Here is a 58,056-nt window from a genome sequence, read left to right as displayed (position 1 = left end):
GTCAGAAGTACCCTGACCGAGCAGAGGAAAGAGAGTTAGGCTTTATAGCACGTGCGGAGCGGCCTCCGTGACACGGAGAAGAGCAGTCTCAGTTGAATGACTAGTCTTGAAACCTGACTGATTTGGATCAAGAAGGTCATTCTGAGAGAGATAGCAAGGAGAGCTGGCCAAGGACGGCACGTTCAAGAGTTTTGGAGAGAAAAGAAAGAAGGGATACTGGTCTGTAGTTGTTGACATCGGAGGGATCGAGTGTAGTTTTTTTCAGAAGGGGTGCAACTCTCGCTCTCTTGAAGACGGAAGGGACGTAGCCAGCGGTCAAGGATGAGTTGATGAGCGAGGTGAGGTAAGGAGAAGGTCTCCGGAAATGGTCTGGAGAAGAGAGGAGGGGATAGGGTCAAGCGGGCAGGTTGTTGGCGGGCCGCCGTCCACAAGACGCGAGATTTCATCTGGAGAGAGAGGGAGAAAAGAGGTCAAAGCACAGGGTAGGGCAGTGTGAGCAGAACAGCCGGTTGTCGTTTGAGCTTAGCAAACGAGGATCGGATGGTCGTCGACCTTCTTTTTCAAAATGGTTGACGAAGTCATCCGCAGAGAGGAGGAGGGGGAGGAGGGAGGAGGATTTCAGGAGGGAGGAGAAGGGTGGCAAAGAGCTTCCTAGGTTAGAGAGCAGATGCTTGGAATTTAGAGTGTGTAGGAAGTGGCCTTTAGCAGCAGAGACAGAAGAGGAGAATGTAGAGAGGAGGAGTGAAAGGATGCCAGGTCCGCAGGGAGGCAGTTTCCTCCATTTCCGCTCGGCTGCCCGGAGCCCTGTTCTGTGAGCTCGCAATGAGTCGTCGAGCCACGGAGCAGGGAGGGGAGACCGAGCCGGCCGGAGGATAGGGGACATAGAGAGTCAAAGGATGCAGAAAGGGAGAGAGGGAGGTGTGAGGAGGCAGAATCAGGAGATAGGTTTGGAGAAGGTTTGAGCAGAGGAGAAGATGATAGGATGGAAGAGAGAGAGTAGCGGGAGAGAAGAGCAAGGTTGGACGGTTCGCGATACAATCCGAGAGTAGGGGGCAGTGTGGATAGTGTTGGATGAGAGCGAGAGGGAAGAAGGATACAAGGTATGGTCGGAGACTTGGAGGGGAGTGCAATGAATAGCGGAAAGAACAGCATCTAGTAAAGAATGAGGTCAAGCGTATTGCCTGCCTTGTGAGTAGGGGGGAAGTGAGAGGGTAGGTGGCAAAAGAGGAGAGGAGTGAAAGAAGGAGGCAGAGAGGAATGAGTCAAAGTTAAGACGTGGGGAGGTTAAAGACCCAACAACTGGTGAAGGTGAGCCATCCTCAGGAAAGGAACTTATCAAGGCGTCAAGCTCATTGATGAACTCTCCAAGGGAACCTGGAGGGCGATTAGATGATAAGGATTTAAGCTTGAAAGGGCTGGTAACTGTGACAGCATGGAATTCAAAGGAGCGATAGACAGATGGGTCAGAGGGAGAAAGAGAGATGCCACTTGGGAGAGATGAGGATCCCAGTGCCACCACCCCGCTGACCAGAAGCTCTCGGGGTGCGAGAACACGTGGGCAGACGAGGAGAGAGCAGTAGGTAGTAGCATGTTTATCTGTGGTAATCCTGTTTCCGTCAGTGCCAAGAAGTCGAGGACTGGAGGAAGCATAGGCTGAGATGAACTCTGCCTTGTTGGCCGCAGATCGGCAGTTCCAAGCTGCCGAGACCTGGAACTCCACGTGGGTCGTGCGCGCTGGACCACCAGGTATAGTGGCAGCGGCCACGCGGGTGAGCGTTGTATGTCTGTGCAGAGAGGAGAGAAGAGAAGAGGGATAGACAACACATAGTTGACAGCTACAGAAGAGGCTCGCTAATGCAAAGGAGATTGTAATGACAAGTGGACTACACGTCTCGATGATGTCAGAAAGTTAAGCTTACGTTGCAAAAAATCTTATTGACTAAAATGATAGTTGGCTAGCTGGCTAGCTAGCAGTGTTGCTAGCAGTGTTGACTAGGTAGGAGAACGGCGGCGCTAGCTAACGGCGGCGCTAGCTAACCTCGATAATTACTCGATAATTTCTCTAAACTACACAATTATCTTAGATACAAAGACAGCAAAGACAACTATGTAGCTAGCTAACACTACACTAATCAAGTCGTCCTCTGTTAATGTAATAGTTCCTACAGTGCTGCTATTCGGTAGAAGTTAGCAAAAAATCTTATTGACTAAATGATAGTTGTAGCTGGCTAGCTAGCAGTGTTGCTAGCAGTGTTGACTAGGTAGGAGAACAGGCGGCGCTAGCTAAGCGCGGCGCTAGCTAACCTCGATAATTACTCGATAATTACTCTAAACACACAATTATCTTAGATACAAAGACAGCAAAGACAACTATGTAGCTAGCTAACACTACACTAATCAAGTCGTTCGTGTATGTATAGTTCCTACAGTGCTGCTATTCGTAGAAGTTAGCAAAAAATCTTATTGACTAAAATGATAGTTGGTAGCTGGCTAGCTAGCAGTGTTGCTAGCATGTTGTTACTCAGGATAGAGAACGCGCGGCGCTAGCTAACGGCGGCGCTAGCTAACCTCAATAATTACTCGATAATTACCTCTAAACTACACAATTATCTAGATACAAAAGACAGAAACAAAGACAACTATGTAGCTAGCTAACACTACACTAATCAAGTCGTTCCGTTGTAATGTAATAGTTCCTACAGTGCTGCTATTCGGTAGAAGTTAGCTAGCTGGCTAGCTAGCAGCTAGCAGTGTTGACTACGTTAGAAGGATGAAAATAGCTGGCTAGCTAACCTCGATAATTATTCTAAACTACACAATTATCTTTGATACAAAGACGGCTATGTAGCTAGCTAAGAAAAAATTGCTAAGATCAAACAAATCAAACCGTTGTACTGTAATGAAATGAAATGTAATACTACCTGTGGAGCGAAGCGAAATGCGACTACTCGCTCCAACACACTTGTCTGTATTACGTTTAGTATATGTTACGAATTAAAATTCGTATTATATGTTATGAATTTGCAAAAAGTACAATATGTTATACATTTGTCCATGATGAGATTTGAACTCGCTACCTTTGGGTTGCGAGACATTTGTGTTATACGCCTACCCATCCACCGCAACGTAACCATACCAAACGTAACGTAACATACACTACATGACCAAAAGTATGTGGACACCTAATCGTCGAACTTCTCGTTCCAAAATAATGGGTATTAATATAGAGTTGGTCCCCCATTTTTCTGCTATAACAGCCTACCCTCTTCTGGGAAGGTTTTCCACTAGATGTTGGAACATTGCTACAGGGACTTGCTTCCATTCAGCCACAAGACCATTAGTGAGGTCAGGCATTGTTGGGCGATTAGGCCTGGCTCGCAGTCGGCGTTCCAATTCATCCCAAAGGCGTTTGATGGGGTTGAGGTCAGGGCCCTGTGCAGACCAGTCAAATTATTTCACACCGATCTCGACAAACCTCTATGGACCTTGTTTTGTAAACGGGAGCATTGTCATGCTGAAACAAGAAAGGGCCTCCCCCAAACTGTTGCCACAAAGTTGGAAGCACAKAATCGTCTAGAATGTCATTGTATGCTGTAGCGTTAATATTTCCCTTCACTGGAACTACGGGGCCTAGCCTGAACCTTRAAAAACAGCCCCAGACAATTAATCCTCCTTCACCAAACTTTACAGTTGGCACTATGCATTGGGGCAGGTAACGTTCTCCTGGCATCTGCCACATCCAGATTCGTCCGTCGGACTGCCAGATGGTGAAGCGTGATTCATCACTCCACAGAACGTGTTCCACTGCTCTGGAGTCCAATGGTGGCGAGCTTTATACTGCTACAGCCAACGTTTGGCATTGCGCATGGTGATCTTAGGCTTGTGTGTGGCTGCTCGGCCATGGAAACCCATTTCATGAAGCTCCCGATGAACAGTTCTTGTGCTGACGTTGCTTCCAGAGGCAGTTTGGAACTCAGGAGTGAGTGTTGCAACCTAGACGTTTCCACTTCATAATAACAGCACTTATAGTTAACAGCACTTACAGCAATTACAGTTACAAATACATGGCTGTGTGCTCGATTTTATACACCTGTCAGCGAAGGGTGTGGCTGAAATAGCTGAATCCACTAATTTCAAGGCGTGTCCACGTACTTTTGGCCATGTAGTGTATCATACTAATTTGATTTACATTTACATTTACTAGATTACGTCTAGTCTATGAGACCAGGCTGCAAAAGCACATTAAAAAACTATTATGCATAATTATTAAAGAACCTCATTAATGACAGTATCTATTTTTGTTTTATTAATCATATTAAAGCAGCTATTTCTGTTTGAAGCATTGGATTTTGCAATCACATACATTCTTTTGAATATGTGTGCCCATAAAAACAGTTTCACACCATAAGATAGGGAGATAGGGAGATAGGGAGATACGAAATGTTAAAAGGTTACAGTAGACTTCTGAGACATCAATACAAAGAAGAGTCTGACAGCAATATCCAGGAATTTCACGGAATCAAGGTCAATGTATTTTTTTTTCATGTCACGATTTTTGCCAAATCTGTAAAGACTCCAAGCATGAGAAAGGGTTTTCATTCAACTCGTTAATTATGTTGAAGCTAATTATTATTAATGACATTGTAACAGCTCCAAACACTTGTCCACTACAAGAAATGCTAATTGGTACTCCAGTTTATAGAAAGACCCATCAGCAGTTTTTCTCTATTAGAGTCGTTGACAGTCACTCAATTAGCCCATGTCAGCTAACATTTTATAGGTTGCTAGGTACATTTCTAGCGATGTAAACCTTGTAGTAATCATGGCCAAATCGCAAGGCACATGCCCAGCAGTCAATTTAGGAAGTAAACTAAAATCACAATTCAATCATCTAAAAATATTTTAAAAATTCAACAACTTCTCAATAAACTGAAAAGTAGAAGCTATTTATTTCAAAAGTGTTTCAAAAAGTGTTTCAAATCACTTCCTGAATTGACTGCCTTCAATTTGAATTGAGCCCAACCCTGGTGTCCAGGGACCCTAACCTCCAGGGGGCCCCCGTCTCAATTCAATTCAATTCAATTCAAGGGGCTCTCTCACTCAGAATTTCAGGAAATTAGCTTTAAAATGGCAACATTTTCTCTCCGTACCACATTACAAAATGTGTAGAACTACAAGAATTTCTTTATTCCTCATGGCACATTTTGGGGGAATTGGAGGACATTCACTTTAAAGCTGCGATTATTCCTCTCCTCTGCCAAGAGTGGGGCCACTAAAATGGTTTGTCCACGAGGTGGTGGGGCCCCACAACCACATCTCGCATAGGGCCCCAAAAATGCTAGAAATGGCCCTGGTGACTGGGCTTTTTAAAAATAGAGGCGATCATTCCGAGATGGCGCACACATTGATTAATTACACCGTTTGAAATGCTGCGGTGGGGGCGGATGGGATCCGCGTGGGAGACAGTGRCAGCATATAGGAGAAGGGAAGGAGTGGAGAGAGAGACGCTGAGGAGGAGAACGGAGATAGCGGGAGTCGGAGTGGAAAACTCGTCAAATGGAAGCCGTAATTAGTGGTCTGTGAAGTGAAAGCGAGCTGGCCCAGGCCTATCCCAGGTGTCCATAACTTAGCCCACTCAATTTAGAGTGAGAGACCTAGGTGGCGGCGGCCCACCTGTTCCCAGACTTTTCCGTCAACGTTGATGCATGTGACCATATGGACTTGCCAGGCTCATTGTCTAGGGGCGGGAAATCCCAATTATAGGCTACTTTTAGGAATTCACTCACTTAACTGCATGGAAGAAKGCTACCTTTGTGCCACAGCTGTCAAAATCAATTCAAGTGTGACCATCTCATTTGCTCTTTTAGAAACTTTTAGAAAGTCAGTTACATCATATAGGCCTAAATGGTAAGAAAATACATGTGATAGAGAGAGTGACTAATTAGTCCTAGTTTAAATATCCCATAGCAGCATAATCATTACAGTGAGTGACGCACCAGCTTATATGTGCTCAACAACCTGCGCTTATTTCTCGCAATTGTTGTTTGCGCTTTGACGCCTTGTCAACCCAACTAGTGCGTGTATACTCCAAGCCTGGGTTGCATCAAAACAAGGTTTATCTTCAGTTACTGTTTACAGCTCTATTTCTACCGACATATGAAACTCAATGGCATGGACAGATGATACTTACCCACAGTTTCAGCAGTGGAACCAGGACGCACAGAATGTGCAGATAATAATACGTTTGGCCAACAGGGATTTTTTTGGTAGCAAAAAATACAGTTGACCTGTTTTCTTGGCATATCATAGAAACTGTAATTCTATGTGATATTTAACACCCACACTCATTTACAGAGAAAGTTGGCTCTCTGCATGCCATTGACATCATGCGCAGCATCATCAAGGGAGGCATCTTTAGCCTACAACAGCTGTGATTTGAGTATTGTCTTAATAGCTTGATGAGTCATATCTTCTTGATGCATATCTCAGGCTCACTACCTTATAGTTTTAATTGGATGTTTTATCGCGCATTGCTACTGTTAACTATGTTGAGTGAGTGGGCTGATATTGCCTGCCTCTCAACAGCAGTTCATCCATGGCAGTATTAGATATGGGAGATAGATATTCTCCCTGGCTGCATGCCTCCAGGAAGAGATCCTCATTACAGTCTCATGTCTCCTTCCCAGGCTTCCCAGCAGCCCACCACCATCCTACAGCAGCTCTCTGCTGCCATGTCATCTCCCACTCCTTCCACCCGGCCAGCACACGTCAAGCAGGGTGCGTATGGCAGGCAGGCTGTCAAGATCCCTTTTCAGACAGAGCCCGCCTCACTCGTTCTCTGTGTGGATTGAGTTCTGTGTTTGTGAATGTCACTGCAGGTGCCAGTTGGACCTAAGGGCCAGAGCTCAACCATCTATAATTACAGTCATGTTCTTTATAGCACTCCTTCTCCACCTCTAGCCTCACCATTGTCTGTCTGTTGGTCGCTCAGGCCAGGGCAGTGATTGTTTGCTCTGACACCTTTCTGCTCCTCTTACTTTCAACTCACTTATATTGAGGTTCATTTCAGTATTGGCATTATTTCTGATATTATTCAATGAGTAGTTCGGATTCCTCTCGTTTTGACAGAGTTGTATAATATAGTGTCGTTTTGCTAAATGTTGCATCAGGCTGTCGCCAGAGTACCATGACAAGCAGCCAGCGTGCAAAATCTGTATTTTCCTATTGCTGGAAGGATGTCAGACAGAAATTGAGGAATGGAGGGGATAAAACGGTAGATGGTAGATCTGATTTATAACTCGTGATTGGACACCATGCGGGTTGAAACGGGTTGATTGTCACTTAAGATAAAGGACAGCACAACAGGCAATAAGAAGAAGTTAGCTTCCATGCAGTTGTGTGTGTGTGTGTGTGTGTGTGTGTTTGGTGTGGTGTGTGTGTGTGTGTGTGTGTGTGTGTGTGTGTGTGTGTGTGTGTGTGTGTGTGTGTGTGTGTGTGTGTGTGTGTGTGTGTGTGTGTGTGTGTGTGTGTGTGTGTGTGTATAACGTCGCTCTCTGCTATTCTCCAGACCTGGTGGAGCTGATGATGATCCAGAATGCCCAGATGCACCAGGTCATCATGAACAACATGACCATGTCAGCCCTCAGCTCATTTGGCTATTCCCAGCCCCAGCTCCACCCTCYGTCTACCTCTGAGGTTCAGTCATTTGGCTATCCCCAGCCCCACCCTCCACCCCTGAAGTACATTTACTGTTAGTCACATGTGCCAACTTATCATCCAGCCTGTCCGTGTGCAGCACACTCATCTTACATTATTCATCTGAAAACATGTGTTTCAGTAGGTAGAGACATACTTATTCTGATATGACAATCTGGAAAAGTAAACAGACCGAGGTCAGAGTGACTCCTCACATTAGCTAATGCACCTAAAAGTTATTTTTGGAGTCTGTTTTGGGTCACACTGTTCCTAGTCAGTTAAGTGGTTGTGTTGAGGCTCCATAAGCAGTAGGTYGTCCAACCCATTGCAGTGGAGAGTGAGGATGAGCCCCAAATGGCACCCTAATCACTATATAGTGCACTACTAGGGAATATGGTGCCATTTGACAAATGCTGTGTCTGAATGGGCTGTTTTTATCCTCCCCTCCAGGCCAGCTGTCCCCAAGTGATTTTACAGCTCCCGAGTGGTGCAGCGCTCTAAGGCGCAGCATCTCAGTGCTAGAGGCGTCAGACCCTGGTTTGATCCCGGGCTGTATCACAACCGGCCGTAATCGGAAGTCCCATAGGGCGGGCTCACAATTGGCTCAGCGTCGTCCAGGTTAGGGGAGGGTTTGGCTGGGGTAGGCCGTGATTGTAAATAAGAATTTGTTCTTAACTGACTTGCCTAGTTAAATAAGGGTTACATACTGCAGGATGAGGAGGAGGAGGATCCAGAGGTGTACCATTACCAGCCTACCCCGGCCTACCTGCCATACCCAACCTGGTTGCCTCCACCCCAGCCTGGTCTACCACAACACTGCTGAACCCCTGGAGCTAGCACCCTCCCCACACAGAGACACCATCAGGTGAATCACAACACAACCCCATTCATAACCTCTACTGTACCCACACTTACATAGACTGATGTTGTGAAACAATGTGGGCCAGAGATAACAATGATATGTGATGTCATCCAGGAGGGCGGTCCCACCTCCTCCCCCACCCAGTGCTACCAGGACCGTGGGGGCTGACGTCCCTCCAGCAACAGGTGCACAACTGGAACACTCTGCACATCTCTGCTGTATATCTGTCTAACACAGCTCGCAGCACTAACGTTAACACATGGGTGTCCATAGCGGAACACCAGATAAAACATTGGGAGGGAGTTACCATAGAAATAGAATGACTCAATAATCTGTGGTACTGTACATACAGAACATTGAGTTGGGGGATGGGAAGCCTCAAAGCCCTTATTGGGCATGTAAGGGGCTGTGTAACGGTCTTCTAACATGTAGGCTCTAACCATATATATCTTATTAAATTACTACTAATTCCTAATTCTATGGATCTAACATCCCATTAGCACCCTCTACAGCATCCATTCATCGTTAACCTTATTATTATAGATTTTAGATAGAATCATTCGAAACTCATAGTAAACAGAAATACATTTCAGAGGCACTGCAGTTTTGTTCTTTATAATAGATATTCATAATATCATGTTTGTGTATCTTGCAGAAATCGTAGAATGCTCACTGCATTTCTGTTTTTTTTGTTGACACATTTTAATGTGGGCCTTCCTTTTTAGATTGTTGTTCCTTTACATGTTATTTCAAGTAAAGAAAAGGCCAAGCTCATCATTGTTCAGCATTGTTCAATGTTTTTAAGCTCACTTCCAGACTTGTACTGTAGCTCAGTTGGTAGAGCATGGCACTTTTAACACTAGGGTTGTGGGTTTGAATCCTGACACCACCCATACATAAAATGTATGACCGTAAGTCAGTTTGGATATATGTCTGCTAAATGGCATATATTATCCAATATTATAGCAGTTTTGGGCCTTATTCCTACATGCATTACATAAAACACCCAGCAGGGAGCAGCATCATCTTTGTCATGACAAAGTCAGAGGGTGCTTTTCTATGAGCGTGTGAGTTAGTTCACAGCAGGTTGGCATTTATTGTCATGAATCTTGACCTGGAGGCAGCTCTGCAGAGAGGTCACTAGCTAGCACAGCCACAAAGTCATAAAATCAGATGTTAAACCTAACCCTAACCTTAACCTTAACATGAACCACACTGCTGACCCTAATGCCTAACCCTAACCTTAAATTAAGACCAAAAAGCTCATTTTTGTATTCATACTGTACATGTTTATGATATAGCCAATTTTTACTTTGCAACTGGCTCATCTAGCGGAAATCGCTCAGGTTTGCCTCCACGGCAAGATTCGTGACAATAAATGTCAAGCCGCTCGTTTATATCCATGTCCACCAGCATGTCTATCAGGATGTCACTTGTTATTTCAGTGAGTATCTGACAAGTTCATATATACACTACATGACCAAAAGTATGTGGACACCTGCTCGTCAAACATCTCATTCCAAAATCATGGGCATTAACATGGAGTTGGTCCCCCCTTTGCTGCTACAACAGCCTCCACTCTTCTGGGAAGGCTTTCCACTGGATGTTGGAACATTGCTGCAGGGACTTGCTTCCATTCAGCCACAAGAGCAATAGTGAGGTCGGGCACTGATGTTGGGCGATTAGGCCTGGCTAGCAGTCAGCATTCCAATTCATCCTAAAGGTGTTCAGTTGGGTTGAGGTCAGGGCTCTGTGCATGCCAGTCAAATTCTTCCACACCGATCTCGACAAACATTTCTGTACGGACCTCAGGAATGGCGGCGAGCTTTACACCACTCCAACAAACGCTTGGCATTGCGTATGGTGATCTTAGGATTGTGTGCGGCTGCTCGGCCATGGAAACCCATTTCATGAAGCTCTCAACGAACAGTTATTGTGCTGACTTTGCTTCCAGAGGCAGTTTGGAACTCAGTAGTGAGTGTTGTAACTGAGGATATACAATTTCTACGCTCTAAACGCTTCAGTACCATGACCATGTCAGCCCTCAGCTCATTTGGCTATTCCCAGTCCCAGCTCCACCCTCCACCCTCAGTGGTCCCGGTCTGTGAGCTTGTGTGGCCTACCACTTTGCGGCTGAGCCGTTGTTGCTCCTATATATTTCCACTTCACAATACCAGCACTTACAATTGACCGTAGCTCAATTGCTCTAGCAGGGCCGAAATTTGCATACTGACTTGTTGGAAAGGTGGCATTCTACTGCCAATGATTGTATATGGAGATCGTAACGGGTGTGGCTGAAATAGCAGAATCCACTAATTTGAAGGGGTGTCCACATACTTCTGTATATTTAGTGTATGTCAAAAATCGGTATATTTTTCTGCATATCTAAGCATACTCCTTGAGCTGTCTGTATCCTCCAGACTAGTTGTTATTCTTTTTAAAGAAACTAAATATGGTTCTCTGCATCTATACTAAAATCTGGGTAAAAGATGGAAAGGAATGTGACTTATTCAGTACATTTCGTTATTGCTTGCTTTTCTAAAGTTTACCAACCGGCATGCCAGCTGAGACAGTTAGACAGGCTAGTTACTCTAACTTGATTGATAGCCTGAATTGCCTTTTTGGTAGTTAGGTTCCTAATCTCCCAACCTCATAACTATCTGGGCTAGCTAAAGCGAACTTCATAAATTTGCTAGGGGGCACAGAGAAACAACAGCAAAATGAACAACAAATTATACATTTTTTATTAAACAGGACAAATCTGAGGGGGCCCCTGTGCTTCCCCCTAAAATKTAACAATAGTTTTTTTTCAAGAGACTGAGTTTTGGGGCAGCAGATAGCCTAGTGGTTAGAGTGTTGGGCCAGTAACTGAAAGGTTGCTAGATTGAATCCCCGAGCTGACAAGGTAAAAATCTATCGTTTTGCCCCTGAACAAGGCAGTTAACCCACTAGGCCGTCATTGTAAATAAGAATTTGTTCTTAACCGACTTGCCTAGTTAAATAAAAAATATTTCTCACTGGAGAGAGCAAACAAAACAGAGCCCCTTTATCTCAGTATGTGTAGCTCATCTATCTGATGCTGTTTGTTCAAAAAGAGTATGACATGGTTATTGCCCGTAGCAAGTGAAGCTAGAGAGCATTTTGCCTCCCTTGATATTTAAAAAAATAATAATAACAGCCAATCAGTGTTTGCGCTAAACTGAGTGAGCTCAGCTGTCCTGACGCAACAGAGTTGATAACATTAGCAAACATTTGTAAACCGTTGAAGGAGGAATCATGGACCAGGAATTTTGGAACAGGGAGACATAAAGGTGAGTTTCTGAGGAGGAATGGAGGCGGAGAAMGAGGTTGAAGAGAATGAGGAAAGCAGATGTTGAATCTGAATCTGAGGAAGATGGCGCTAAACACGGACATGGGGTTTCGAAGAAGATTGGTGTCAAGTGAAAACCGAGTGAGCCGTGAGCCAGACCGAGATCTGGAGGTAAAATGGAAGTGAATGAGGGCGAGTTAAGTGAGGTGGAAGGTGTGGTGAAGAGCTCGGAACCCGAGCCTGGCATCGATGGATAAAGAAGAATCTGGTCCAGTAGGAGTGCCATTTTTGCCAAAGTGGATCCTTGCCTTTTGACGGTTCCATTTGTGGTTTCAGGGTGGTTGAGAAAGGAGTTGGGTGCAGTTGAATCAGTGAAGGTAATCTGTAGTGGACTTGAGATATTTGTTTGTGTTTCTTCTGACCAGAGAGAGCAGGCGCTCAGTGTCATGCGACTTGGGTAAAGATCAGTGCTGGGGATCGAAAGTGTCCGGTGCGATAGAGGCAGGTTGAAGTGGCCAGAATCAGAGTAGTGCAGAAGGTGTCGTATGCTGTGGCAGTGAAGAAAGTAGAGGAGGATGGGTCAAGGGTGAGGGAAGTAAATCACAGAAAATAGATGTTGTGGTGGCAGCTGCAGAAAAGTATTTGGGTATACGAGATCTGACGTCAGAAGAGTTACAGGGGGTGTTGAGTGGTGGTGTCCCGTCCTCCCAGGCTGTTGGCATGGTTCAGGAGCAGATCAGGTCAAAGTAGTGGAATGGGGCAGTGGGTTTTTAATGAGTGTAGGTGGCAGCTGCAGGGAAGTACCTGGGTGTATGAGATTTTACTGCAGAAGAGTTATAAGATGTTCTGAGGCTTTTACTTTGTATGAAATAGTGGTATATGTGTAGTGTTGGTTGGTGGTGTAATTTTATATTTTTTCCCCCTTTTTATTTTTGTATCACAAATTGAACGTGATTGAACACATAGTAAGTGGCGGCATGCACAAACAAAATGTGCAAATACCATGAGACCAAAGAAGAAGAAAAAGATGGTCCTGGCTCACCCCCCAAAAAGTGTCAAGGGAAGCCAGTTTGGATTTGGCTTCACACCAATCACATCAGAAACCAAACGTCATTGACAGAAAAAAACTTGATTTGTTSCTTCTCGCTATGTCAATGTCCTCCGGTGGTTAGCTAGCTAGCTAAAATCGGCCTTTCCTAAGTCAGCCATGGATGGAGATAGGAATTTGGACGTGTGGTTTTACTTAATTCTCTGTACTGGCCAATGATTATAATGGCAATTCTGATCCAACCATAAATTCATACATTGTGCCCCTGGCCTGAGAGGATGGAAGTTCAACATGTAGCTAGATGTAGTACGCTAATGTTAACTAGCTGGCCTGGTGCATCGTTGTCTATGAAAGRAAGTTAGACTAGCAAGCAAGCATTTTAGACAGGTAGCCTATGACAATAAAAACTAAAGGTGTGTACTGTATGACAGTCAGAATATAGGGCAACATGAAAGAGGAGGATGGCATTGGCGTTTCCCTTCAAGTAGGGTCAGTCAAAATGTGTTTTTCTACTTGCATGCACACACAGAAATCAGTGCCATGGACAGCCACATCATATTTAGCTTACGTTGATTGAACTAAATCGTTTTTTTGGTATATTTTAGTTGTCACTGTATTATACTAAGCATAGGGGATTAGAAGATGAAGTTGAAATGGTGCTGCAATATTGGAGGCAGCTCCTGTTTTCTTTTCGACTTGTGGTATCTCCGTTGTTCTAAATCAATAGCTGTTTAGTAGTCCGAAAATGTTGGAAAAACCGGGAGGACTAGAAAACAGCAACTATGGAAACTCAAAAATTGGGAAAAAAMCACTGATAGGACATGACTGGACAAGACGAAGTGGCAAAAGACAAACAGAAAACGCAGGTATACAGTAAATACACAGGAGATATTAGGGACAAATGGGATACACCTGGTGAGGGGGGTGGAGACAAGCACAAGACAGGTGAAATAGATCAGGGTGTGACATAAGTGCTTTTAAGAGCCTATTGATTGGTCACAAGAGAATAGAACACATGTTTTGACAGGCGTTCACAGTGACTCTTCATTCTACCGTACTTCACCACAGTATGACCTCTCATGACCCCCCGAGGGTTTAAATGTACTGTGATGAGTACACAGGGGGGTTAGAAGGCAGGAGATCAAAAGCAAACTGACTCCATGAACCCTGAAGGTGATGAAGAATACAACGAAATCTGGGGTCGGTCTTGAAATGGGAGACAATAAAGCACATACCGGTAATTCACTCACTCAATGAATGGATGGATTAATTCAATCAAGTTAAAGTTACACACAAGTAATATCTGTGCTAGAATGCATGTACAGTTAGTCGATGGAGTAGGAGATATGGGATGAGGGTTATCTGATGGACTGAGACTTGGGGGAGTCCGTGTTGTGTTGAGATKTTCCACATGAACTTCACTCTCCGTGTCAACTGACATTCCTTGGCTACTGGAGGGGAGTTTCGTGACTTGGCAGCGTCTATGGTGGATTCTGTCTCGGCCTGTTTGGGGTGTGGCTGTGGCAGATAGGGTTTAGGGGGGTGGTAGAGGGGGGGAATATTCTAGATATGGGGKAAAGGAAGCAGACCAGATGAACCAAAGCTCTGATTAAAAAGTGAGGGATTAAGAGCTCAGAGGAGAACAGGCAGATACGGCTGTCTCTCTGGCTCTGTCTCTCTAGTGATAGCAATGTTTACCCTGCTAATAATACCGAGACCCCTACACTGAGCCATACTAGACACCATAACAGAGAGACAAGGGGTGGGCAGAGAAAAGGATAGAGAGAGGGAGAGATGGAGAGAAAGACCAAAAGAAAGGGAAGTGGGAGAAAATGAACAATCCCAGTTGGAGAAACTGTGAGTTGGAAGGAAAGAGTAAACATGAAGGGACAAGGGAGAGAAAGTAGTAGAGAGGTCACAGTATGTGGGTCGAGACTGGAACAGTGTGTCCTAGGCAGAGAGCCGGTGGAGATGTTAGCCTACTGGGGAAAAAGCAATAAAGAGAGATGACAGGGACAAATAAAAAACAGAAATACCTTATTTACATAAGTATTCAGACCCTTTGCTATGAGACTCGAAATTGAGCTCAGGTGCATCCTGTTTCCATTGAGCATCCTTGAGATGTTTCTACAACTTGATTGGAGTCCACCTGTAGTAAATTCCATTGATTGGACATAATTTGGAAAAGCACACACCTGTCTATATAAGGTCCCACAGTTGACAGTGCATGTCAGAGTAAAAACCAAGCCATGAGGTTGAAGGAATTGGCCGTAAAGCTACGAGACTGGATTATGTTGAGGCACAGATCTGGGGAATGGTACCCAAAAAGTTTCTGCAGCATTAAAGGTCCTCAGGAAGACAGTGGCCTCCATCATTCTTAAATGGAAGAAGTTTAGAGCCACCAAGACTCTTCCTAGCTGGCCACCCGCCAAACTGAGCAATCGGAGGAGAAGGGCCTTAGTCAGGGAGGTGACCAAGAACCCGATGGTCACTCTGACAGAGCTAGAGAGTTCCTCTGTGGGGATGGGAGAACCTTCTAGAAGGACAACCATCTCTGCAGCACTCCACCAATCAGGCCTTTATGGTAGAGTGGCCAGACGGAAGCCACTCCTCAGTAAAAGGCACATGRCAGCCCGATTGAAGTTTGCCAAAAGGTATCTAAAGGACTCTCAGACCATGAGAAACAAGATTTCTGATGAAACCAAAATGTAACTCTTTGGCCTGAATGCCAAGCGTCACGTCTGGAGGAAACTTGGTGAAGCAGTGAAGCATGGTGGTGGCAGCTGTGGGGGTGTTTTTCAGCGGCAGGGACTGGGAGACTAGTCAGGATCGAGGGAAAGATAAACGGAGCAAAGTACAGAGAGATTCTTGATGAAAACCTGCTCCAGAGCTCTCAGGACCTCAGACTGGGGTGAAGGTTCACCTTCCARCCGYACAACGACTCTAAGCACACAGCCAAGACAATGCAGGAATGACTTCGGGACAAGTCTCTGAATGCAGGTATGCTAAGCTTGTAACATCATACCCAAGAAGACTCAAGGCTGTAATCGCTACCAAAGGGGCTTCAACAAAGTACTGAATAAAGGGTCTTAATACTTATGTAATGTAAATGTAATATTTCTCAAATATTTCTAAAAACCTGTTCTTGCGTTTTCATTATGGGGTATTGTGTGTAGATTGATGAGGGGGGAAAAACAATTTAATACATTTTATTATGAGGCTGTAACGTAACAAAATATTGAAAAAGTCAAGAGATAGAGATGAGAGATCTCCAGCTCAGTCCGTCTACAAGTTTCCATCCTTRCGGTAAGATGTTAGGCACTAATTGTATCACCCTGTTGCAGGGGAACTTTCAAGAAATGTAAAACTTGTAATGTATTTGAAGTTTGAGAAATCTTCTGAAGTTTTTAATTTCCACTTTGAAATTTCAGACTTGATTTTCCTTATGAAAAAATATATAAGCCCCTACAAAAATGTCCATTAATTATWWTCAACATAATAATTCACATTTCTTGTTACTGCAGGACTATTTTCCTGCTGTAACAAACTTGCTCAAATTAAGATCTTACATCTGTACTCTCCTTAGTCCAGAGCTTGACCATATTTATTCTACCCCACTAATAAAGCTGTATGTTGAAGTGTCTAACCCAGTCCAGCTGTTGCTGCCTGAACAGAAGTCTGTAGGTGCAAGGTCATGAGTCAGCCATGTTGTTTACAGCTGATAATCAGTCAGGCGTAGATTAATCTATCACCACTCCCCATTTACTGTGTGTGTGTGTGTGTGTGTGTGTGTGTGTGTGTATGGTGTGTGTGTGTGGTGTGTGTGTGATGTGTGTGTGTGTGTGTGTGTGTGTGTGTGTGTGTGTGTGTGTGTGTGTGTGTGTGTGTGTGTGTGTGTGGTGTGTGTGTGTGTGGTGTGTGTGTGTGTGTGTGTGTGTGTGTGTGTGTGTGTGTGTGTGGTCTTTGTGATGGTTGTACTCAACTTATTTTATTAAGACAGGTCAACACACAGAAAAAAAGTGAAAAGCACTTCAGATTTTATTATACAAAAATAATTCTAAAAACATTTTAAAAACACATGAAAACAGATATGGGAGAGTGGGATAAGTTGAGCCAAAGGGGTTAGCTGTTTCTTGGAAACCATACACAAAATTAATAATTTGAGTAAATATTTAGGAAGAGGTCATAATTTCATGGAGTCTGTGAAAAATTGTTCTATACATCATTTGGAGTCTCTATAAGCTTCAATATGAGGTCCTAAACCTGGCATGAAAGTGCATCCTTGTAACTGTGTGGGCTGATATTGTCAAAATGTTTGCCTTGGAGTAAGTTGAGCCAATGGCCATGGGGTCAGTTGAGCCAATGGCAAGTGTTAAAAGATGCTTAAAATTATTACAAGACAAAAAAAAGTGATTGTGATGGTGTTGAATTGTGTTTGGGAAACAGGTAGTGGTAATATTTCATTCAGTACAGAAATTTGTAGACGGCTTAACTTACCCGGCCTCCGGCTCAACTAAGTTGTGCCAAGAGACCACTTTTTTGGGACAAACTATGCTTTCAAAACTATAATGTTTACATGAATTCTGTTTATTTCCAGGGATACATCCTGAAATACATGTAGATATCTTTGTTAGAACGAATACTATATTTCCCTTGACAGAGTGATGCTGAATGTAAGAAATGGCTCAACTTACCCCACTTTCCTCAACAACAGTAGAGACACATCATTCTGTATGATCTGTTCACTAACTCTACCAGATACATCAGATGTCAACATTAACACACAGCTAGGTGGGCAGATCAGCTCATACACGGTCAAATTACACCTTGTTAAAATATAGACAATAAGTCTTGATCGTACAGATGGTCAGTCTATATCAATGAGTTGAGTCATGAATTGTCAGCTCACACACACCTCCCACTGGGCACACACTGGTTGAATCAACGTTGTGTCCACGTCATTTCAATGAAATTACATTGAACCAACGTGGAATAGATGTTGAATTGACATCTGTGACCACGGGGCTCCTTTGTCTGGGTTCCCAGTGTGGGATCGTGTCGTACCGTTCTGTCCTCTCACCCAGGATTAGAGYGTGTCAAGGACTTCTGAAGGTCTGGAGGCTCACCAGCTCTCCATTGTTACAAAAGAAGAGGGATGGATGCCAAGGTATGTTGAGCCCACCCCTCCCTCCCTGCCCACTTTCTTGTTCCTTTCCTCTCTACAGTTCCAATTCTCTTCTGCTCTCTCCCACTCTGTCCCTTTTGAAGTGTCTTTGATATCTTCATATTTCCCTTCCTTCACCTCCCTCATCTGTGCATGGTCATTCCACATGAATGCATCAATAAATTCATCCTCATACACACATTGGTTGAGCATATATAACATCCTGCTGTCTCAATACTGTGAGGTGTCATTGCCATAATATGACAAGTGAGGTAGAATGTACCACTGCATACAATGCGGTCAGAATGCCATACTACGCTGTGTGGCTTATCCACAGCTGGCTTTAGCCAGGCAGGGCGGCAGGGGCAGTTCATTCAGTGTGTAGACGTGACAAKGACAGTCTGGTCTTTTCCAGTCAGCAGGGAGATTAGTTTATGGCACAGCTGAAAGAACAGAGCATTTGTCTGCCTTTCTGTCARTCAAAAGATGCCATCAGATCTCTAAGCGAATAATACCTTGTATAACAAACAGTACGACATTGGACATGTAATACCTACAGTAATGAAACAGGAAAGGTATGCAATGTGTGACGGCTCTACTAGGGAATAGGGATGGAATAAATGTCACTAGGTATAAATCTATACACACCCCTCCATGCTATTATCTGATGGGCTGAGCCCCACAATGAACCTTTCTCCCTAACATCCATTCTTCCTCTTCCTCTTCCTCTCCTCTTCCTTCACCCTCTCTGGACCTCCTGTGACAYGGAGCGGCCCAGTGCTTTGGGCGCCTTGGCGAACTCCATCCTGAGTGGCTTGRCGGGGGGCAGGTCCTGTGTGATCTCGACCACGGCCCTCTTGCCAGGGCAGGCACCGTCGGGGATGGGGAAGGRACGGAGGTCCTCCTGGGTGTGTGGTGCTCCGCGGCCCAGCCGGATGCCCAGCTGTGCGGGGGTGAAGATGGGCAGGGGCAGGGTGTTCCTCTTGGGCAGGAGCTGGTGCTCCCTCACACCCCTCTCCACGGTGCCCACTCTGTACACCCCCGAGGGACAGGCCTGGGCCAGAGAGCGAGCCTCCCACTGACGAGTGTAGGTCTCCCGACGAGAGTCATCGTTCATGTTCATTGTCTGCCTGTGAAGAGATGAGACCGACACAGTTAGGAATGAACAGTTGGACATTGCKCAGTGATTTTCAAACTCTAATCTCTCTCAGTATCAAGCTGAGAATCCTACCAGCGAAAAGAAAATCATTACATTTTACAGTCAGCTGATAGATTAGCCTGACAGTTCTTATAACTAGATACATTATCCAGTAGGCTAGTCTTGAGTATGATGACTCGCAGGGTAATATAGGAGGACGTCTAGCTTTATTGATATCGAAGACTTTAAATAAGAAGAAATTACTTAATGTTGTTCAATATGTTACATCTACCAGAAGCAATTAATACTGTTTGTCAAAAGGCTGGGACTCACCTGTCCATGGCCCGGGTCTTCATGTTAACACTGTTCCAGTCGGCTTTATAGCTCTCCCTCTGAGCCTGGTTCTCCTCCCGYACGCTGCAGGCCAGCTCAGCCCCCACCACGGCCCCAGCACGCTTCTCAACAACGGTACACACCTGCATTATCACGGTTCCGTGTGGGTGAAGTTCTGTCCTTATATTGGATTTATCACCTCCGTTAGTTTCTCAGACTCCTCTATCTGTCTGTCTTGGTATCTCTGTGTTCGGTGTTCTTCTCTCTGGACTATCTGTCTGTCTGTAGTTGCTAGCCAAGGTAATCTGTGACGGTTCAGGCAGGTCTCTCCTCTCTCTTGCCTCTGTGGTGATGGTGATGGTGATGGTCTGGGGGTCTCTGCTGTCTGTGTCTGGGACCATGCCCGTCTATCTCTCTTATAGAAGCCCTGCTGCTATTTCTAAGCCATGTTGTCACTCCACAGCTAGTGTGTGCTGACACCTGACACCAAGAGCGGCCCGTCCCTGACTTTGTCCCGGGAGTTAGAACTGACTCACTCAGGGCAGCTGTTGAGAAAGAGAGAGGGAGGTGGTTGGGGGAGAGAGAAAGAGAGTGCGGTAAAGAAATGGAAGTGGGTGGGTTACCGGTAATTGTACTCAGAATCCCCTGATACCCAAATTATACCCCCAATCCCCTCTATAATCACCCCGACCTAACATGCTAAATTGAGGGACATCCGATTATCAAACGAAGTGGAAAGTTTCCCTCTGAAGAGCACTATCAGACCCTGTGTTCAGAGACATGTAAACACACACGAGCACACAGGGGGGTACTTCTGAGAGCTGGCATCTGAATAGAGCTTAGGTCTTGATGTACATATAGCAATCAGTGGCAGAACACTAATGTGGAAAGAGATTAGCTCATGCTAATAATGCTGGGTGTTGAGGGGAAACTCTATTGCCCCAAGAGAGAATACATAGATTGAACATACAAAACATGAAGAACTCTTTCCATGACATAGACTGACCAGGTGAATCCAGGTGAAAGCTATGATCCCTTACTGATGTCACCTGTTAAATCCACTTCAATCAGGGTAGATGAAGGGGGGAGACGGGTTAAAGAAGGATTTTTAAACCTTGAGATAATTGAGACATTGACTGTGTATGTGCCAGTCGGAGGGTGAATGTAAGTACCTTTGAACGGGGTACAGTAGTAGGTGCCAGGTGCACCGGTTTGTGTCAAGAACTGCGACACTGCTTAGCTTTTCAAGCTCAACAGTTTCCTGTGTGTATCAAGAATGGTCCACCCCACAAAGGACATCCAGCCAACTTCCCACAACTGTGGGAAGCATTAGAGTCAACATGGGCCAGCATCCCTGTGGAACGCTTTCGAACACCTTGTAGAGTCCATGCCTCGATGAATTGAGGCTGTTCTGAGGGCGAAAGGCAACTCAATAATATAAAAGTGTTCCTAAAGTTTGGTATACTCAGTGTACATGTACATATACTGTACATATACATACAGATTTTGAAACTGACAGTTATCTTGATAGCTAGCAGTGTGAAACTGCTGAGTTTAAGGTTGTCTCTTTCAGTAACCCTGGAGTGCCCTGGCATGTACGGCCTGGCTATATTTGGGGTAACAGTTCCTTTTAGAGACTAGAGATCAAAGGTGATGTTCTGTAGGCAGGTGGTCAGTCTATACGTGCTACGGAACAGATACCAGGCCAAGGCATGACCAAGGGACCAACTCTTTTTGTATAAACTACGGTCAGTAAAACACAAGTCATTTCTATTTGACTGGAGACAGTACCTTGTGAATCTGTTATCGGGCTTATTAGCTGTGTTGTAGCAGTGTTTCGTCTGTCATGGACTGTGGATTTATTAGTCTGATGACAGAGACCCACTCCAGCCAAGAGTCTCTCAGGTTACAGTCTTAAAGATTTTCTCTCTCTCTCACGCACGCACACACCCCCCCCCCCCCACACACACACACACACACACCACACACACACACACACACACACACACACACACACACACACACCACACACACACACACACACACACGCACACACACAACACACACACAAAACACACACCACACAACACACACAGACGCTCACGCACACATGTAATGTCGCCTCGGTGTCACTACCAGCCACTCTGTCAATGACTAACTCTTCCGCATCAGCACTGATGTCATCCAATATATAACACCTGCTAAGCAATACATTTAAAGTTACGCATGTATCCGTTGCTTTCAAATTAATATTGAAACTAGATATGAATCTATTCTTCAATGTACAATATTTTACACAGCTGCATAGTTATCGGATAATACAAATATTATAAAGTATTAGATCGTTCCTCTCGCTCAACTTAGGTTATACATTGAGCATAGACTTATTAGTTTCATTAATATTCTCATGTACAGTGGGAGAACAAGTATTTGATACACTGCTGATTTTGCAGGTTTTCCTACTTACAAAGCATGTAGAGGTCTGTAATTTTATCATAGGTACACTTCAACTGTGAGAGACGCGAATCAAAACAAAAATCCAGAAATCACATTGTATAATTTTTAAGTAATTAATTGCATTTATTGCATGACATAAGTATTTGATCACCTACACCAGTAAGAATTCCGGCTCTCACAGACCTGTTAGTTTTTCTTTAAGAGCCCTGTTCTCACATTACCTGTATTAACTGCACCTGTTTGAACTCGTTACCTGTATAAAGACACCTGTCACACACTCAATCAAACAGACTCCAACCTCTCCACAATGGCCAAGACCAGAGAGCTGTGTAAGGACATCAGGGGTAAAATTGTAGACCTGCACAAGGCTGGATGGGCTACAGAGAATGGCAAGCAGCTTGGTGAGAAGGCAACAACTGTTGGCGCAATTATTAGAAAATGGAAGAAGTTGAGATGACAGTCAATCACCCTCGGTCTGGGGCTCCATGCAAGATCTCACCTCGTGGGGCATCAATGATCATGAGGAAGGTGAGGGATCAGCCCAGAACTACACGGCAGACTGTCATGACCTGAAGAGAGCTGGGACCACAGTCTCAAAGAAAACCATTAGTAACACACTACGCGTCATGGATTAAAATCCTGCAGCGCATGCAAGGTCCCCTGCTCAAGCCAGCGCATGTCCAGGCCCGTCTAAAGTTTGCAATGACCATCTGGATGATCCAGAGGAGGAATGGAGAAGATCATGTGGCTGATGAGACAAAAATAGAGCTTTTGGTCTAAAACTCCACTCGCCCTTTTGGAGGAAGAAGAAGGATGAGTACAACCCCAGAACACCATCCAACCGTGAAGCATGGAGGTAGAAACATCATTCTCTGGGGATGCTTTTCTGCAAAAGGGACAGGCCGACTGCACCGTATTGAGGGGAGGATGGATGGGGCCATGTATCGCGAGTCTTGGCCAACAACCTCCTTCCTCAGTAAGAGGATTGAAGATGGGTCGTGACTGGGTCTCCAGCATGACAACGACCCGAAACATACAGCCAGGGCAACTAAGGAGTGGCTCCGTAAGAAGCATCTCAAGGTCCTGGGAGTGGCCTAGCTAGTCTCCAGACCTGAACCCAATAGAAAATCTTTGGAGGGAGCTGAAAGTCCATATTGCCCAGCGACAGCCCGAACCTAAAGGATTGGAGAAGGTCTGTAATGGAGGAGTGGGCCAAAAAACCTGCTGCAGTGTGTGCAAACCGTCAAGAACTAACAGAAACGTAGTGTATGATCTCTGTAATTGCAAACCAACGTTTTGTACCAAATTGAAGTTCTGACTTTTCTGATGTATCACAACTTATGTCATGCATAAAATGCAAATTAATTACTTTAAAAATTCAACAAGTGATTTTCTGGATTTTTGTTTTAGATTCCGTCTCTCACCAGTTGAACGTGTACCTTATGATAAAAATTAGCAGACCTCTACATGCTGGTTGTAAGAGTTAAAACCTGTCAAAATCGCGTTGTATCAATACTCGTTCTCCCCACTGTACTTTATTATTTTAAATGTCTCTCAATAAAACCTCATAAAAATGGCCCCAAGATACAGCCAATATTTCCTATTCCTCTACTCTAAGACAATGTCACCGTATGAACAACAACGTATGTAAGATATCACATCGCAGACCACCCACACCACACACACACACACACAACACCCACACACACACACACACACACACACACACAACAACACACACACACACCACACACACACACACACACACAGCACACACACACCACACAACCACACACACACACACACCCACCACGTAAATAGATGTGTTATGCCAGCCATGGTAACCAAAAAATGTCACTTCAGTCAGGATCCAATTTGCAGAACCTAGTAAGTCTCGAGGCATACTTCTGCATGAGAATCATTCTCCTTTCAAAAAAAAACGGAACTAAATACATTTTGACATTTGATAAGTCAATCGAGTCTTTTTGACAACTCATTCACTAGCACATCAGTACATTAGTGACTGTCATATGAGTCAGTGTTACCGCTTTGTTTTATGCGCTTTTGCGTGCTATCATTTCACAAAATATGTGAGTGAATTTTGAAAACTCTTCGTACCATAAACTCCAAACTGGAACATTGTAATTGCGAATAAAGAAACAAGAAAGGCCCGCAACACTGGTAAAGCTCCCAATTCACCTCTTATTGGACAACGATCCATCTAGAAACGGATCTCGTACAGGTGGAACAAACAAACTGATTGAATTATGTAACTTAATTGCAGCTGTTAAATGTTTCGCTTGTGGGACTGATAGATGTACAGTTAAGTTACATTACAGGCTTTTAAGATATTTGACACAGCATTCATGTCATATTGCTAGATAAGCTATTTACGGTGTGTGTTGTGTGTGTGTGTGTGTGTGTGTGTGTGTGGTGTGTTGTGTGTGGTGGTGTGTGTGTGTGTGTGTGGTGTGTGTGGTGTGTGGTGTGTGTGTGTGGTGTGTGTGTGTGTGTGTGTGGTGGTGTGTGTGTTGTGTGTGTGTGTGTGTGTGTGTGTGTGTGTGTGTGTGTGTGTGTGTGTGTGGGTGTGTGTGTCATGTGTGTGGTGTGTGTGTGTGGTGTGTGTGTGTGTGTGTAGTGTTGTTGTGTATGTGTGTTGTTGGTGTGTACATTATTTTTATGACTGCCGGGTCAAAAATAACCCTAAAACAATCTTTGTACCCTGCTGGTGTACAAAGACAATATGAACGATGGAACGATGGAAATATGAACGAAGGCGATGTTTCACTTTTTCTAATGTTGGGGTCACTCTAGGAAAACTCATCAAATTTCAAGTTGAAAAAATATAATTTAGGGGGTTTTCTCTGCTGTTTAACATAGCGGCGGGTCAATGTTTACCCTTAATAAGACAACACAAGGGTTAACCACCAAAACACCACATAATGACACGTTCTCAATGTAGTTATTTTAGCAACCAGTTAATCCAATAGAAACAATGTAAGATACATGTTTCACAATTGCCCTTTGATTGTAAATGCTACGGTACTGTAAATTACATTACATTACACTGTTTTCACATCAGGCAATACACTTGCACGACCCATAGCAATTGACTGAACATGAAATTTCCATCATTTCTATCCCATGTGTGATCAAAGGTATGATCATTAAAGATGTCTTTCACAATGTAACAAATTAAATAAATGACAGAAACATCATGTTTAGCAGGCACTATTTTGCATCACGTCTGTCTTGAGCATTTGGCCATAAGTTCTCATCGGAATCGCAGTAAATATCCTTATTATTCATGCACCTGGGGGAAAACCTTTTGGTATGGTGAATCCAAGCCTGACATAGGTCTGGGTTGATGTTATTGCATGCCTCCTCCATGGCGTGAAGGAGGGTGGTACGCTCGTGGGGGTGGCAATCCTACATATTTCACCTGTATGGTAATCGTGTATTGAATTTTACAGTATTGTATTGAATTTATGTATTGTAGTGGTCCTGTACTTTGCTCAGATTATAAGAACATGGCACTAGCAACACCAGAGTTGTGGGTTCAATTCCCACTGGGGACACATACCAAAATGTGTGGACTGTTATCATTTTGTGTCTGCTACGTAAATGGAAGGTATTACAGTACTGTGTTGGCCAATGCAATTTTAGTAAAGCAGTGTGAAGTAACTTCACTTACTGTGAAGTAAAATCATAACAGTCATCATCATAGTAGTACATTCGAGATTATAAACTGGGTGGTTCGAGCCCTGAATGCTGATTGGCTGACAGCCATGGTATATCAGACCGTATACCACGGGTATGACAAAACATTTATTTTTACTGCGCTTATTGGTAACCAGTTTCTAATAGCAATTAGGCACCTCTGGGGTTTGTGGTATATTGTAAATTAGTTGATAGACCAAAAAGAAAGAGAGTTCCAAACCTGTCTGCCAATAACAGCTAGTTTTCAGTTGTCCTCCTCACTCCCAGACAGTCCTAGCAAAATTATTGCTTGAGAAATTGCTCTTTGCTAAGAAGATTTTTTGTTTATTTTTTACCATTCTAATTGAAAACAATCAGAAATGCAGAAATGCTTAGATATTGAGTTAAAAATGACTGCATGGGTTCTTTAAGCACACAACAACAACAACACAAGTCAAATGTCTGGCAGTGAGCAATGATAAGGTGATCCTGCCAGGCTGATCATTCCGTCCCCCTCCACAGTGCCAGGGCCTGCTCGCTCTGTTACATAACTATACAGTCAGCCTCAGCTGCTGGGAAGTGACACTTAAATGAACTGAGAGAGAGAGAGAGAGAGAGAGAGAGAGAGAGAGAGAGAGAGAGATTTTCTCTCTCTCACGCACACACACAAAACACACGTACGCACACAGACGAGAAGGAGAGAGAGAGAGGAGGAGAGAGGAGAGAGAGAGAGTAGAGAGAAGAAGAGAGGAGGGAGAGAGAGAGAGAAGGAGAGAGAGAGAAGAGAGAGAGATTGCTCTAGACACAGACAAGCCTAGACGCAAGAGAGAGGCAGAGGGAGAGAGAGAGAAAGGGAGAGAGAGGAGGAGGAGGAGAGAGAGAGGAGAGGAGAGGAGAGAGAGAGGAGAGAGAGACAGAGAAGAGAGAGAGAGAGAAGAGAGAGGAGAGAGAGGAAGAGAGAGAGAGAGAGAGAGAGGAGAGAGAGAGAGAGAGAGAGAGAGAGAGAGAGAGAGAGAGAGAGACGAAGAGAGAGAGGAGAGAGAGAGAGAGAGAAAAAAATATCCTTGTTTTAGGTCATTAGGATTCACCATAATTTTATTTTAAGAATGTTGAAATGTCAGAGAATGATTTATTTCAGCTTTCATTTCTTTCATCACATTCCCTGTGTGTCAGAAGTTTACATACATGCCATTAGTATTTCGGTAGCATTGCCTTTAAATGTTTAACTTGGGTCAAACGTTTCGGGTAGCCTCCCACAAGCTTCCCACAATAAATTGGGGTGAATTTTGGCCCATTCCTTCTGGCTGGCTTGTAACTGAGTAAGGTTTGTGAGCCTCTTGCTCGCACACTTTTTCAGTTTCTGCCCACAAATGTTCTATGGAGGTCAGGGCTTTGTGATGGCCACTCCAATACCATGACTTTGTTGTCTTAAGTCATTTTTCTACAACTTTGGAAGTATGCTTGGCGGTAATTGTCCATTTGGAAGACCCATTGCAACCAAGCTTAAACTTCCTGACTGATGTCTTGAGCTGTTGCGTTCAATAATCCACAGGATTTTCTTGCCTCATGGATGCCATCTATTTTGTGAAGTGCACCAGTCCCTGCTGCAGACAAAGCACCGCCCAACAACATGATGCTGCCACCCCCGTGCTTCACGGTTGGGGATGGTGTTCTTCGGCATGCAAGAATACCCCTTTTTCCTCCAAAAAAATAACGATGGTCATATGGCAAACAGTTCTAATTTTTTTGTTTCATCAGACCAGAGGACATTTCTCCAAAAGTACAATCTTTGTCCCCATGTTGCAGTTGCAAACAGTAGTCTGGCTTTTTTATGGCGGTTTTGGAGCAGTGGCTTCTTCCTTGCTGAGCGGCCTTTCAGGTTATGCCGATATAGGACTCGTTTTACTGTGGATAGAGATACCTTTGTACCAGTTTCCTCCAGCATCTTCACAAAGTCTCCTTTGCTGTTGTTCTTGGATTGATTTGCACTTTTCGCACCAAAGTACGTTCATCCTAGGAGACAGAACGCGTCTCCTTCCTGAGCGGTTATGACGGCTGCATGGTCCCATGGTGTTTATACTTGCATACATTGTGTACAGAGGAACGTGGTACCTCAGGTGTTTGGAAATTTGCCCAAGGTGAACCAGACTTGTGGAGGTCTACATGTTTTTTTTTCTGAGGTCTTGGCTGATTTCTTTTGATTTTCCCATGATGTCAAGCAAAGAGACACTGAGTTTGAAGGTATGCCTTGAAATACATCCGCAGGTATACCTCCAATTGACTCAAATTATGTCAATTAGCCGATCAGAAGCTTCTAAAGCCATGACATCATTTTCTGGAATTTTCCAAGCTGTTTAAAGGCACAGTCAACTTAGTGTATGTAAACGTCTGACCCACTGGAATTGTGATACAGTGAATTATAAATGAAATAATCTGTCAGTAAACAATTGTTGGAAAAATTACTTCTGTCATGCACAAAGTAGATGTCCTAACCAACTTGACAAAACTATAGTTTGTTAACAAGGAATTTGTGGAGTGGTTGAAAAACGAGTTTTAATGACTCCAACCTAAGTGTATGTAACTCCAACTTCATAAAATTGATAGGTGGCTACGGATGTAGGATCTTAATTTGAACCGCAGCAGGAATATATTCCTGAGCAACAGGAAATGTAAATTATTATGTGGATTGTAATTAATGGCCATTTTCGTARGGGTTGAATCATTTTTCGTTAGGGCAAATCAAGTATGAAATTTCAAAGTGGAAATTACAAACTTTAGAAGCCTTGTCCAGTCAGTGTGTCCCCTCCACAAAAAGTTGAGTAATTAATTTAACATCTGAAAAATGTAAAAACAGGACAAATCTGAGGGAGCGCGTGGCTTTGTTCCCCCTTTGGACATGAATCCACTGTCTGTCTATGTTCTAAGAAACAGGCTGCTGCCCTGTTGAGAGATGTACCCTCACCAGTGTCATTCTCACGTAACATTACAGACAGCTGACCATCAAAACCCTCAAACCCCTGTGAACCCAGAGGGACGAGCACGCCCAGGACAGGCCAGGTCAGAGGCTATCTCTGTGGGGCGTGGCTCACAGCCGGCATGGCTGAGCCAGTGTTGGAGCTGTGACCACACCATGCCGACATGTGACTGGGAGTTTAGAGCTCCCCGTGGACACATTAACCCTCCCAAACAAACACACAACTTGGTCTGCAGTATCAGGTTGCCACTTTATTTCCCATATCAACTTTACAATAGAACATAAGACACATGCTGCATCCCCTTCAACTCACCAAACATCCCAAATGCTCTCACAATCTTGACATGTACTTAAAGTGACCATTAGATACCCACATACCGCAACCTCCACTGTTCATACAGACCCACACACTCATTCAAAGTTGAGTCATTTTGTTACTAAACTCATCTCTGTAAACTTCATGAACAAAAACACACTAGTGCCTCTTGATAAGCATGGTCCGTAAGGAAATTGACAACTCAAAAATATTTGAATTTGTTTACTACACATTTATTACAAGGTAATCTTAATTACTGGTTTTAAAATATTGTCTTGTGACTAGATAAAACAAGTACTGATAATCATGAGACAAAGTGCTGATGTGGAACAGGACAGCTGTGCCCTACGGGGTTCAGTGCTGTGTTAACTGTGTCCACTGTGTTCCCTGGTGGAGACCAATAATGAACAGACCCAAGGAGTTGGGTAACTAACACTGTCTGATTGATTAAAAAAATGGCAGGGTGATAACTTCCAAAACTCTCCCTAATATACCTGAGACCCAGCTAAGTATGCCTAAACAGAAAAATAAGAAAAACAGAACCATATTGGATCACGGTTCTGATGAGGAGAAAGGAAAGCTGTATATTTTTGTTCAAACCTCGGGCTCTCCTAAATTTGAATCGCAGAAGTGCAGCGTTACAGAGTGATTGAAATGTAAAGGCAAWGTTCCCGTGTTAGCAGAGACTGCTTTCACGGTAAACACTGCATATGTCTGTTCAATCAAAAATGACCTTTACATTTCTATTGCACAATTTGTAACACTTCAGCAACACAGATTGAATAGAGCCCCTAGTGTTAGTGCAAATTGGGAGAGTATTTTCAGAATCAGACATCCTAGTACTGTATACTCCCAACTCTGCAACATAAACTAACTACTGCCCCCTGTCTACTGTTTGAGGTCATTGCAGCTCCTGTTCGGTCTAGAAGTTGTCCTCTCTTCCACTCCCATCTTCCTCATCCAGCCTCTCGTCCTCATCATCGCCCCCTTCTCCGTTCATGGTGCGGTTCACTCTGGCCAGTAGCAACGGCAGGTTGACGGCTAATGGGTTGTCCTCATCTTCATCATCAGTATCACGCTTGGGGTAGAAGCGTCTAGCCTTCGCCAAGAAGTCCTCAGCAGCATCCAGGTATATGAGACGATCCTATATGAAAAGGAGAGAGAAGGGGAAGAGAGAGGAAGATGGAGGGTGAAAAACAAAGAGTGAAGGAAAAAGAGAAAAGACCCAAAGAGGGAAGGAAGAAAGAGTAAACAGAGGAAGAGGGGAGGCATAAGAGTCATCATCATCAAACAGGAAGTGATTTGGAGAAAGAAGTGGAAGACATTATAACCATGATACAAAATGTCCCCCTCTGTTAGATTCTGTTCTCACCAGGATGAAGAGGTATCTCTCAGGTGGGGCCTCCCGGGTGTAGAAGATAGACGTCTCAGAGTGGAGCGTGTGCAGTAGTGTGCGTGACGCCGAGGCGTTCTTCATACGGTCATACGACGCACTGGCAGACACCGTCAGCAGAGACTCCGCCTCCGCCATGAACCCTGAGCCAATGAGAGTTCACGGTTGCTGAGATGAGATTTTATTCATTTTGTCTTTCTCTCATTTTACCCTTCCATTGGTTCTCCCTCACCCTCATGTTACCCTTCCATTGGTTCTCCCTCACCCTCATTTTACCCTTCCATTGGTTCTCCCTCACCCTCATTTTACCCTTCCATTGGTTCTCCCTCACCCTCATTTTACCCTTCCATTGGTTCTCCCTCACCCTCATTTTACCCTTCCATTGGTTCTCCCTCACCCTCATTTTACCCTTCCATTGGTTCTCCCTCACCCTYATTTTACCCTTCCATTGGTTCTCCCTCACCCTCATTTTACCCTTCCATTGGTTCTCCCTCAYCCTYATTTTACCCTTCCATTGGTTCTCCCTCACCCTCATTTTACCCTTCCATTGGTTCTCCCTCATCCTCATTTTACCCTTCCATTTGTTCTCTCTCACCTAAATTCTCCAGGATCATCTTCCACTTGTCCCTGACCTCCCGACGCAGATCTCTCATACCCTCAATGTCCACACTCAGACGCCGGTGCGCCTACAGAGGGAAAGGGTACAGGGTTACATACAAACAATATTAACCTAGTGCACAACTATCACCACAAACACAGGTCAATCAACTAGAGGAAGCCTACGGTGAGATGTGCAGCACATTCACCCAACAAACAGGAGACAACAGAGGACAGGCATGGTACCCAGTTGGATAATGTAGGCCTACATTATACTAGAGTGCATAAAATGCACCATCTACTGGCTGATGGAGGTAAAGTGTTGTATGCTGCCCTGCAAAACCTTGTAGACAGAGCAGACAATCTAGCATAACTTCACGCTGCCTCTCCTTTCCCCAGATTTCTAATTTTGTCCACCTCCCATTGGTCACAGACGTCAATTCAACGTCTATTCCATGTTGATTCAATGTAATTTAAATTACATGGAAACAACGTTGATTCAACCAGTGTGTGCCCAGTGGGTTGTTTCCCCCTCTTAGGGACCCAAACTCTCTGTTGTCATACAGTAAGTGTCCCTGTCCGCCTCCCTGGGTCCCCCCTCTGGTACCAGCGAGCCCCTGCGGGTCTGGTTCCTGTTCTGGATGAGGTTGTACAGGATCCGGTCATCGTCTCTCTCCGAGTGGCTCGGGTCGCCTGGCTCACTCCATAGGTTCTGTTCCTGTTCCCTTCGCTTCTTCGCCTCGCGGTCAAAGTACTCCAAAGTGTCAGGACTGAAACAAATAGACAAATAGACACTCACACACACAGGCGCGTGGTCTATCAGGGGAACATCGGGATGACTGTGAAGCTGTTATCAATTCAATAGATATAGAGAGGATCTTTGTTTGTTGGTTGGTTCCACACCTGTGAATTACACTAGAGTGACTAAATCGGAGGGCTGTGGATGGAGAGCATGGCATATCTCTCAAATCTATGGACTGGTGTGGAGAGACATAAGGAGGGTGAGAAATCACATGAGGAATTGTGACATAGTTTGTTTTTTAAGCATCATATTGTGTGCCGCGATATGTGTGTGTCAGTCACAGGAGGTTGGTGTCCCCTTAATTGGGGAGTACGGGCTCATGGTAATGGCAGGAGCGGAATAGGTGGAATGATATCAAATASATCAAAACACGTTTGATGCCGTTCCAGACATTACTATGAGCCGTCCTCCCCTCAGCAGCCTCCTGTGGTGGAAGTGTGTCAGGTTGTCATGGTGATAAGTGCATATGTCATGGGCTGTCATGGCGATAAGTGTGAATGTCAGTGTGTCATGGCGATAAGTGTGAATGTCAGTGTGTCATGTCGATAAGTGTGAATGTCAGTGTGTCATGGCGATAAGTGTGAATGTCAGTGTGTCAGGGATTGCATACCTGATTAAAGGCTGCTTCTCCTCCTCACTTTCATCATCGCTATAGCAGCAGCAGCAACAGAACCGAGCACAGAACCTCTTGAAGGCAGCCCCCATCTCTGATAGAGACAGAGAGGGTAGTAGAGCGGTCGGAGAAGATAGTGTGAGAGCAGTTAGAGGTCCAGATAAAGTCTAGTGTCCAGATATGGTTAAACTCTTCAAAACAAAAGGGGGCATACGGTACCGTTTTTCAAGTCCTATCCAGGTATAGGACAGGTAAGAAGGAAAAAAAAATGTCCTCTCCACCGGTGTAGTTGGTCACACTATATCCACCTCTTTCTGTCTACCAGTTCCCTGTTGTGGCTGCTGAGGATAGGTGACCCAGTGGTGTAGAATGAGGGCTTGGAACCTTGGTCACACCCTCAGAGTTTGATTCCAAAACAATATCCACAGGAGCAAAGAGAAAAAGTTTGTCAAGCACTCACAGAGCTGTTGAACACCCACGATTCTCGCTCTGTTAATACCCTGCCTCCACACTGACCAAATTAGTTTCAAGACAAATATCTCGTTCAGACAGAAACCATTCTAAAAGAGAGTCAAGAGTGAACAGGTCATTTTCAACTAGTTTCCAGACACAAAAGTTACAGATCTATGGGTTCAAATCTCCATCCGACATCCACCCTGTATATACTAGTGTGGAATCCTCTTCTCATTCCAGGTCCCGATGTCTGAGGTCCAGAAGAGGTAGCTAGCTAGGGTCTCCAAATCCTGGCCCAGAGACTTTCCTCCTGGAAAAGAGAAGCTGGAAGAGAGGATGACCCAGGGAATGTCTCAGCACAAAGAGAGTACCGAGTAGCCTCTCCCCTCTTACTCATCACCACAGATCCACACAAGACCCAACTCAGTCACAACCCAGTCATGTGAGCTGAACGATCCTCTGCCCCCCAGCAGCAATAGCAAGGCCCTAGCTCCTGTACCCCCACTTTGCTGCCCACATTCTTATCTCCTTTATCCATCCAATCATATACACTTAAAACTACATACTCCACAGATGAAAGAAGCCTAGGCTACATATTTCAAACAAAACAAGCTTTTGTTTAGGGAATGTACTGCTTCGAAGTAAAATATTTGTTGTTAGATGTCATCGCCCCTAGGCCAATAATCTGGATGTATTCTAAACATAGTGGAAATGGTAAAATAGCAAATATATCAGAGAACTGTTTCATCAGTAAACAAGATAATCAGTGCCCCTATTATAAAAAGACTAGATTCTATCCATGCAGAATGGACCTCTTTTTATTCTAGACTAAAGGTACGCTTGGTTCACAAAATTATCTCTACCCAAATTCTGTATCTTGTTATCTACCACACTCCAAAAGGCAAAAAAGGACAACATAGTGTAACTGTTAATGGACAGCTCCCATGACAGGGTGACTTTCATGTGAGGCCAACTTTAGTCAGTGTTATAATCATGATATAAACACCTCAGCCTCAAGCACGAGTGCACAGAGAAGCATACAAATTGTAGACAGGGTGAGAAAGAGGGAGACTGAGAAAAATGGAGTGTGACCATGTTCATTAGGGAACGCAAGAAGAAACTTTTTAAAACAATAAGTGTTTCTTACTGGACAGCCTGGTCTCAGACTAGGCGTAACATAGTAAACGAAAATCCGGGATGCTCATATTAGTATGACATGTCACGTTTGGTATGGTTACATAACACCCAAGGTTACTTAAGGCAAAAATGAAAGTAGTGTGGTTGGTCTGCCATATAACGTAAACATCTAGCAAACCAAAGGTTGCTGTGGACAAGTCCAGGTAGTCTCTCTATGTTCCCGTCCTCTTTGTTCAGTTTGGCACCTAATGGACAAAACCCTGTATTTTGCCTGCATCAACCCAATTAACAAACACACAGTGGTTTAAAATCAACTGCTTGTGACCCCAGACACCTTCCCTGTCAAGTCTTCCTTTTCAGCGGAGTCACTCCTAACATCACAAGCGTACATTTTGTAAATCGGGCCTTTCTATGTAGGCCTACAGGATAACCTACTCATCCAGGCATCTTGGACAGTTTGTGTTACAGGGTTGAGGGGTTGGTTAACTGGAAAGGCTGAGAAATGGCATCTTGGACAATTTGTGTTACAGGGTTGAGGGGTTGGTTTACTGGAAAGGCTGAGAAATGAGAGTCAGGACGTTTAATCTATAACTAATTTCTAAATTTTATTAGAGATTCGAGGCGGGCTAATCTTCTGTTTAAAAAAAATACAGTTGGTCAGTATCCTGTTAAAATGTTTGAAAACAATCTTAAATTGACACATTTTTGTAAATGATCTGCAGTTCGTATGATTTCAAAACATTAGAACAAATCATAGAAATGAAAACATACAAAACTGAAAAAGAAACAACCTTTAGCAAACAAGTGATATTGTAGTAATAGATAAGTCCTAACAGTGAAAGAAAAGTGTGGTCACAGTGACACTATGCCCATTTCTGTCACTGTGACAAAGGCACCAAAAAAAACAACTGCTTTCTCAGCCCAATTATTAGTTAAGGGATTTACAGAACTGGTTTAAGTGTGAAACTCCCACTCACACAGATGGCAAACTGTTCAAATTAACTTCAGACTTTCTTTTTCTTCTTCATGGAAATCAAAGACCTTATTTTCACTTTCAGACAGCCCGTAAAAAAAAAAATGTAACATTGTTTCTTTGTTCAACATGTTGTGTTTCTGTTCTGATACAATAATGATGTAGCTAAGCCTGTTAACTAGGGACCTAAAATAGAGTGGAGCCAAAAACAGAACAAGTTCCAATTATGACTTTTTTTAAACTWTTTTTTTTACAGGACTGCAAGGCATGAGAGGGGAACATGAGTTCTCACAAGCGTAATGTTCAATAACCTGACATACCAGACATTCAGCACTGCATCAACATGCACACAGCAGGCTGATGGCTGAAGGTTGTGATATGCGAAGCAGCTTGCTTTGCCATCGAGGAGCTGTCATATTTTTATTACATACAGACAGTAGAGAATCAGAACTCCAATTATAGTCAATTTCAATATTGCATCCACTACAATGATAAATGTTTAACATAAATAATCACATAACTAAATTTACTGCCACTTCTCCGTCTATAGTATGTCTGCAGTAAAGGCTTATTTCAGAAGGCTGCGATACATTTACCAATACAGTTACAATTTAGATCAACCATCATTAAGGGCAGATGGATTCCCTCTAGCTAAAAAGGCCACTAAAGGCTTGGCACAGAAGAGTACAGTATCTGAAACTCTTTATGAACCCGTGAGCGACCGATAAGTCATCACAACCACCCATCTTGAGCTCCATTAAGTAGGTGGTCTCCCGTTGTTAGTAGATCAGTGATGGTGTCACCACCTAGTGGCTGGAGGACCACAGCACTCCTACAGTCAGCTTCCATGGATAACAGTGCAGTGAGGGCAAAAAGGGACACACTGTGGGTTCATCGTGTTCCAACAGCTCAATTTTTGTTCATAATGTGGTCATGTGCAGCGGTTTCCCCGGTTACAAGAGAATGACAGTGAAGACAGTGGAAAAATAACAAGAAAAAAGCAAAACAGACAATCTATGGCTAAAATATATGTGCGGTAGGATAAGGCTCAGAGTTAGCGGTCTGATGCAGCAAACTCAGTCATTGCACCAGTTCTGTTCCAGTGAGAGAGGGAAAAAAAACTACGCAGTCAAAAAGACGTCCACCTTCATCAAGTCTCGTCAAGCATAGTCCTAATCCGACCTCCATTACACGTTCAATACTGTTAGACGTCTTGGCTAGAGGGAGATGCATCCAGCACTAGCGTCCGAGTGAGAGAAACAGCAGAAAAGTTACATAAAAATGTGTGTAACTATGTTTAAAAACAACAAGGCGTCCATGGGAGAGGAGGAACACAGCCCCAGACCTCCTCACATCTAAAAGACGGGTGAAAGTGCAGACACAGCAGTCTCCCATCTGCTAGGCTGTTGACTTTCCTCTAGTCTCAGTAAGTTTGATATCCACCATAATCTCAGGTGCACTTCCAAATGTAGGTGTTCCTAAACATCTGCAGTAGCACCACCAAACCTGCGGTGGCGCTGTGGGTTGCAGGCATCCAGCTTCCCTACAGGAAGTAAGTGGGCATCTAGCGAGTGGACCGTAGGTCAGTGATGCGCTGGCGTAGATGGGCCATAAACTCAAACATGGTGGCAGCCAGACTCTGGTGGATAAGGTAGCGGGGCAGTCGACCCTGAGACAAAACAAGATCAGACATGAAAGTTATACTGCTTCTCCAGCCCACKGACAATAYMTCAMAGCAACAAGCACACRCAAACCATCCTCAACAGTCTGTTCTTACCTTGAGGTCTGTGTTGAGCACCCAGATAAAGGTACAAACCGAGGGGTTACTGCTGGACTTCAGGACCACAAACCCTCCTGGACCATGCTGTCTCTTATACACATCTAGATGTGTATAAGAGACAGCTCCTGGACCATTCTCACCTCTAGGGAAGAGAAGAGAGAGGAGAGGGGTGGATGGTAGGGAGGAGAGAGAGGAGAGACGAGAATGATGGTAGTATCACATATCGGCTAATTAGCATGAATGGTTTGGTTGACATGATCTGCTTTCAGTATTGTTCCCAGTGAAATGAGGCTGTCTAGAGGCAAGGCCAGACCTGACATAGCGACTGTGCGGAGGCTTGGCGCCATGGTCGGTTGCCATGCCAGCAGAGACGTAGCAGTCTCGTTTGCGTTCCACCCGCCTCACATTCACAAAGTCCCTGAGGGATACAAGGACATGAATTACTGTTACATTCAAAACATGGACAAAACGAGGGTTGGCACCCTATATAAAATGGCACCCTATATAATGTACTACTTCTGACCCAAAGAAGTGCACCACATAGGGAACGGGGTGACTCCATATTCGAGGTAGTCCATGTGGTGTTGAGTTACCTGGCAGACACTACCCCCCCTGCTGCTCCGGAAGAGATATCGTACGACACCAGGGTGTTGTCATCCACTCTCTGGAGGATCTAAAGGAACAAATGGAGAGCAATGTCAGCCTTTGGCATCATTTCTTTCCCCTCACCTTTATTTACTTAACCAGGTAGGCTAGTTGCGAACAAGTTCTCATTTACAACTGCGACCTGGTCAACATAAAGCAAAGCAGTGCGACAAAAACAACAGAGTTACACATGGAATAAACAAACGTACAGTCAATAACACAATAGAAAAATATGTATACAGTGTGTGCAAATGAAGTAAAGAGGTAAGGCAATATATAGGCCAATAGTGGCGAAGTAATTACAATTTAGCAATTTACACTGGAGTGATAGATGTGCAGATGAGGATGTGCAAGTAGAAATACTGGTGTGCAAAAGAGCAGAAAAACAAAAACAAATATAGGATGAGGTAGGTAGTTGGTTGGATGGGCTATTTACAGATGGGCTGTGTACAGCTGCAGCGATCTGTATGCACTGGAAATGGAAGGAAAGGCAGCCAATGAGGTGTTGGCTTTGGGGGTGACCAGTGAAATATACCTGCTGGAGCGCGTGCTACGGGTGGGTGTTGCTATGGTGACCAGTGAGCTGAGAAGGCGGAGCTTTACCTAGCAAAGACTTATAGATGACCTGGAGCCAGTGGGTTTGGTTTCAAATATGAAGCGAGGGCCAGCCAACGAGAGCATACAGGTCGCAGTGGTGGGTAGTATATGGGGCTTTGGTGACAAAACGGATGGCACTGTGATAGACCGCATCCAATTTGCTGAGTAGAGTGTTGGAGGCTATTTTGTAAATGACATCGCCGAAGTCAAGGATTGGTAAAATAGTCCGTTTTATGAGGGTATGTTTGGCAGCATAAGTGAAGGAGGCTTTGTTGCGAAATAGGAAGCCGATTCTAGATTTAATTTTGGATTGGAGAAGCTTAATATGAGTCTGGAAGGAGAGTTTACAGTCTAGCCAGACACCTAGGTATTTAGAGTTGTCCACATATTCTAAGTCAGAACCGTCTAGAGTAGTGATGCTTGTCGGGTGGGCGGGCCGGCAGCGATCGGTTGAAGAGCATGCATTTCATTTTACTAGCATTTAAAAGCAGTTGGAGGCCACGGAAGGAGCGTTATACGGCGTTGAAGCTCGTTTGGAGGTTTGTTAATACAGTGTCCAAAGAAGGGCCAGAGGTATACAGAATGGTGTCGTCTGCGTAGAGGTGGATCAAAGAATCACCCGCAGCAAGAGCGACATCATTGATATGTACAGAGAAAAGAGTCAGCCCAAGAATTGAACCCTGTGGCACCCCCATAGAGACTGCCAGAGGTCCGGACAACAGGCCCTCCGATTTGACACATTGAACTCTATCTGAGAAGTAGTTAATGAACCAGGCGAGGCAGTCATTAAAGAAACCAAGGCTGTTGAGTCTGCTGATAAGAATACTGGTATTGACAGTCGAAAGCCTTGGCCAGGTCGATGAATACGGCTGCACAGTACTGTCTTTTATCGATGGCGGTTATGATATCGTTTAGGACCTTGAGCGTGGCGGAGGTGCACCTGTGACCAGCTCGGAAACCAGATTGCACAGCGGAGAAGGTACGGTGGGATTCGAAATGGTCGGTGATCTGTTTGTTCACTTGGCTTTTGAAGACTTTAGAAAGGCAGGGCAGGATGGATATAGGTCTGTAACAGTTTGGGTATAGAGTGTCTCCTCCTTTGAAGAGGGGGATGAAAGCAGCCGCTTTCCAATCTTTAGGAATCTCAGACGATACGAAAGAGGTTGAACAGGCTAGTAATAGGGGTTGCAACAATGGCGGCGGATAATTTTAGGAAGAGAGGGTCCAAATTGTCTAGCCCAGCTGATTTGTAGGGATCCATATTTTGCAGCCCTATCAGAACATCAGCTGTCTGGATTTGGGTGCAGAGCTGTTGGCCGGGGTTGGGGTAGCCAGGTGGAAAGCATGGCCAGCCGTAGAGAAATGCTTATTGAAATTTTTGATTATCGTGGATTTATCAGTGGTGACAGTGTTTCCTAGTCTCAGTGCAGTGGGCAGCTGGGAGGAGGTGCTCTTATTCTCTATGGACTTCAGTGTCCCAAAGCTTTTCGGAATTAGTGCTGCAGGATGCAAATTTCTGTTTGAAAAAGCTAGCCTTTGCTTTCCTAACTGACTGTGTGTTTTGGTTCCTGACTTCCCTGAAAAGTTGCATATCACGGGGACTAGTTGAAGTTAGTGCAGTACGCCACAGGGTGTTTTTGTGGTGGTCAAGGGCAGTCAAGTCTGGAGTGAACCAAGGGCTATATCTGTTCTTAGTTGTACATTTTTTTGAAAGGGGCATGCTTATTTAAGATGGTGAAGAAAGCACTTTTAAAGAACAACCAGGCATCCTCTAGTGACAGGATAAGGTCAATATCCTTCCAGGATACCCGGGCCAGGTCGTTTAGGAAGGCCTGCTCACAGAAGTGTTTTAGGGAGCGTTTAACAGTGATGAGGGGTGGTCGTTTGACCGCGGACCCATAACGGATACAGGCAATGATCGCTGAGATCCTGGTTGAAAACAGCAGAGGTGTATTTAGAGGGCAAGTTGGTCAGGATGATATCTATGAGGGTGCTCGTGTTTACGGATTTGGGGTTGTACCTGGTAGGTTCCTTGATCATTTGTGTGAGATTGAGGGCATCTAACTTAGATTGTAGGACGGCCGGGGTGTTAAGCATATCCCAATTTAGGTCACCTAGCAGTACGAACTCTGACGATAGATGGGGGGGGGGCAATCAATTCACATATGGTGTCCAGGGCACAGCTGGGAGCTGAGAGGCGTCTATAACAAGTGGCAACAGTGAGGGACTTATTTCTGGAGAGATTGGATCTTTAAAAGTAGAAGCTCGAACTGTTTGGACATAGACCTGGATAGTATGACAGAACTCTGAAGGCTCTCTCTACAGTAGATTGCAATTCCACCCCCTTTAGCAGTTCTGTCTTGATGGAAAATGTTGTAATTGGGGATTTCAGAATTTTTGGTGGCCTTCCTAAGCCAGGATTCAGACACAGCTAGGACATCAGGGTTGGTGGAGTGTGCTAAAGCAATGAATAAAGCAAACTTAGGGAGGTTTCTGATGTTAACATGCATGAAACCAAGGCTTTTACGGTTGCAGAAGTCAACAAATGAGAGCGCCTGGGGACATAGGTTAACCTCTACATCACCATCATACGGGCCACAACAACTTATCCGAATCATAACAAATTGGTTTTCACAGTAGATTCACTGTACTAGGTTAAGCCTGTTTGTCTGATGACTGGTCATGAGAAAAAGAGGAGACAGGATAGTGTAGGTTACCTGGCAGCCAGAAACGGTTTTGTTCCACTGGGCCATCTTCTCTGGCTGTAAGATCACCTCCTGGTACACCAGCTCTGCTGGACACTGCATGAAGGCCTGGGACAGACAACACACAAACACATAGCTATAAATACAAAACCTATCAAACAGTCTAGGAAGACCTTAAATATAAGATATACAGTGCCTTCAGAAAGTATTGAAACCCCTTGACGTTTTCCCCAATTTGTTACATTACATCCTTATTCTAAAAAGTATTAAATCATTTTTTCCCCTCATCATGCACTGTCAACTGTCAAAGTGTGTGCCTTTCCAAATCATGTCCAATTGAATTGTAACCTTTATTTAACTAGGCAAGTCAGTTAAGAACAAATTCTTATTTACAATGATGGCCTACACCGCCCAAACCTGGACGACGCTGGACCAATTGTGTGCCGCCCTATGGGACTACCAATCACGGCCGGTTGTGATAGAGCCTGGATTCGAACCAGGGTGCTGTAGTGATGTCTCTAGCACTGACATGCAGTGCCTTAGACCACTGCGCATCTAGAATTTACCACAGGTGGACTCCAAACAAGTTGTAGAAACATCAAGAATGATCAATGGAAACTGGATGCACCGGAGCTCAACTTCAAGTCTCATATTTATGTATTTCTTATATATTTACAAAAATGTCGAACAACCTGTTTTCGCTTTGTCATTATGGGGTATTGTGTGTAGATTGCTGAGGAAAAAKATGTATTTAATCCATTCTAGAATAAGGCTGTAACAAAATGCGGAAAAAGTCAAGGGGTGTGAATACTTTCCGAAGGCATATAGCCCAATGTGCCAAATACTTACACCAGACAAGCCACACATTATGAAAGCAAAGGCCATACACAGAAATAAACAGCGATGACCATGTACCTTGAGAATGAAGGTCTTTCCATGGAAGGGGATCTCCAGTGTGTACACAGAATCCCCCGCGTCCTGACAAAAGGAGAAACGACATATTAGCAACATCCAGTAAATCTGTCACTATTAAACCATCTTGTGTCCAACCCACAAACTAACAGCGTACAACAACAAGTAGCTAACTAGAAGCAACAGGTGTCACTCGTTCCATGGAGGGCCAAGTGTATGCTCCTCCCTTGTACTTGATTGACCAATGAAGGTCACTGATTAGCTAGGAACTCCCCTCACCGGATTGTCTAGGTCTTAACTAGATACAAATTGAAATAACAGAAACCTGCAGACACTCAGCCCTTCATGGAACGAGTTTGACGCCCCTGAACTAGCCACTCACATTGTTCTTCTCAAACTTCCAGTTCTCCTCCTGGGCCAGGATCTGTTCCACCACGGCCATGGCCTCTTTACCCTGCCTCACCAGCTCCTTCTCCTGGGGGGAGACTGCCCTGCGACCCAGCCCCTCCTCATCCAGGTCCTCCTCAGACCCTGACCAGCATAACACAGGTAGCATGGAGATTAGTTAGGTAAGAGACAGCGGAAAGGTGAAACAAAGAAAGAGAGACATGAAAGATTGAGAAAGACAATGAGAATTACAAGGGAGAGAGAAAGGGAGATGTAGTGTGGTACCTGCGAGGGATTCAGGTGGAGAGTAGAACTGTCCTTCAGACACAGCGCGTGGGTAGATCATGGAAGCTCGCTCCGACGCTGCGTTCACTGCTGCTAGGTAGGCTGAGGGAGACAGAGACCATCAAGGGAGATGTAAAAGACTATATCTTCCTCTCCTCTTTGTCCATTCCATTATCCAATGCATCATTCCATCCCTACTTCTGTCTGTCTACTACAACCCACTTCCTCCTTCTGAAGGGCTTTCCCGAGGGCACAAACCTTCAAAATGTATTTATAAAGCCCTTCTTACATCAGCTGATATCTCAAAGTGCTGTACAGAAACCCAGCCTAAAACCCCAAACAGCAAGCAATGCAGGTGTAGAAGCACGGTGGCTAGGAAAAACTCCCTAGAAAGGCCAGAACCTAGGAAGAAACCTAGAGAGGAACCAGGCTATGAGGGGTGGCCAGTCCTCTTCTTTTGCATATTCATGTGCTTTCTGGCAAAATGACTGAACAAACATGTCCAGGAGTTTCCACTGACCCATTCAAATGTATCCATCTCTCTGTGACTCACCTCTCTCATCACCAGCCTCTATGGAGAGCACCTTGAAGTCCAGGAACCACGTCTCCAGCCACGCCACCACAAAGGATGTGATGGGTAACACATAGCCAAAGGCATTCTGGGATAGCAGCTGTGTGAGGAATGACATGTCAGTCTGAGACAAGTGGTATATATAGSCTACATCCCAAATGGCACCCTAATCCCTATTTAGTTCACTACTTTTGACCAGGGTCCATAAGGGTCTGGTCAAAAGTAGTGCACTATAGAGGAAAGGGTGGCATTTGGGACTCTACCATACACTTGTGTAGACAGCCATATCCCATTTGAATAAACACTACTACTTATGCCATTTCTGAGAAATTATGCTGAGCAGTATCTTGACAACAGCAACATTTTGTCTCCTTCCTTTCGTTATGAATAAATAGCAAAGAGATTGTAGGGGTGTGTGGCTTCCGGCTGTCGACACGGCGCGTAGACACAGAGGGCAGAAGAAAAGCTTAACTCAGATCAGAATAGATTTGAATGTATAATCCCCACCATGCTGAATACACAGTAAAGGTCAACTGCAGACAAACTGACAATATATTCATGTTCTAATTGAATAGAGAAGTGAAAATGTGAAGTGGCCCAGAACACAGACAAGTGTGGAGCTCAGTCAGAACCGTTTCTGGTAAGAGAAGAGGGGGAGGCACTCACATTGGAGAGAATGACTTTGGCTACAAGGAAGGAGCTGGTCACTAGAGTGGTGATCTATGAGAATGAAACACTGTTAAAAACAATGAGCTTTCACAGCTGGTATTGGGTGAGAGCAGTCAGCCCACCACATACGACCATCAGTCCATCTAGGTAACAGTCCGTCTCAAGGAGCGCTCTTACCGCAATCACCCACCAGTGCCTCAGACGCAGAGCAGCATAGCCCAACTGGAGACACAGGAAACGAAACAAGGCAAGGAGCTACGGTGGAGAGAAAAAAAGACAAACCCAGAAAACAGTAAAACAAAGTTATTTCCGTACGTAATCGTGAAAGCTGGCCATGACGACTTTGCTGTCAATAAAGGCACGCGTCGGCATGTGAATAACCGTGACAGTACGTTCAGTTCATTCAAACGTACGACTTTCGGACCCATTACAATTATAGCTTGATCGTTTACACTCACAAAGATGTCAAAGAAGGAGGACTGAAAGTTGTACTTGACAACCTCCAGCTCAAGGCTCTGCCAAATGGAGTTATTGATCTGCAGTGAGACAAAGCAAGAGTAGAACCACATGTAAAACATGCAGCCAGAGGCAGGCTCTTCCTATAACATACATACATACCATCATCATTAGGGGACCGCTGACATAATGACAGAAAGTAACTGACACACACGGAGAGAAAATAACCTAAAGTAAACYGTTAACAGCTCTGCTGGGAATCTGACTAACAATCTTGTTCACATTTTTAAGGAAGTGGTAAAGAGATGAGAGCAATACACTCAGTATATAAAACATTAAGAACGCTTGCTCTTTCCATGACAGACCGACCAGGTGAAAGCTATGATCCCTCGTTGATGTCACTTGTTAAATCCTCTTCAAATCAGTTTAGATGAAGAGGAAGAGACAGGTTAAAGAAGGATTTTTAAGCATTGAGACATGAATTGTGTATGTATGCTTTTTAAAGGGTGAATGGGCCAGAAAAAAGATTTAAGGGCCTTTGAACAGGGTATGGTAGTAGGTGCCAGGCATACCGGTTTGTGTCAAGAACTGCAACACTGCTGTTTTTTTTTTTACACTCAACAGTTGCCCGTGTGTATCAAGAATGGTCCACTACCCAAAGGACATCCAGCCAACTTGACAGTCGACACGGGAAAGGGAAGGCCAGCATCCCTGTGGAACGCTTTCGACACCTTGTAGAGGAAGGGGTTCTTAATGTTTGGYATACTCAGTGTATACCCTGTGGTTCACACACACACAATATATACAATTGGCATAATATAGAACAGTGAAAATAAGTACGGAGAGTGATACTGAGAAAAAGTCAAAAACAAGGGGCAGAGCGTTGTCCAGGTTAGGGTTTGGCCGGGGTAGACCGTCATCGTAAATAATCATTTGTTCTTAACTGACTTGCCTGGTTAAACAAAATAAATAAAAAATAAAATAAGAGTAGAAATAGATTGACAACGAGTGAACTCACATTGAGCTCGATGATCCACAGCAGGGAGATGAAGAGGAGGTCAAAGGTGACAAAGAGGCAAAAGGTGCGACGGACGTCCGAGATGACCTTCTTCTCCCCAGGGGGCACCACCAGGTAGTGGGRGGAGGGGAGGGATACAGTGGTGGAGTAGGACGCATTCAGAGAGGCGATGGCAGGAAGGCTCCCCCCAAACTCCCCATAGTCCACTCCGCCCGGCATTACTACTGAGAGAGGGGCCAATCCACGTGGGACAGAGAGAGGGGGAGTAATGGTGAGGTGTGGCCAGTGAGCTGATCTCTCAGAAGCGGATTAAGCCTAGTCCTGGACTAAAAAGCTATTTGAATGGAGTATCTGTGTCTGGGTATCCATGTCCATGTCTATCCATGTCTTCATCACTGGAAAAGATAAACGGTGGAGTTTGCTACAATTTAAAAGCTTACAAAAAACAGTGTTGTCGAACTATGACTATTTCTTGAAAAAACAAGTTTAACGTAAATTCTAAAAACACAAATGGCATTTTTTTTTAAATATATTCTCATGCACTACGTGGTCAAAAGTATGAGGACACCTGCTCATTGAACATCTCATTCCAAAATCATGGGCATTAATATAGAGCTGGTCCCCCTTTTGCTGCTATAACAGGATATCTGGGAAGACTTTCCATCAGATGTTGGATCATTGCTGATGGGACTTTCTTCCATTCAGCCTCAAGAGCATCAGTGAGGTTGGGCGACTAGGCCTGGCTCGCAGTCGGCATTACAATTCATCGCAAAGGTGTTCGATGGGGTTGAGGTCAAGGCTCTGTACAGGCCAGTCAAGTTCTTCCACACCAATCTTGACAGACCATTTCTGTATGGACCTCGCTTTGTGTACGGGGGCAATGTCATGCTGTAACAGGAAAGGGACTTCCCCAAACGGTTGCCACAAAGTTGGAAGCACAAAATCGTCTACGATGTCATTGGGGCCTTGCACGAACCATGAAAAGCAGCCTCAGACCATTATTCCTCCTCCACCAAACTTTACAGTTGGCACTATGCATTGGGGCAGGGAATGTACTCCTGGCATCTGCCAAACCCAGATTCGTCAGTCAGACTGCCAGATGGTGAAGCGTGATTCATCACTCCCGAGAACGTGTTTCCACTGCTCCAGAGTCCAATTGCAAGCATTACACCATTCCAGACGACGCTTGGTATTGCACATGGTGATCTTAGGCTTGTGTGCAGCTGCTCGGCCATGGAAACCCATGTCATGAAGCTCCCGACAAACAGTTATTGTGCCAACCTTGCTTTCCAAAAGGCAGTTTGGAACTCGGTAGTGAGTGTTGCAACCAAGGACAGACGATTTTACGTGCTTCAACACTCGGCGGTCCCGTTCTGTGAGTTTGTGTGGCCTACCACTTCGCGGCTGAGCCGTTGTTGCTCCTAGACGTTTCCACTTCACACTAGCAGCACAGAAATTTGACAAACTGACTTGTTAGAATAAGAATAAGGCCAGAACAAAATGTGAAAATAGTCAAGGGGTCTGAATACTTTCTGTCTGAACTGTACTGTATTCTAGTCAAGGCCATCTTATTCAACTATTGCTGTGCATATACTATTGTATCTTATGTATTCTTCAGATATACTATATTTTCTATCCACATACTGCTTATACATCACACACACACACACTTATTTATACTCCGGACTCAGACATGGCTTGTTCTAATATGTCTATATTTCTTAATTCCATTCTTTTACTTTTAAATGAGCTTGTATTGTTAGATATTACAGCACTGTTGGAGCTAGGAAACCACACATTTCGCCACACCCACAATAACATCTGCTAATTATTTGTATAGGCGACCAATAACATTTGATTTGATCAGCATCAATGATGATATTCTATTCTAGACAGAAGATCATACAGAAATATTGCCTGATGATCTTCTGAATTTCCCAATACCCTGTTTGTAAGCTTTTAAATGATATCAATCTGAACAGTTTATCTTTTCCAGTGATGAAGATATGGATGTCTCATAGTATGCAAAAACGGGTCAACTTTGAGCACCTTTATCTCTTTGATGTTTTGTCAGTCAGGTACAAAAAGTGCCGTCAAAAAGTGATTGAATTAAAATGTAAATACCTCACAAGGAAAACGTAACACAACACAGTGTTTTCAGTAAAAAGGCATACATGCACGGAAAGCGTAAAAGATGATCGATTTTGTCAATCAACAAGAGTTGATATTAACAGTGATGGCCGGCCCACCCTCTAATAAAGTAAACAAGTTACTTCGAACAATCGACTGTTAGAGATAACAATAAATGCTGTTGATTTATCGGATTCTGAGTAGGCCTATTTACAGTATTGATTAACATGGAATGCATCAGTTGAAGACTAAACACAACACATTAGGCTAAATCACCCTCCTACAGACAAGCAACTTAACCCTGAAATCTGGCCTGTGTACCGCCAGCCAAATTACATAAGTGACCAACGTGAATGAGTTATGCTCAGACAGTCATATCAAAACCAGTCGACATAAATCACTGCAATAGAAATGGTACTAAAACTGTACAATAACTAGGTCACGTTACATAGCTAACTAGCTACGGTAGATATCTAGTTAGCTAACCAGCTAGCTGACAGCTAAACTGAAACTGGCTAGCTACAACTGGATTAGCAATACATGCAGGTTCCGTTTACGTACACACATGTACAATTGGTATATAATACTGGGGATAATATTTAATTGAAAAAGGCTTGCATTACAAGTGGAGCAAACAATAGTGCTAGCGCTGTTTTTAGCATTACCATTAGCTAGCTAACAACATAGCCACAGTATACACCCCATTATACACCCCATGAATATATTACAATTAAACATAAATAAATATGATACAACTTTCACATCTGAACAATGACCACATGAAATTGGTTTGAATTTAAAAAGGAAAAACTGTAGTCATGAGCCTTTAACTCACCTGATTTAGTACATCATCATCGACGAAACGTTTCTTCCGTGAATACCTTCTACATGAAACGGGTCACTATCTCACTTCCGGTTTAGATTTGTGGTAATCTGGTTTTAATGTTTATGGGGGTACAATGTTAGCTATTTGTTTTTCATCTGACAGTAGCATTAGGCTACTTAAGCTACAAATGCAATATTAAAGGACCTACCAATATATTTGTCTATTGTTGCAATAACTTATCAGTCCAAAGAAATTAATTAGCATACTTTCTAGGAAGCCTATTTTTAATTTGTCAGCTGACTTTGCCAGTTTTGTTTTCCATGAGGGTGTTTTCTGACAAACTCCACAAGAAGAACATACCATCTGAGAAGCAACCAGACAGCATTCCAAGTATCAGAATTCCTTCTGGAATGTGGGTCATGTTCATTCATTCCATCATAGGGTGTGAAATACTGACCATCTTGTGGCAATAATTTGGTGCGGTCATATATATTATTTTATAAAGTATATTTTCAAAGTTTTAGGATTTTAAGATTAGTTTCACACACCAGAACACACACAAAGTCATTTCAAATCAGGAAAATGTGTTTATTTAGATATTGTTATTGTTGCTCACATTGAAATGTCTACATCTTTAACAAGTACAGAAAAAGAATTAAAACAAAAAGTGGAATAAAGAAGAATAGTGCGATTAGAGTTCATTCTTGCCATGGCACTCGTCTATTGACCATAGAGGATAGATAGACTTGGAGAAGGAGAGGATGCTCACTCCAGCCAGACAATGGAGGGAGTAGGTGCCATATGTCTCAACACTTTGTCCAACAAAAAGAGAATCAAAACAATGGCTATATATTAACAGTTGGTACAGATTGAGACATTCAACTGTGACACTACAACAAATGTATTCTGCTGACTCAAGCAAWCCTGCAGTTGGAGAACRGATGTGATGGAAATAAAGAAAACTGTTTATTAGACTGACATGATCAATTCTGAGGGTGAATATTTTTATATTCAAATGTGTCATTCCATTTCAGCAGGACGAGAGAGAGTGAGAGAGAGTCACTATGTATTGTATTGTCTGCGTTGTTTTTCATGACAATATGAAAAACACAGTTATCCAAGTTGTGACTAAAAGGTTACTAAACTTTGTGACAATTGTTCAACAGAGAGAGACCATATACAGCTAAGTTGATTAATAGGTCTTTACACAGGAAATGATTTAAACAAACAAACAATAAGAATCTGATTCGGTATACAAAATGAAAACATTTTTTTTCTCACAAAAAAACTAAATTGGACTACTTTTACAAAAGCATGGCATCCTCACATACACCCAGAATACATCATTGACACAACTAGCTTTGATGGGCACCAAAAATAACTTCAAATGCATCACAAATAAATGTTTCAAATGCATTACAAATCTAGATCCTTTCAATTATATAGATGCATATTATCTGAAGGCCTATGCAGTGCACAGTTTATTGTATGTGAATCCATGTCAAKACACACACTCTGGTTATTCTACATCCCCTATCTTGCCACAAGATGGCAGTATCTGCTCACTTCTTCCAAGAACAAGATCTCAATATGATTAGGCTGCAGAGATATCCAATCTAGGCCAGAGTGAAATCTGGTACACATAATACAGGTCTTTGTGATTTTGAAAGGAACCCATATGGGAGTCTGTATTATCATGTCTGCACAGTAATGGAGCAGCTTTAGAATATAGTCTGGACCGATAGTCAGAGACTGATGATATCTCCTCTGGGGGTGTGTGTGTGTGTGTGTGTGTGTGTGTGTGTGTGTGTGTGTGTGTGTGTGTGTGTGTGTGTGTTGTGTGTGGTGTGTGTGTGTGTGTGTGTGTGTGTGTGTGTGTGTGTGTGTTCTATACTGAAGCTGTTCATCAGCATTTGTCCGTTTACAGTTATTTTGAGTGTCGTGTAATTATTTCTAGCCATTATTCCATTGCTTTGTAACATTAAAGAGCAAAGTAAGAAAGTGAGTTGTGAATGAATGGTTCCCCTGACATGGAAGAGAAGACTAGCGTTGCAGTGAGGGACCTCAAGGTCACAGTGACCTTGATGACCTTGCCCTATCCATTAATGCCCTATCCATTAATGTACTGATTTTTAGATTTTTTTTGCTCACAGATATGCTAACAGTACCTACCTACATTCATTAATTCATTGAATTTGAATATGCACCATTCAAACTTAGAAGCTCTCTTTCTCACTCACACGTTCACACATTAAATCACTCATTCATTCACTCAATCATTTACACATCTGCAACCATCCATCTCTCCCTTCCTTTTTTTGGTTTAAAGTAGTGTTAAAACTTTACACTTTTGCGCACTTTCTTTGCCTTCTCCTCTGTCTTTTCTTCCGTCTTTTCCTCTTCTTTCTCTTTCTCTTCCTCCTCTTCATCCGGCTTCTCTGATTGATCTGTGGTGCTGGTCGCTTGGGGGTCTAAGGAGACAGAAGGTGACGTCAAAGAACAGCAGCACACACTGGTCTCCTTCAAATCAAACCACTAACCTTTTACACAAGTAAGCTTGAGGACTACTTAGATTTGTGGATTTTGATGTTTCAGAAAAGACATGCAGGGAAGGTAAACAAACAGCACTAGGGAAAAGAGGTTAATCAATTTATGGGACATCATAATAACTCTACTCCCAAACCAGTCTATGGTAATCTGGTTCTACCTGTCATTTCCTGGTCGGGCATATGCCTCCTGTGAGTGTGTGTGTACAAATACATGTGTGTGGAMCATGGTATACAGGTCTGAATCATACCAGTACATATGAAAGTGTCTTCTGTATAAATGTGCATGTGTATGCAGGCCTAATTAAGCAATTGCTCTAGTTAGGATARTCACATCCTACTTCAAAGTATCTTTAAGAGCCCCTGTCTAGCGATGTGTGACACTACAGCCACTCTGCAACTGTGTTGCGTTCAAACGACAGATTTACAGAAAAATGATGACAGTAATAGCCAATGAAACAGCGTTTAACGATGCTACMGGAGAAATTTCACTAGGAAGCTCTGCCATCTGGGCTGGCAGCCCAGCATCAGTACTGATGCCACAGAGAAAGCAGATAGACTGTTAGCCGTGGCTAAGCATCTCTGGCCCCTGACTGGCACAGGGCAGGATGGGAGCACAGGGAGGTCTGCTGTGCTCTCTGATAGATTTGGTGGAGTGATGCTAATATGTGCTAATATAATACCACTGCTACTTGTCGCAGAGAAGAGTTTATCTGAGGCCCTGCTGTTTTGAACATGGCATAGTGCAACGTTCATCCCATTTGACTTAAAAGTGGGCACTGAATAACAATGGCTATACACACAGCTAAACATGTAAGCCGGTTACACCATTGGTCAAAGCATCAATGCRATTATATGAGTGAGTGTATATAGTGTGTTACTGGTTGACAGTGTATGGAATCCCTATCTCACCAGCAGCTTTGGTGGGGAATCTCTCCTCCCTCTCCTCATGACAGGGGTAGTCGTCGTACTCCTCCCCCTCAAAGGGGTCTTCCAAGGGGGGGTAGACACCCAGGTTCTGCATGTGTGCCTCAGCCATCTTCTGGACGGCTGGACGCACACATACACATGATACACAGGATCACACACAGGGACAAAGGGAGAGAGGGATCGGTTGTTTTGGGTTTACCAGGCTTCAACACTGTCAACGGTACCATGCGTCATATGGGCTTTCAGATGCATGCCAGACAGACAGATAAGCAGCCAGCCAATCACCCAACAAGACAGACAGACATACAGACAAATTTAAAGGCAGAATAGCCAGCACTTTCATGTTTTGTAGTTTGTAATGGACTGGTATCAATACATTGTGTCCTATATATACACGTAATTTATACTTTCCTGCATTTGTTTTTATACCATAATATAACTTATTCCTACGATAGAGTCCTCTCTTTCTTATGACTCTAACTATAAAAAAATGCAGACTCATCCTGCTCCATACCCACCATCCTGTCTAGGTCACTTGCTCTCTCTCTCTCTCTCTCTCTCTCTCTCTCTCTCTCTCTCTCTCTCTCTCTCTCTCTCTCTCTCTCTCTCTCTCTCTCTCTCTCTCTCTCTCTCTCTCTCTCTCTCCTCTCCTCTCTCTCTCTCTCCTCTCTCTCTCTTCTCTCGCTCTCTCTCTCTCTCTCTTCTCTCTCTCTCTCTCTACTCCTCTCTCTCTGCTCTCTCTCAGCTAATGAAGAAGCTGAATCACTGATACAGGAACAAAAGACTGGTTATTATAATACACTCTACACGCATGAAGTAAATCCCCTTTAATTCTTTATTAACATCTACTGACAAGCCTCCAAATATATTTTTATTCTGTCCTTACATAGCACATGCTCTATGGTTTAGTGCTCTGCGTGAAAACAACAAGTATGAAGCAACATTTAGAACTGGTGTTGTGTGTGTGTGTGTGTGTGTTGTGGTGTGTTGTGTGTGTGTGTGTGTGTGGTGTGTGTGGTTGTGTGTGTTGTGTGTTGTGTGTGTGTGTGTGTGTGTGTGTGTTCGGGTGTGTGTATAAGTACCTATCTTATAAGCCATTCCAACTGATTGACATACTTGTCACGTGATCTTACCCGCACTGACCCATTTCACAATAATACAATTCAGGAGACAACAGAACAGTTAAAGCAAGGTAAACAACAGTATCAACACAGGATAATTCACATACAAGAGGACATGTATACACTACTTACTAGTCAGTTATACGCTACTTTCAGGTGGTGGCTGATACCACATTTAGTTGACTCGCCTTGGGACTTTGAGTACCCATTCTCTCCTACAATCCACTGTGGAAGGAAGAACAAGTTGAATGTAGCCTACGGTTTTGAAATAACGCAACCATTCCACATGACTATAGGGTGACATGCAGTTATCATCTGAGGCACTTAGGGGCGCCTTCTGTTACCTGATGGGGGACTGATATCCTCAGGAGAACACTGGTCTGCCACTCTGGAACAGCGTTGCAGGTAGGGCCGCCGCGGTCGGATCTAGACACACCACAAGAGAGAAGAAGAGAATCTGGTATTTGTTTTTGGGGTGTAAGCCATCTCATCAGCGCTTGTAATGTGTCCAGTTCTCCTAATTTGAACTCCAGGCAAGGAGTCAAGCCTGAGTACTGTTGGGAAGGCCAGGGTCAGAGTTTATGGGTCAACAAGAGGTGAAAATGAATTACTTAAAATCATACAATGGATTTTCTGGATTTTTGTTTAGATTCCGTCTCTCACAGGTGAAGGGGTACCTATGAGAAAAATGACAGACCTCTACATGCTTTGTAAGTAGAAAAACCTGCAAAATCGGCAGTGTATCAAATACTTGTTCTCCCCACTGTATATATAGACACTCTCTGTGTGACCCCGATTTARCCSACTTAACAGAGCAACCCCCCGAGAGAAATCAGTATCACTCTGAACTCTACTTTAGTCTACTTTAGTCATGTACTTAGTACATGGTTGATATATACATTATATGGTACAAACATAGTTTACCAATCAATATGCATGTGCCTGTGGGTATTCACTGCAGAACAGTAGTTTGATGCAAAACTATGTCACTCAAGCAAACAAGTCTGTGAGCATAAATTCACGTTTGCATATCTGCAAACAAAAACATGTAGAAACAAAAACATGCGACTAATTGATCAAAAAATGTTTCTAGTGAGGGCCCTATAGTAGGTATTACTTGCTGGATCAAATCTCTGAGATGATAAGGTAAAACTCTGTTGTTCTGCCCCTGAAAAAAGCAGTTAAACCACTGTTCCCAGTAGGCTGTCATTGTAAATAAGAATTTGTTCTTAACTGACTTCCCTAGTTAAATAAAGATAAAATGACTATATGTACACTCTCTGTCCCAACGGGTAACCTGCTACCCACTCTAACTGGGTGCTCACAGTACACTGCAGACGGCTCTCTCATTCTGTCAACACTGGCATTCTTAAGCTACAGTACAAGGTTCATTCATTTGACAATGGAAGGAATGCAGAGAGAGGGTCAAGGAGAACAGTTTATGGGGCGTTCTGTTCTGTCGTTTTAATTCCAGGTAGAACCCCACTGTGAAGGTTTGGCAATAACACTCACAGTGCATTGACTCGCAAACACAGTCTCCCACAGTCTAAAATAGATCAAACAGAAAACAGTTTGCAAACTAGCTGTGGTAAGTTGTTTTGGATACATGCATTCAGGTCAGATGAATAGTGCACTACTTATAAGGATGGAATCCTGGAAAGTCAAACAGAGAAGTTCATGACAAGTCTCCTTACCGGGCATACAATTGGGTAATATTTAGTACGTTGATTAATGAGATTCCAACCTATTTTCACCCACTCAAAAAGACAGCCAAAGGTTTGTTGAATTCCCAATGTGTTATCAATAGTATTTAAAAAAAATCTAAAACAGAGGTTCTTTTTTTTTTTTTTTTTTACATAATCTTGGGGGGGGGGGAATATTACTAACAACAGATTAAATGACTTTTGGCCAAGGATCTGTGGAATAAGTTAAACGTATATAAAACAACACAATGTAAAATTATGAATCTACAATCAAATCAATCAAATCAAATCAAATTTTATTTGTCACGTGCTTCGTAAACAACAGGTGTAGACTAACAGTGAAATGCTTACAATGTATGTTCTTAATACTGGGCAACATAGGCTTGGGAGACACAGTGTTATTGGTATCCACAGTACTCCACCAGTTGTACATTTTTCTATTCAGTACTATTCCCCCCCAAATTGTTTTTATTTGACATAAATGCACTGTAATTTAAAACTGCAAAGTTGTCTCTCTGTGTTGAATTGCAGGATATTAGCTTTAGAGCTGCAACAGTAAAAACAAATATCTGTCCCATGACAAAATGTGTAGAATTACAGGAAATTAGATTGAAAACTGCTGAACGTTCCCTCTGATGCCAAGAAGCAGGCCTTTTAAATGTTCTTTTCCTGGGCCCGAGACTTGGTTCATCCAGCCATGTACTGCAGACGTCATAGTAAAACCTTTTGTAGGCTGTTGTTAACGCACTTGGGTTGTGTTCTGATTACGAACGGGTCTGTGATGAATTTGCTAACACAAAAGGGGTGAGAACCGGCCCCAAAAGGTTTGAGAACCCCTGATCTAAAACTACAACCAAATTCCAAGGAAAAGATCAATGTCTGATATTTGGTTTAGTTGTATGTCTTATCACTGCGCCTCCAACCGTTTAAAAGCACATTCAAGTTCAAATGGGAATACAATGTTAGATGTTTTGTTTATTTCTACATCAAGTGAATGTGTTATCACTGTGTTTGATCTAACAGCATGACCAAATGACCTGGACTGCAGTTAGTTGAGATTACATTAAAGTACATGGTGCAAGGGATCAATGCTGTTTGAGAGTCTATGCAGATTATTACAGCAATTGGGAAGGTTTCCACAGACCTGCAAACCTGAACATACACGCTTTCTATGATTACATAAGAAGACATTTATTGTTACAGTAACCTCAACATGTGGCCACTCATTTTAAGGTTGAAGAAATAGTGTTACATTAGTTGGTAAGATAGCCTTCACATTAGGCTATTTGCTGTCGTACAAAAGTCATATTGAATTGTGTTCGGTAGACAACGCAACCCAATATCAACTTTAGAAGGAGATGTATCTTCTGTATGGATAGCCCCATCGGTGCCACTAAGCTTGGCTTTAATTCCAGCTTGTCTACAAATTAATTAACAATTGATATGTTGGATTCCCGTTTTCACTTCAAGCAAAAATCGAAATACAGTTTGATTTGACTTCATCTCTATTCTTTAACGTTTATTTTTGGTTGAATGGAGAAGTGAATCTGACATAGTTATTACTAGCGCACATTGGTAATAGACAGTGAACAAGTATTAAAGCTATGCAGTGTTGGGCTTGGTTAAAAAAGTCTGGGTGGGAGAACTACGAGATAGCTGTAGATCAAATCAAATCCAATGTTATTGGGCACATGCAGATGTTATTGCGGACGTAGCGAAATGCTTGCGTTTCGAGCTCCAACAGTGCAGTAATATCTAACAATTTCACAACAATACACACCAATCTAAAGTAAAAATGGAATTAAGAATGTATAAATATTTGGACAAGCAATGTCAGAGCGGCATAGACTAAGGTACAGTAGAAAAGTATAGAATACAGAATATACATATAAGATGAGTAATGCAAAATATGTAAACATTATTTAAATGACTAGTGTTCCTTGGTTAAAGTGGCCAGTGATTTCAAGTCCATGTWCATAGGACAGCAGCCTCTAAGGTGCTCTCCAGCAGCTGCCCAGACTCCCGCTTTCTATCTTATAGTGGATATTACGTCGAAGATGACGTTGTTTCAAAGGTGAAAATTAAACATRTTTTATACAAGGTTTGTCTATSTTGAATATTGGTTACCATGATCATATAATCCTGTGGTTGAAATCTCACCTTCAAAACAACARTTTACGCTGACRACTTTTTTCAAATCCAATGTATTTTCCACGTAGACAACAGGTCACAATACGTTGACAAATGAAGTTGAAACAATGCTTATTTAACCAGTTTGTTACCAGTGGATCCTCTCTAGATCTAGACCAGCCAACCTTGGCYATAGCCTGAACCTTTGCTCCTCTCTGTTTATGGTGTCACACAACATCAGTAGCACTTCTCTATTTTCCATGAAGTTGCTCTCTGGATGTGTTCGTGTTTGACCCTGTGGATCTCATTCCTCTAGTTATCCAGGGCAGACAGGGTCTTCGTCCCAAATGGCACCCTATTCCCTACATACAGTAGAGCACTACGTTGGACCAGAGCCCCATGTGCCCCRGTCAAAACTCTGGTCAAAAGTAGCACACTATAGAGGGAATWGGGTTCCATTTGGGAAAAATCCTGGGTCTGGGAGCTGTGCGTCAAAGCAAGCAGGTCACTGTTGCCAAAGCACAGRCTTGGTGGGCCACACAACACATCATAATCTCCTCATGAATGTTCTGTATATCTCTCCTCACTTCCCCTCTATCCCTCRCTCTCACTCTCTCTCATCCCCCACTTCCAATTCCACTTCATCCTCTCCTCCCTTTATCCTGTTCACCCCACATATCATTCTTCATTCCTTGACAGTGACATGACATTAYCCTCAACCCCCCTCCTCTGTTTCTTTACGACCTTCTCTCTCAACCTCCCCCTCTCTCCTATCGTTTTCCTCTTTCTCTCTCACCCATCTCTCTTCCCTTTCCCCACATCACCGGGCTGTGCCCACCGGGTTCTGTAATCTCATTATGGCGCTCAGCTTGAATGACGTCTCTCCACTCCCTCGGTGGGAGACATCCCAGCAGGGCTCCCTCACTGTGTGACCCCCTACRTCTCCATCTCTCTCCACTGACATGGTGAGAGGCCCTGGTTGTTGCTGTGGCTGCTGCTGCTGGTCAGCCTGGCTGACACATGATATCTCTGCTGGGTAAAACCAACCCCCTCGCCTGCCCGCCTGCCAGAGGTAGTGGTGGAAGAGTGGGTAAGACAGAGCACAGCAGACCAGATGTTAACCAGGCCCATGTCCCAGCTACTATACTGGGATGCTTCGTGGTCTTATACATAGTAGCAATCCAGGTATGTAGAGGACTCTGGTGTGACTCTCATAGTACCAATCCAGGTATCTTCCTAGGGCTCTGGTGTGAGCTCTGAGATGTCGTTGTTCTTTAGAGGAAGAGAGAGGAGAGAGAAAAGAACAGTGAGGTAGACGGAGCAAAATAAATTAAAATAACATATGTCAAGGGAGCTCAAAAAGGTAGAGAAAGCAAGCGGCATACACACGCACAGAGAGAGAGAGAGAGAGAGAGAGAGAGAGAGAGAGAGAGAGAGAGAGAGAGAGAGAGAGAAAATGAGAGAACGAGAGAGACAGGGGGATAGAGCAAGCGTATGTGTTTTTGCCCTAGAGCTGAAAGGGTGTTGCTGGATAATTGAGGTCATTATGGTATAATAAAAGGATTTATACAGTATGTGTGTGTGTGTGTTGTCTCTTATACACATCTAGATGTGTATAAGAGACAGGTATATCTCTCCTCACTTCCACTCTATCCCTCGCTCTCACTCTCTCTCATCCCCC

At 43.6% G+C, this 58,056-nt stretch overlaps 4 protein-coding genes across 5 annotated transcripts; 1 reads left to right on the top strand and 3 right to left on the bottom strand.

Annotated features, from left to right (window-relative positions):
• The first annotated feature begins 6,671 nt into the window (after positions 1 to 6,671).
• Positions 6,672 to 18,025, top strand: LOC112068264 (proline-rich protein 29-like). The gene is made up of 4 exons (XM_024135363.2): positions 6,672 to 6,777; positions 7,568 to 7,739; positions 8,672 to 8,742; positions 18,000 to 18,025. The coding sequence occupies exons 1-4, from the start codon at positions 6,672 to 6,674 to the stop codon at positions 18,023 to 18,025; spliced, it is 375 nt and encodes a 124-aa protein (XP_023991131.2).
• A 698-nt stretch (positions 18,026 to 18,723) lies between these two features.
• Positions 18,724 to 19,817, bottom strand: tcap (titin-cap (telethonin)). The gene is made up of 2 exons (XM_024135351.2): positions 19,551 to 19,817; positions 18,724 to 19,209 (listed from the first exon to the last, which is right to left on the bottom strand). The coding sequence occupies exons 1-2, from the start codon at positions 19,697 to 19,699 to the stop codon at positions 18,819 to 18,821; spliced, it is 540 nt and encodes a 179-aa protein (XP_023991119.1). The 5' UTR covers positions 19,700 to 19,817; the 3' UTR covers positions 18,724 to 18,818.
• A 9,094-nt stretch (positions 19,818 to 28,911) lies between these two features.
• Positions 28,912 to 33,333, bottom strand: LOC112068254 (melanoregulin). The gene is made up of 6 exons (XM_024135350.2): positions 32,621 to 33,333; positions 32,399 to 32,495; positions 31,594 to 31,756; positions 30,985 to 31,075; positions 30,369 to 30,532; positions 28,912 to 30,140 (listed from the first exon to the last, which is right to left on the bottom strand). The coding sequence occupies exons 2-6, from the start codon at positions 32,491 to 32,493 to the stop codon at positions 29,919 to 29,921; spliced, it is 735 nt and encodes a 244-aa protein (XP_023991118.1). The 5' UTR covers positions 32,494 to 32,495; positions 32,621 to 33,333; the 3' UTR covers positions 28,912 to 29,918.
• Positions 33,334 to 35,843: 2,510 nt separating this feature from the next.
• On the bottom strand, positions 35,844 to 48,042 carry LOC112068253 (stAR-related lipid transfer protein 3). 2 transcript variants are annotated; one of them, XM_070438081.1, is made up of 15 exons: positions 47,955 to 48,042; positions 44,990 to 45,213; positions 43,974 to 44,051; positions 43,693 to 43,770; positions 43,513 to 43,566; positions 42,829 to 42,946; positions 42,276 to 42,377; positions 41,986 to 42,134; positions 41,607 to 41,669; positions 40,704 to 40,799; positions 37,338 to 37,417; positions 37,058 to 37,162; positions 36,879 to 36,886; positions 36,742 to 36,827; positions 35,844 to 36,633 (listed from the first exon to the last, which is right to left on the bottom strand). In XM_070438081.1, exons 2-15 carry the CDS (start codon positions 45,206 to 45,208, stop codon positions 36,529 to 36,531), a joined length of 1,341 nt encoding a protein of 446 aa, XP_070294182.1. In that variant the 5' UTR covers positions 45,209 to 45,213; positions 47,955 to 48,042; the 3' UTR covers positions 35,844 to 36,528. The 2 variants fall into 2 exon arrangements, with proteins under 2 accessions (XP_070294182.1, XP_070294183.1); XM_070438082.1 differs by having other exon boundaries at positions 44,990 to 45,210; positions 47,955 to 48,020.
• Positions 48,043 to 58,056: the final 10,014 nt, after the last annotated feature.

Source organism: Salvelinus sp. IW2-2015, unplaced genomic scaffold (assembly GCF_002910315.2).
Source record: "Salvelinus sp. IW2-2015 unplaced genomic scaffold, ASM291031v2 Un_scaffold351, whole genome shotgun sequence".
NCBI classification, from domain to species: domain Eukaryota; kingdom Metazoa; phylum Chordata; class Actinopteri; order Salmoniformes; family Salmonidae; genus Salvelinus; species Salvelinus sp. IW2-2015.
The sequence above is the reverse complement of the archived record's forward strand: the minus strand, read 5'-3'. Positions and strand labels throughout refer to the sequence as shown.

Coding starts and splice junctions, on each gene's coding strand:
- LOC112068254 (XM_024135350.2), bottom strand. CDS start 32,493: ATGGGGGCTGCCTTCAAGAGGTTCTGTGCTCGGTTCTGTTGCTGCTGC. Junction 31,076..31,593: donor AGACCCGCAGGGGCTCGCTG/GTACCAGAGGGG, acceptor TTCCCTCTGTAG/GCGCACCGGCGTCTGAGTGT. Junction 30,141..30,368: donor AGAGATACCTCTTCATCCTG/GTGAGAACAGAA, acceptor CTTTTCATATAG/GATCGTCTCATATACCTGGA.